General features: G+C 39.0%; 2 protein-coding genes and 1 pseudogene across 2 annotated transcripts; all 3 read right to left on the reverse strand.

Moving 5' to 3' along the window:
• The window catches only part of LOC130679237 (olfactory receptor 8S1-like), a 956-nt pseudogene extending 685 nt beyond the window's left edge, over window positions 1-271 (reverse strand).
• A 6,758-nt stretch (window positions 272-7,029) lies between these two features.
• On the reverse strand, window positions 7,030-26,747 carry LOC130679238 (olfactory receptor 8S1-like). Its single transcript, XM_057487866.1, has 2 exons — window positions 25,854-26,747; window positions 7,030-7,575 (listed from the first exon to the last, which is right to left on the reverse strand). The coding sequence occupies exons 1-2, from the start codon at window positions 26,745-26,747 to the stop codon at window positions 7,030-7,032; spliced, it is 1,440 nt and encodes a 479-aa protein (XP_057343849.1).
• Window positions 26,748-46,834: 20,087 nt separating this feature from the next.
• Window positions 46,835-47,767, reverse strand: LOC130678967 (olfactory receptor 8S1-like). Its single transcript, XM_057486526.1, has one exon. The coding sequence runs from the start codon at window positions 47,765-47,767 to the stop codon at window positions 46,835-46,837; it is 933 nt and encodes a 310-aa protein (XP_057342509.1).
• Between the last annotated feature and the right edge of the window lie 24,322 nt (window positions 47,768-72,089).

Consider the following 72,089-nt stretch of genomic DNA (forward strand, 5'->3'; position numbering starts at 1 on the left):
CTTTCTTCTGAGACAGGAGGTTCTCCAGCATCTTGGGCACAGTGACTGAAGTTTAACAAAGATCCAGAAAAGAGAGGTGACTCAGGAAGAAATACATGGGTGAGTGGAGGTGCAAATCAGTCCTAATGACCAGCATCATCATCAGGTTCCCTATTATGGTCAGGAGGTAAATATTCAGGAACAGGGCAAAGAGCAGGACCTGGATGTGGGGGTCGGCAGGCAGCCCAAGGAGGAGGAATCCCGTGATGGTGCTGTGGTTTCCTAAGACCATGCTGGGAGTTATTTTACTGGAATGAAAGCAGACAGATGCATGGGTGTTCACCTCCACCTCATGGCACCTCAGACTTTCCTTTTCACTCAGTGTATGCATACATCTCTCCTAGCCTGCTCATCTTTCACATCGATTTTTTAAAAATCTACTTTGCCTGCTCTCCTAGAACTCTTTCATCACTTAATTTCTAACTGCACAGCTCCTCAACCCTGTGCCCATCTGTACTCTTTCCACTTCTGACCCCTCTACCTTAAATATCTTTGGAGAACTTCATATAATTTTTCAGTCTAGTCCATGACATTTCATTACCTGGAACTGTCCTATTCATGAAATTAAATCCTGTACACTTCCTGGAGAAGTGACTCTATTGATTTCTGGTTTCAGCTACACAGTCTTTTACTCTTCATTCAAAAGTTTGAAATAGTCCAATATTTCTTAATGATAACATGCTATGTTTACTGTATTTTTACTCTTCGTGTGTCTCTACTACATTAGTTATTAGAATCAAGGGCCAATTTTGAAACACACGTGGGTGGAGGTGTTGGGGGTGGGAATGAATTAAGGAAGGAGATTCCTAAATTATCTTTTTAACAGTAAAAAAAAAAAACTCTACTGAGATTAATAAAACTTGTTCAGTTCCTCAGTTTGAACACTCAAGATTTGGATCCACTCAATATGACCTATGACCAGAACTTTGTCTATGGTGCTGTTTGCAACAGTGCCTCCTAAAGGGTGAAGTTCTCTGTTTTGCATTTACAGATCAGGCAATCTCTATAGAAACTGGCTTCTCTACCTGCAGAAATCTTCTTACTAGGTCTTTTTTTTGGATCCTGTTTATGGGTATTTTAAACCCTCTCCATGTGGTTCTGATGAGCCTCCGTTGCAGAATCAGAAATCTGTTGGTCCTACTAGATGCACCCTGTTGCCTTCATTACTTTCCGATTCTCTGCCTGGATTCCAGGTGATTCCCTGTTGAAATTTTTCTCTTCAGATCTTGACTGAAATCCTTTAGACTCTTCAATACTCACCGTAATTCCTTCTTCTGCTGTTGTACATCTGTTTAATTATCTCCTTTGCAAGCCCAGACTATACACAGTAATGACACCTAGTAGTTCTTTGGTGCCAGTTATATTTAGGTATATAAACAATCAAATGTTTGGCTTTTTCTCTACTTGAAGATCACAACAAAACTATGTGAGTTGCATTATTCAAATTTGAGAATGAGGAAATTGACACTGAAACGTTGTCCTAACTTGTTGGTGTTGAGAGAGTAAGTAGATTAGCATTACATTTGTCCCAGGTCTGTGAAGCTACCATGTCTGTAATTTTTAAGCCCTGACTGGCTGACGCCCATTTTCTTTACACATCTGCATCTCTCCATTCTGTGTTCTCATTTATCCTTTATTCTATAAATTGTTTTGGACATTCATTTGGACAAATATCTTGATCTGGCTTTTAGTACGATGTGTTATTAGTAGTTCTTTTTTCTCCAAACATTCTTATGGAGAATAGATTTGGTATTTAGTCATGCATATTTTCTTCACTCTTGAATACACAGCATAATGGGAGGCATCAACGGGTCCTTAATATCTGCTGAAATGTACAAAGAATGAAAGAATGAAGCAAATATGAAATGTTATATGAGTTTTTTTAGTGGCATATTCCCTGGTTGAACTGTAGTTTCAGAAATATGGAAAACTTAAGGTTGACTGGGAATTGGAGGAGGAAGAAAAGGCTGTGAGGGATTAAGGGGTTTACTCTGTAGTGACTGTGAAGGCAGAAGGCTCATCTTCTGTTGTAATAATTGGCAGGTAAGGATTCCTTCCCCTCAGTGAGCAGCTAACACCTACTGGCTCATTTCTGTCCACATGTGGAGGGCTGCTTAAAACCATGACACTTACTCATCTATATATTAGATAATTTATCCATTCTTTTATCCCTTTATTTAGTTACAAAATATTTCATTTATCTCCTCCATATTCAGTCATCTCTATCCATGTTTCCATTCATTCATTCATTCATTTATCAATCACATCATCACTTCTCACTTATTTAAATATTCAAAGTATTATAGGTCTACTTTGTGCAAGATCCTCTACTTAACCAGACTGCATAAGTAACCTTACTTAGCCTTTGTTGAACTGTTGTGTGAACACACTTATTTGTCCTATTTTTTCAGCTGTATTTTTTCAGCATCCAAGTTTGAAGTCTCATATTGGGTAAATTTTATTGTACTCACCTTGAAATTTCAGATTCTATTCCTTCATGAGTTCTCCTTCTTGGTTTGGTAACTGCTTGCGGTCAACCTCATCTGTCAGCTAGAAACTCTGAATTCCCCACCTTTCCCCCGGGATATTTCACCAATTTCATGTCGTTCTTGCTTAGAGAAGTCACCATAACAAATTCCATTCCTGCTGGGCCAGCCAAGGCTTGCTTTGCCTAACTTTCCTTTCTCTTCTTCTTTCTTACTTAGACAAGTTCCCATACTCTCACCCCTAATCAGATCCCCTATTCAAATTACCTCTCTACCTGGTGAGTACTTCACAGCCTAGTGTGTTGGCCCAAAATAAATCTGATTCTGCGTCAAAGATCAATGACCGGATGGAAAGTCAATTTTCCCTTCTTTTGGTTTGTAAAATCTGGTCTAAATAAACAATTTCTTTTTATTCTTCAGTAGTAAAAAGTCAATCCCATTCATTCAATTTAACTGGAAATTTTCTCAAAATTTGCAATTTACTGCCTGATTTTGGTCAGACATTTGCTCTGTATTCACTCTCTGGTTAAGGTCACCTGGCTACAACCTATTTTTGTTTCCAGTATTTAGCTGAGAAAATTCCAGCATATCCAAAGAATTTTGGAGAAACTGTGGGTTAGAGATCTAACATAAAAAACCTCTGTTCTCTGCTGACTCCACACAAGCTGTCAGCAAGACAGGTGAATGCCCACGTTATGAGATATCCATGGTTTGCTCCCCCTGGCTCCCAACATAGATCCTCTGACTGTGTCCAACTGAAAATGGGGCTTCACTTCATCCTTGCAGTGGAAAGAGAGCACTAATTTCAAATTCTCTTCACTTACCTGGAGAGAGGGAACACAGTGGCTTGTAGTCAATTGGAGTTGAATGCCTGCTTCGAAATTCAGAAAGAGGTGAAGTGAGGGAAGTTTGGGTGCTTGTACAGAGAAAAGCAGAAAGTAAGAAGAAGGTTGAGCCCAGGCTGGTTGTCTCAACAAAATACTTATTTCCCAGTTTGCCTGGGTAGCTGTGCCTGAGCACATCTCAGGTAGGTCACCTCAAGTTTTTTGCATATGTTAATTCCAGATATCACCCTAAGGAGAAGTGGAGCAAGACACTGCATTTTCTGGGTGATTGAAAAAATAATCACAAATAATTATCACCTTCTATCCTTTCAATTTGGCTCAACTTTATACTACTGTTTAATAAGAACTCTTTTTACCTAAATTAACATTTGCCCAAAAGTAAACTTTAGTAAATTCTGAGAGACAAAGAATATCAATGCCATTGTATATTATTAACTTGTTTAGATCCAATAATCTTATATCATTTCCAAGAAAAAGTCTCACAATTTATCTACTCAGTGCAATCCCACAGAAAATAGTTGTTAATAATGTAAGTACTGAATAAACAGATTAATGAAGACAGGATGAGAGACCGATCTAGTGTTGGAATGCAGACATGGTCTAGGTAGATATTATTAGGAATGTGAGATACTCAGAAGAGCGTTAACACCTTTGATTTCTGAAGGCCACCTGAAATGGGAAGGGCCACAGGGCTTGTGGTTTGAGTGCATGGAAGGCAAACTTCACACACCTCAGTATTTCCCTTTGAATCTTCTCTAGATTCTGCTTTTTCTCTTCTCCTTTAATGACTAATATTTGTGAAGGCCAGACTTGATAGGGTGGTTAATAACAGACAAGTAAGTATTTTCAGTACCTGTGTTTATGATCTATTTATGTGTTTAGGGAAGGAAGGGGACCTCAGACCACTTAAGTATACCTAATGGATGTGCTTTCCCCACTCCTCCCCAGGCTGGGAAACTCTTGGCTTCTGGTGTCAGTTTCCCAGATCACTGCAGTTTCCACAACCAGTGCACAGGCAACACTGAAGAGCAGAGAGTTTATTTAGTAGGTGCTGAAAACAACTGAGGACAAGGGCCTCCAAGGACAGAAACATCCATAAAGGTTGTCTGGATGTCTGAAACTCAGTCTGCAGCACAAGGAAAGGATGGTGAGAGAACTCAAGAAAGGAGGTGCCTGAGAAGCGAGACCCCAAAGGCTGTGTGGGTGGAAGTAAGCAGAAATTGGATGTCTGCATGTTTGAATGAGGGGAACCTTTAGAAAAATCATGGAGGTCTGAGATTTTCTGGCACAAATTTCATCCTTTGGCTCAAGTCTTACCATAATATGAGAAGTCATCTTTCATCAGGTGATCACAGTGTGCAGTTAAACCAATATTTCTGTAGCCTAATTTCAGGAAACATCCATGTTGTTTTCCTAATTACAAGTTTCAGTAAAGAAAGACAATGACCACCTCAGATGGATAAGCCTAAGGACAATTTTCATCTGACAAGGGCACAAGTGTCTATACTTGCTTTACCTGCGTCTGTGACTCTATTTATGGGCAAAGAATATCAGTGAAGCATGTGACCTTCAGATACAATCTAGCTTAAGGGACCCAGATAGTTTGATGGAGCTGGTGTAACTTAGCAGGTCCAAAAAGCTGTATTCCCTCAGGTCATAGTCTAAGACAAACCTTAAACTCATTAACAAGAAGAGAGAAGCTCATAGAAGTCTTAGGGGATGTCACGATATAGGCTATAGAACTGTAGGGTTGAAGCTTTTTTGTAAACCCTGGAGTATTATGGGCTTTGAAAATAGACCAGCTGGGAAAGCTTTTCCTATTGGCCACTTACTGGGGAGATACCTTGTTGGAAATTATGAAGGAAGGTGTATAGTGAGACTTAACTCACCTGACGGCTTGCTTCCCCATCGCAGAGGGAACTGTATCTCTAAACATAATTGGGATGAACATTTTGATGATTAAATATATTTACGAAATCAGAAACAGTTACTTATGCATCTATCCACTTTGCGTTGGCTGCCCCTGTGAAACCTCGTGCTGTCCTAGTGCGGCAAAGAGCAGCTGGTGGCACAATCACAGGTTCCAGCCTCTCATTCTCATGAAAGCAGCCTCATCTCCGGGGCTGAGTTGTTGGACCACAGTGAGAAGGTACTCAACTTATGTGACATTTTTCCCTTAAAACCTTTTTATTTTTATTTGAAAATTTTAAATTGATATATAATTGACATGTGCATTTGTGGAAGTGTATTGAGAACACGTTTATAACGTGTTGAATTGATACATTTGTATATTGCAGGATGCCTGCCATTATAGCATTAGGTAACATCTCCATCATGGCACATAATTATGATTTCTTTTTTGTGTTGGGAAATATGAAGATATAAACTCAGCAAGTTTGATGTTTGTCTATAATCATTCTACTATATTTTAGATCTCCAGGAATTATCTGTTTCGTGGAATGGTAGAGAAAACTTCCATCCTTCACTGTAGCCCCAAGGAGTCATTGTTTTTTGGCTAGACACTAAACTTAAGTTAACCATTAATTTGCACTTCAAAGCTGGTCTGGATTTCTCACTGTGTTGTCCTCCTCTCTTATTCTTGTTTTTCACCAATCCTCCCCTTTTCCTCCTTAAACTATGTCTTCTGCTCTAGTTCTTAGCATCTAGCTCAGATAGCAAAATGCTTTTCTACTAAATTGTCTGCCTCATGAAGTAGTCTCGATATTTCCTTGTGTCACTTTCTATTAGATTTTAGAAACTTGCATCTGGTGAATACATGGTGGATCCTCCTGCATTTGGGTTGGCTTATTTCCATTTGGATGCTCCCACCTTTTTAGGCCTGGGTCTCTCCAAGCCCAAATACTTGATAATAGTGTGCATCCTTACCACCAGTTGTTGAATCTTCCACAGATTGAAGATGTAACAGGTTTGTTTTATGCTCTCTTCTGTGATGGTTAGGTGACTTTTTTCCATGTAGTTCAATGAACTGTATAGCAAAGGGAAATAGGGTAGGATCAAGCCCCATCAAAGTTGCAAAAAGACTATTCAAGAAACATGGCTGGATTAATACAATCATTTGCTGTTTTGTTTGCTCCTAAACCAGAGTGAATTTGTTCCACCTTTCTCAACATGATCCCCAAACAGCTATGTGAATTGCTATGAAATTTATCCTACGTCCAACATCATGACATTAAGAAAATGCTCTTAGTGTTGGCTAACAATACATCATGTTGTAGTAAAAACCCATCATCTTCTGTGTCTGGTCACCTATATTGGCGATATTTTCCAAAGGTCCTTCTCACAGCTGCTTTCACCTCATTGTGCCTCAACCTGTAGATGAGGGGATTCACAAAGCGAGTAACCACACTGTACTGTACAGACACGATCAACTCCAGGGGTGAACCTGAGGTTGGCATGAGATAGTGAAGGAAAGCTGAGCCATAAAACAGGAGGACAGCAGTGAGGTGAAAGGAGCAGGTGAAGAAGGCTTTGCCTCTACCTGAGGAGGAGCTGATACTCAGGATGGTGGAGGCAATAAGGGCATAGGAGAATACGATCAACAAACAGGTTCCAAACCCATGCACAAGACTGGAGCACAGTTAAATAGTAAAACTGGTGGAGATATCAGAGCAGGACAGAGGGAAGAGAGAGGGCAGCTCTCAGCTGTAGTGGTAGATGGACTGATTCTCACAGAAGTCCAAACTCATAGCCTGTAGGATGTTGATGAATGCATCCACAAAGCTCAGGCCCCAGGATCCACACACCAGACTATTACAGAGCCGGTTGGTCATAATCTGTCCGTAGTGCAGAGAGTGGCAGATGGCAACATAGCGGTCATAGGCCATTACTGAGAGCAGGCAGCCTTCAGTGCCCCCAGTGACAAACAGAAAGAAGACCTGAGACAGACAGCCCCCCACAGAGATGGTTTCCTTCTGAGACAGGAGGTTTTCCAGCAGCTTGGGCACAGTGACTGAGTAGTAGCAAAGATCCAGGAAAGAGAGGTGATTCAGGAAGAAGTACATGGGCATGTGGAGGTGAGAATCAGTCCTGATCACCAACAGCATTGTGAGGTTTCCCATCAAAGTCAGGAGGTAAATGACTAGGAACAGCACAAAGAGCAGGGCCTGGATGTGGGGGTCTGCAGACAGCCCCAGGAGGATGAACTCAGTAATTTTGCTGTGGTTCCCCAAGGCCTTTTGGAGAGACTGTAGAGTAGAAATAAAAAGAGGAACAGAGAATGACTTCAGCAAAGTGATGGAGTGTGGAGCTCAAAGCTCCTGTACCTTTATAGAAACATCAAAAAAAAAGCAAATTGTCAAGCACCAACTTTGTAGGTTTTCTGGGAAACAGTCAAAGGTTTATAGTAACCAAGTGAGCACTCAATAAAGAAAAGTGCAACTTAAAAATAGTAGTAAAGCATTGTGTAATTTTAATTTTTCCTTGCCTTCTTTCTTAAAGTCTCTCTGGCCATACTGAAGATGACAGTCCAAGTTCCTAGTACAGAACACTGGTCCCAGATCTGGAGGGAGCAAAGTGGACCTTATTCACAAATTATTGTGTTTGCTGTTCTAATTTGTCTGGGGACTCCTGAAGGACTTATGCAAGACAATTTGTTTCATTTTCACATTACACGAAAATCACTCAGGGATCAAATGTGGCACACATTGTTTGAAAACATCATAAGGCTAAAAAAAACCTATAGCTGCCTTGGGCAAAAGATTATGGCTGAACCATATAATAAACCACCTACAGCCTGGAAGGCAAAACTAGGGAGAGAGTTTTTTGGGAAATTAGAGTGCCCAACAGTGCCTGTGTGTACTAGGGAATTTAGAAAGCTACACAGTAGCGCAGTTTCTCTCTTGCTCAAAGAAGACTCAAGAAGATCTTACATTTTCACTTCTGGCTGATTTTTAGTTTCAGTGCAAGCAGGAAGTGAAGTTGAAGGCAGAACTGTAAACACTCTGGGAAAATGTTAAGTTGAGTACCTTAGCACAGCGAAGACCTTGGAGGGTTGTTTCAAATTTTTAAAATTTTTTAGCTCAGGAAATCAAGGAAATCTCTGGCAAAACACTGGTTGAATTCAAGCTCAACGAAAAGACACTTCAGTAAGCACATAGCGCAATATATAATCTTTACAAAAATAGTTTGGAGAAATAACTAAAAAAGAGGACTAGAGCTTTCAAATATCAAAACAGAAAAGAAGGAGAATCTAATTTCCAGAGTCACCACATCACAATATACAAATGTGTACTGTTCAACAAAATATTACAAGATATAAACAAGAAAGTATGGCCCATTCAAAGGACAAATGTAAGTTGACAAAACTGTCTATAAGGTAGCCTAGACATTGTTCTTACTAGACAAGACCACCCTGCCTCCAGCTTTATTGAGATGTATATTGATGTCACAATTAAATTAATATAAAAAAAGATAAAGACATCACAAGATAAGAAAATTGCAAATATTCTTTATGAATGTGGATGTAAAAAGCTCCAAGAGAGTACTGGCAAACCAAGTCCAACAGTATATTGGAAGATTTTTACTCCATAAACAGGTATTATTTAATCCAGGAATAGAAGTGTGATTCAATCTAAGAAAATCAATAAATGTAATACACAATATAAGTTCAACAAAGAAAAAAATAGCTCATCATCTCAGTTGCCAAGACAAGGCATTCAGAGATCTTTTTATGTTATGAAACACTTAGAAAACTAGGAAAAAAGGGAAATTGCTCAACATGGCAAAGAGCATTTAGGAAAAGAAAAATGCAGTTTGCATAGTAGTCTTCATAATGGGCAATACTTCATGATAGTGAAAGAGTGAAAGCTTAACCCATAAGAATTGGAACAAGACAATGATATCTACTCATTGTACTGTAAGTACCTGTTAGAGAAATAAGACAAGAAAAAGATAGAAAGGCATTCAAATTGGAAAAAAAAAGAAACTTCTATTAACAAATGACATGATTTTATAAATAGAAAATCTCAATGAACAAACACAAAATTGCTAGAGCTAACAAAAAATTCAGCAACATAGCAGGAAAGTTCAGCAAAGAGTAAAGAGCAAATATAAGAATCAGTTGTATTTTCATATATAATCAATGAACAATTTGAAAAGTAAATCAAGAACCCAATTAAAAAAATAGTATACAGTAAAGTAAAATATTTATGAAAAACTTCAGGAAATGGAAGATTTGAACTCTGAAAATTAAAAAGTATTGCTGAAAAAATGAAAGATCTACATAAATGGAAAGATATCCCATATTCGTGGATTGAAAGGCAATATTGATAAGATGTTCATACTACCTAATCAATAGACAAATATTCAATGTTTTCTTTTTTTGCATGAATGAAAAATCTGACCCTCAAATTCATATAACATTAGAAGGGATCATGAATAGCCAAAACAATCTTGAAGAAGAATAACTCAGTTGAAGGTCTTTCACTTCCAGATATCAAAACTTACTACAAAGATATGTTAATAGAAAACAGTGTAGTACTGACATAAGGATAAACATATAGACCAAAGAATAAAACTGAAAGTCAAGAAATAAACATATACAACTTTAGGATAAACATACAGACCAAAGAATAAAGCTGAATGTCCAGAAATAAACCCATACAACTATGGCTAATCACTGGTACTTAGACCATTCAAGAAAGGAAGAAGTGTCTCTACAAAAAATGGAGGTGAGGCAAGTGGAAGTCCATGTGCAAAAGAGTGATTTTGACCCCCAATCTCATACCATACTGAAAATTAACTCCAAAAAATCAACAACCTAAATATGGAAGCTAAACCCATGAAACTCTTAGAAGAAACATAGTCTTTCACATTCTTGGATTTGGCAATGGTTTCTTTTATATGTCACCAAGAACATGAATGACAAAAGAAAAGTAGATAACATTGAGTTCATTAAAATTAAAAACTTTTGTGCATAAAAGAACACTATCACAAGGAAAAAGACAATCTACAGAATATTTGCAAATTGTATGTCTGATAAGCATCTGCTATCCAGAAATTACTCTGACAGTTCAAGAAAATGCAAAGTATCCAATTATGAAAAGGGCAGAAGTCATAGACATTTTCCAAAGAAGATATACAAGGTTGCCAAAAAGAACATTAAAAGATACTCAATATCTAGAGTCATTTGGAAAATGTAAACCAAAAACCATAATGAGGTACTGCTTTACATCCACTGAGGTGGATGTAAGAGTAATTAACCAAAACCCAATAAGTAACAAGTTTTGACATGAATGTGGAGAAATTGGAATCCTTGAACATTGCTGTTAGAAATGCAAAATGATACAGCCATTGTTGAATACAGTTCGATGATCTTCAAAAAGTTAAACAGAATTACCATAGCCCTGCAGTCCACTCCTGGGTATATAACGAAAGTATTGAAAACAGGTACTTAAAGAAATATATATACACCCATGCTCATAGCAGTGTTATTCAAAACAACCTTAAGGTGGAAATAGCCCAAAAGCACATCAACAGATAAATGGATTAACAAATTGTTGTATTACACACAGTGGAATATTATTCAGTCATAAAATGGAATGAAGTATTGATGCATGCTTCAATGAGGATGAAACTCCAAAACATTAGGCTAAGTGAAAGAAGACAGGCAGGGAAGTCACGAATTGTATGATTCCACTTATTTGAAGTCTCCAGAATAGATAATACAGATAAATTCCATGGAGACAAACAGAGATTGGTGGATGCCAGGGTCAGGGCTAGTTGGAGTGAAAATGCTCAGTGGTCTCAGGTGTTACTTTGAAGTGATGGTAATGTTTTGAAACTGACAGAAATGGTTATTGAACAACATTAGTAATAAAAGCTATCCAATTAAAAATAGTTACTTTTGCCTCATGTAAATTTTGTTTCAGTAAAATACTTACTAAAAACAGCAACAAAAGTGAAAACTCTATGGACCAACTCAATTAAGAGAATGCAGGATCCCAAGTAATTTAGCCTTCATATGTGCCTTCACTCATTCTTTAGAATCCTTTCTTCCTGTGGTAATGATCTACTGCAACCCTTAACCTTGGGTCAACATCAGTGTGATAACTCTTTGGTGGATATTCTATCTCTGAGATTTCTGGAGAAATTAACATATATTTCCAAATTGGACGATGACCTAATTCAGTCTCTTTCTCTTACCTGAAACAGTGCTCAACTATTTTCTGTATAAATTGTATATTGTGGTGGACTGCCTAGACTGAATGTTCCAAATTTGTCTTCTTTTCTGCATCCTTGATAATTTTACCCGTATTCAAGATCCACGCAAGGTCATAACTGCTTAATGGTATTACTTTTGCCTTTCTTTAGCTTTTTCACATGATAATTTCACATACATTGCCTATTTTATCTTTGGAACAAGATTAAAAGGTGTAGACATGGGCATGTGTTCAAGAACCAGCACGGGAGTGTGTCTGTATGTGTTTATTTCTTTGTCTCTGCATGTGACGAGGTGGTAGAAGAAATGAGAGAGGAGCTTGCTGAATAGATTTTACAGAAGAGAAAATTGAGTATCAGATGTTATGTAACTTGTCTGAATTGCCAGTTTGAAAAGTCAGTATTTGAGTTCATTATGTAGGGGCCCAAGGCAAGAGGTCTTTCTGCGAAGCACTATCTTTCAGTGAAGGCTTAGCAATGAATATCCTCAATCATGGGGCATTTCTGGAACTTTAAGGTTATCCACATTTTTAAAAAGACTCACTGCTAAGGGTAGACTAGTGTACTTACCTCTGAGCTCCCCATGGACATCCTTTCTTCCTGCTTTTGCTCAAACATCTCTGGATGCTCTGCTTTTCAATCCAAATCCCATTCCTATTTTAACTGTCATCTTAAACTCTTTTTTAGATCTTCCTTGCTAATTTCCTTCACCAAACTTACCTTAGTATGTAATAGGCAAAATATTGTTTAGTGAGAATGTGATGAATTCTAGGCTTTGTTTTTTAATTCTTAGAAAAAAACTGGGCAAATCATTATGTCCAGACTGTTTAAATAAGGAAAGTATTTGGATATTTTCCCAAAAATCATCAGCATTAGTACAATTCTGATCTTTATTTTAAAAAAGCAAGTTTTCTGTCCTATCCCTTCCTTCTGAAGAATTTTTTGGATTTCTTCCTAAGTATGACATAATTTCTCCCCGCAGTATGATACAATTCATCAGCTCACATTATGTAACTCTTCCCTAAATGCCATCTCATGAATCACTCTCTTGATCTGGTAGTTAGTGTTAATACATACCTCATATATTTCTTTCTTTTCCCCTCCAATGACATCAGAATGTCTTCAGAACAGTGGCTGTGCCATTTAATATTTTGTACCCAGAACATCTTGCACAGTGATGGGAAATGCACATGAGTGTTTATTCATCTTGCACAATGAAGAAAGCAAATAGTGATGTGCATTGTACAGACTATGTAGTTAATTTTCTGTGGAGAAGAGCTCAAGCCCATAAAGCTTGATAAATATTTAGGACTAAGGTAAAGTGCAAGGGAAATGGGGAAAAGAGGTGTGTGTGTGTGTCTACCTGACCCATGCATCTGAGGAGGTACTCCACACCCAAATTTTGACAATACTAGAAAAACTGTTAACCCATGACACTTAAAAATGGTTAAAATGGTAAGTTTTCTGTCACGTATGTTTACAACAATACTAGAAACCATGACATTCAACCTATAATCTCCCTCCCACCCACCCATTCATCCATCCATCCATCCTCTACTTATCCTTGTCCATTGCCTAGTCATCCATTCCTTTGTAATTCAAAGATTCAATTTCACAATCCCTCTTTCCATTTCTATAGAAGATATCTTCTATGATATCTCCATAAACCCATTTTTTCAGATACCAAATTTTCACATAACTACCTGTATATGCCAGGCTATGCTAGATATAGAGAGGACACAACCTCTCTGTTCCTCTGTTCAACTGTCATATGAATAATCTTCTTTTCCCTTAGATTTTTGCCACTCTTGCCCTGCATTCAGGGATTTATTCTCTCAGCCTTTCCAGTGCCCAGTTTCACACCTGGTATGTGTCTATACATGTAGGCTCTGCCTATTCATGAAAAATATTACCTGGATTGGTAACATCACACAGTCTTCTGACTGATCCCTTTATTGCTCTAATCTGCCCAGGCTTTGCTGTGATACCACAGAGGGTGACCTTGGTTTTGCCTGAAGAACTCACGACAAGTTAAATGCTATAGAGCTGCCACGTTCCTACTCCTTGTTCTTTCTGGTCATTCAAACTTTTGAATATTGAGTATTCAAAATATTCCTAGATTATGGAACCTTGTTAGGTTTGGTTTACATCTCAGGTCTTCCTATGAGGATAATAATGCAGCATAAGTGGTTCAAATCAACTCAAGTTCAGCACTGAAGGGGAAGAGTATGCTGGACAAAATAAATTTTGAGAAGCCTCCTTATCTCCTTATTTGTCAAATCCTGTTGAAAGCAAACATCTTTGCTGGCACTTATAGCAGCAAAAACAAAATGAAGCAATAAAGGAAATTGAGACCACTATAATCAAGGATACGAACATTTTTATATTTGGAATTTCTGTGGGAATTAGGCAGATAATTGCTTTCATTCTTCCACATTTACTCCTTCAGCCCCTGGTGCTCACTTACCCCTACAGAGAGAGATCACATTGTTTTCAATTCATACTGAAGATTGGGTGACTGAGCCTGGATCCAAAGAGGCAGAAGGGATGTACTTCATCTTTCCAAAGAGGAAAGCAAGGGCAACATAGAAGTTAGTGTCGCTCCTAATGGGAAGCTGGGTTTAGAAATCTGTATAAGTTGCAGTATGAGAACACATCTGTCCAAAAACACTCTAGAGATCAGCAGGATGTTGAATTTTGGGGTTTATTTGGCAGGTCATTCCATCCCAATATTTTCTCCACTAGAATGAGTATAGATTTAAATACAGGTTAGCACTTCAAGCTCAGCTCAGGTTTAACACCTCTGTACCTAATGAGTAATGGTGGTGATGGTGCTGATGATGTGAAGATGATGCTGGACACCCTGCCAGCACCTTACATGTATTAACCTACTTATTTCTCAAGTAAGTCTTACCTGATGGAGGTCATTGTCTTCCTTTATTCTTTTACTTTTTTAAAAACAGGTGAGGAGGCATAGAAGCCACAGGGCATAAATCTGCAAAGAAGTAAAATGTTAACCTTTTCAAAGAATATTACATCTCTCACACTTACCAACTTTACATTTCCCTGTATGGCCCCGGAAGATGACTGGTTAGCCAGAGACGGGTAAGATTCCTCAAGGGAGGAACAACCTAAGACAGGCACAGTCACAGGGGGGCCATCAGGTGATAAATTGGGGATCAACAGAGGTGAGGTTTAGAACCTCACAACCACTGTTTTGAGAGAAATCTTCTTCATCTGTCGATGTTCTGTTGCCCTTGTCTAGCTTGGATTAATAGTTAGTCTACAGGCACAGACCTAAACATCTACATTTGCCCTGTTACAGCACTAAATTATGTTTTCTACCTTTATCTTGCATCTATCTACCACTACAGCATTTTATTAAAAATAATAATAATAATAAGGGAGAAATGTGGGAATCACATATAAATCAAGTAAAAAATCAAACGAATAATCATATCTGACTTGATTGTTTATAGTTCATGATGCACGATCAAAACTGAAAGTTTCTGTGATATGACTACCCTTGCACTGTTCACCATGTAAGAACTTATTCACCATGTAAGAACTTGTTCACCATGTAAGAACTTGTTCATTATGCTTCAGAAGATTGGAGACTGTTGAGAATTAGGGTTGGGTTGATTAATGATTGTGCATTGAGTCCCTTATACAGAATTTTATTGTTGTTAACAACCATTTGATCAATAAATATGAGAGATGCCCTCTCAAATAAAAACAAACAAAAATAAAACAGGTGAGGGACTGAGGAAAGGCAGTTAGGCAACTTGCCCAAGGTCACAAAGGCTCCAAGTACTGGAGATGAATTTGAGCTCCGGGGTTTGACATGTGCTGACCACACCCTTTCCAAGGGGACAGGTGGATGGGAAATATGCCTGGAGAGTGAAACCTAGAGCAAGACATTCCTATCACTTGCTGGGCTCCAATCTATTTAAAGTAAAACTGTTAGCTAATTTCATAAGCTCCCATCACATTGGGGCTGATGGGTTAATGAGAGGGGACCAGGGAGGTTCAGAGTTTCCTCTATTCACTGATCATGGGAGAGGGCGCTGCATGACCCGAGAGGGGATAAGTGGGTGGTCAGAGGCAGGATTAATCCCACGGTGTCGGGGAGGCTCTGGAACTAGAGGAAGGGATGAAAGTGGACAAGTATGTAATAATAACAGCCCAACGTTTAGTTTTTTTCTTTAATTTTCTTTGGCTTCTGCCTGTCTCCTGTGTGCTACAGCACCTACATCAGTTTGGTCAGTTTTGAAGGAGACGGTGATAGCAGAGAAGGGAACTCTCTATATATATGTGAATGGGCCGTAAACAGGAGAAAATATCCATCTATTCTCATGTCCTCTCGCCATCCCTCCTATGACTGTCAGCCTAGCTGATGTACCCTGCTTTCATTGTATTCCTAGGGCTACTGCAGAGATTCAACCCAGAATGCATGAAACCTCCATGCCCACTGCAGTCACTTAGGCTGGACAGGATTTCCCATGTAGCTGCTTAGAGAGGTGAGCACACAGACCCACTGCATGGAGTGTGTGGAAGTCTGCCCCAAATTGGGGCTCAGTCTCCAGCACCTAGAATGTCTATGGAAAGGCCCAGGTGGTCTCAGAGATCCAGAAAGAGGTCATGTGAGGAGAGGGAAGGAAGAGAGTGAGTGAAACCAGAGAATCTGGACATTACCAAGCTCTGGCATTTTGTGGCTCGGAACACTTCCTACTGTTCTGATCTTGAACCTGAGGCTGAGAGGTGTCTGTGTTCATGAGGACCAGTAGTTTGATAACTAAATTACAGGACTTCAGATGATTGATTTCCCTTGCTAGGCCCCATGAGAGCGCTGCAAACTATTCCCCAAGAAGCTTCAGGACTCTCATCCTATGAGCTCTGGCTTGGTGCTCCTTTTCTGTCCCTCTGGCCACCAAGATTCTCAAACCCTCCGCAAAGTTGTGGGGATCTTCTCTCTGACAGCCTTACAACCAGCCACCTGGGCATCCTTTGTTTTAGTTTCCTGTCTGATTCTAAATACTATGCTAGGAGAATCTGTAGGTGAATGGTTCCCAGATATAACTCTTCAGAAGGGCAGGTAAAGACTGGGCAACCCGTGACTGGCTGGCTGAGCCTGGCAGGTCAGGAGATGGAGGAGCCTCTGTCCTTAATTCTCTGTAGTCATTAGTAGAAGCCTAATTTTAGACTCATACACAAACACATTTTTAAAAACTCAAGGGATTCTACTTAGTGTGTCCTTTGCAACTTTTGTGTTGAAGCTTTGACTTTGATGAAACTCTCAGGTGTCCTGTGAGCTTTTAAAGGAGACAGGTGGGTGGTGGCATCCTTGTGCGCTTACTGTCAGGATATCACACATGGGGAAGCAAAGGAAAACTGGCCATTGACCTTTAACTGACCTTCAGGTTATTTCCCTTTACCCACATGGTTTGAATTCATACACATCACTCAGATGAATATTTTAGTGATCACTGTGTCAACAGAAAGGTTTTCAGGGAAAGCGCTGAATGTGGGTCATGAAAGCCAAGGTGAGAGATGGTGTTAAACTGAGCCATCAGCAGCGACACCCACAGCAGTTTGATTCTGAAGGATTAGAAATGCAAAGTACCTGTTGTTTTAGACTTACACTGTATTGTCTATAGGGAACAGCAAGCATTAGTCAGACTGAAGATGACCTAGATGTGCATTAATGCTAAAAATTGGTGTTTACAAAATTTTGGAAGAGAATGAGACCAGAGCAAAAGTAAAGTAATAGTGAATGCTTATTAACTTCTTAACAAATTCCAGGCACTGTTCTCCATGTTTTACAACTGAAAATTCCCCAGAACAATGTTAGGAGCTGGAAAATTTTATTACCCTCAGTTTACAGGAGAGGAGACTGGGTGCAGTGGAATAGTTAGTCTAGTTTACAAAGTTATTCAATGGTGGAGTCAGCATTCAAATTTATATCATAAGATTTCAAAGTTTGCTGCTTGTCACCAAGCTAAACAGCCTCTTAGAAGGAAATTGAGTTTAAGGTTTATGATACACATGTTTACAAGTACAAAAGGAGCTCCACATTAAACAAAGAAGGGGAGACCGATACAGCAAAGTCAAGCGCTATGATAGGAGGCTGGGCTCCTGCTGTGGGTCTGTCTGTTTGTTCCAATAACAACACTGACTTTTTTTATTTGATAGACTCTAAAAGAGTAATATGAATTAATGGTAAATGGATACTTAAGAACAATACCAAGACACACAGGAAGCAAAGACCTCTGTTTCAAGAAAAGTCTGCCCATTATGAACCAGCAGAGAGGATGTCATCAGTCCCAGAAGTTGGATAATCATTCGTCGAAGCACAGATTTTAGAAGTGATTGTCTTAGGGATCTTTGCTAATTTCATACCTGACCTTTTGGGCCAAGTGTCTTTTCTCTTCCTTTAGTTTTAAATTCCTGCTCTTCTGTTCCAAGATCAGCAATAAGGTTTGAGCCTCAAAACCCTAGGCCCCCTCTTCAACCCTCGTAACAGCAGAAACCCACCGCATGTTCTCCTTTTCCCCTTGAACTCGCTGTGTGACCCCAGGAGTGCTGTGTAATTTCCAGGTATTTTAATTAATAAACTTCTATTTTTCCAAAATAGGTGTGTGTTGCTGGAGGGTGTCTTGCAATCAGAAGAACCACAAGGGCTGGTCCAACCACAACATTGGTTATTGATAAGCTGAGACCAGCACAAAAGAGTAGTATACATGCACCGATGGGTAGCACATTATGAACAAGGTATTAAGAATAATTCAATCTATCCTCCTGAAATCCTAAATCAGGAAAAACGGAAAAAGCTGTGAAAGAAAGAAAGGAGAAACAGATGGAAAAGGAGAGGGTATGGAGGGGAAAACTCTTTGGAACAACTGCTAGATAAATGAGTGAATGGAATAGGGAAACATTGGTGATATTCAATAGTAGGGAAATTGTTAAATAAAAGATGACTGCCATTTTTTGTTCCGGATAAAATACATTAGAGACCAAATATTTTTAAAAATAGGAGTTTTTTGATAAACAAAATTGCTTATGAATTATAATCATAGCTATCTATAAGCAGGCAGCCTAGAGACATTTCTTATAGTAAAATTGGACTGATATAAACCTAAATGTTAACAGTGGTTTTTACTGTGCAGTAGAACATTTCCCTGTTTTTTAAAAATTCATTTTATTATTATTAATGTACAATTACATGAAGAACATTATGGTTTCTTGACTTCCCCCTTCACCAAGTCCCCCCCACAAACCCCATTACAGTCACTGTCCATCAGAGTAGTAAGATGCTGTAGAGTCACTACTTGTCTTCTCTGTGTTGCACATCCCTCCCTATGTCCCCCCTGCCCACATTATACATGCTATTCGTAAGTCCCCCTTTCTTTTTCCCTGCCCTTATCCCTCCCTTCTCACCCCTCCTACCCAATCCCTTTCCCTTTGGTAACCGTTAGTCCATTCTTGCGTTCTGTGGTTCTGCTGCTGTTTTGTTCCTTCAGTTTTTCTTTGCTCTTATACTCCACATATGAGTGAAATCATTTGGTACTTGTCTTTCTCCACCTGGCTTATTTCACTGAGCATAATACCCTCTAGCTCCATCCATGTTGTTGCAAATGGTAGGATTTGTTTTCTTCTTATGGCTGAATAATATTCCATTGTGTATATATACCATGTCTTCTTTATCCATTCATCTATTGATGGACAATTAGGTTGCTTCCATTTCTTGGCTATTGTGAATAGTCCTGTGATAAACATAGGGGTGCATCTGTCTTTCTCCAACTGGGCTGCTGCATTCTTAGGGTAAATTCCTAGAAGTGGAATTTCCTGGTCAAATGGTATTTCTATTTTGAGCTTTTTGAGGAACCTCCATACTGCTTTCCACAATGGTTGAACTAATTTGCATTCCCACCAGCAGTGTATGAGGGTTCACCTTTGTTGTTGTTTGTCTTTTGGATGGTGGCAATCCTTACTGGTGTGAGGTGATACCTCATTGTGGTTTTAATTTGCATTTCTCTGATGACAAGTAATGTGTCTGTTCACCATCTGAAATTCTTATTTGAAGAACTGTCTGTTCAGCTCCTCTGCCCATTTTTTAATTGGATTATTTTCTTTTTTTTGTTGAGGTACGTGAGCTCTTTATATATTTTGGATGTCAACCCTTTATTGGATCTGTCATTTTTTAATATATTCTCCCATTCTGTAGGGTACTTTTTGTTTTATTGATGGTGTCCTTTGCTGTAGAGAAGCTTTTCAGCTTGATATAGTCCCACTTGTTCATTTTTGCTTTTGTTTCCCTTTCCCAGGGAGATATGTTCATGGAGAAGTCACTCATGTTTATGTCCATGAGATTTTTGCCTATGTTTTTTTCTAAGAGTTTTATGGTTTCATGACTTACATTCAGGTCTTTGATCCATTTTGAATTTATTTTTATGTATGGGGTTAGACAGTGATCCAGTTTCATTCTTCTGCATATAGCTGTCCAGTTTTGCCAGCACCATCTGTTGAAGAGACTGTCATTTCCCCATTGTATGTCCATGGCCCCTTTATCATATTTTAATTGGCCATATATGTTTGGGTTAATGTCTATAGTCTCTCTTCTGTTCCACTGGTCTGTGGCTCTGTTCTTGTGCCAGTACCAAATTGTCTTGATTGCTGTGGCTTTGTAGTGAAGCTTGAAGTTGGGGAGCGAGATCCCCCCCACTTTTATTCTTCCTTCTCAGGATTGCTTTGGCTATTCAGGGTCTTTGGTGTTTCCATATGAATTGTTGAACTATTTATTCTAGTTTGTTGAAGAATGTTGTTGGTAATTTGACAGGGATTGCATCAAATCTGTACATTGCTTTGGGAAGGATGGCCATTTTGATTATATTAATTCTTCCTAGCCAGGAGCATGGGATGAGTTTCCGTTTGTTAGTGTCCTCTTTAATTTCTCTTAAGAGTGTCTTATAGTTTTCAGGGTATAGGTGTTTCACTTCCTTGGTTAGGTTTATTCCTAGGTATTTTATTCTTTTTGATGCAATTGTGAATGGAATTGTTTTCCTGATTTCTCTTTCTATTAGTTCATTGTTATTGTATAGGAAAGCCACAGATGTCTGTGTCTTAATTTTGTATCCTGCAACTTTGCTGAATTCCCATATTAGTTCTAGTAGTTTTGGAGTAGAGTCTTTCAGTTTTTTTTATGTACAGTATCATGTCATCTGCAAATAGTGACAGTTTAACTTCTTCATTACCAATCTGGATTCCTTGTATTTCTTTGTCTTGTCAAATTGCCGTGGCTAGGACCTCCAGTACTATGTTGAATAACAGTGGAGAGAGTGGGCATCCCTGTCTTGTTCCCGATCTCAGAGGAAAAGCTTTCAGCTTTCCACTGTTCAGTATGACGTTGGCTGTGTGTTTATCATGTATGGCCTTTATTATGTGGCGGTATCTGCCCTCTGTACCCATTTTGTTGAGAGTTCTTATCATGAATAGATGTTGAATTTTGTTGAATGCTTTTTCAGCATCTATGGAGATGATCATGTGGTTTTTGTCCTTTTTGTTGATGTGGTGGATGATGTTGATGGATTTTCAGATGTTCTACCATCCTTGCATCCATGGGATGAATCCCACTTGGTCATGGTGTATGATCCTTTTGAAGTATTTTTGAATTCGGTTTTCTAATATTTTATTGAGTATTTTTTCATCTACATTCTTCAGGGATTTGGGTCTGTAATTTTCTTTTTTGGTGGGGTCTTTGCCTGATTTTGGTATTAGGGTGATGTTGGCTTCATGGAATGAGTTTGGGAGTATTCCCTCCTCTTCTATTTTTGAAAAACTTTAAAGAGAGTGGGTATTATATCTTCTCTGTATGTCTAATAAAATCCCGAGGTAGATCCATCTGGCCAGGTTTTTTTCTTCTTGGGTAGTTTTTTGATTACCGCTTCAATTTCTTTGCTGGTAATTGGTTTGTTTAGATTTTGTATTTCTTCCTTGGTCAGTCTTGGAAGGTTGTGTTTTTCTTGGAAGTTGTCCATTTCTTCTAGGTTTTCCAGCTTCTTAGCATGTAGGTTTTCATAGTATTCTCTAATAATTCTTTGTATATCTGTTGGTTCTGTTGTGATGTTTCCTTTCTCATTTCTGATTCTGTTGATGTGTGTTGATTCTCTTTTTCTCTATAAGTCTGGCTACAGGCTATTTTTTGTTTATTTTATCAAAGAACCAGATCTTGGTTTCACTGATTTTTCCCTATTGCTTTTTTCCTTTCAATTTTATTTCCTGTCTGATCTTTATTATGCCTATCTTTCTGCTGACTTTAGGCTTCATTTGTTCTTCTTTTCCCAATTTTGATAATTGTGACATTAGACTATTCATTTGGGTTTGTTCTTCTTTCTTTAAATATGCCTGGTTTGCTATATAGTTTCCTGTTAAGTCTGCTTTTGCTGCATCCCACAGAAGTTGGGGCTTTGTGTTGTTGTTGTCATTTATTTCCATATATTGTTGGATCTCCATTTTAATTTGGTCATTGATCCATTGACTATTTAGGAGTGTGTTGTTAAGCCTCCATGTGTTTGTGAGCCTTTCTGCTTTCTTTGTTCAATTTATTTCTAGTTTTATACCTTTGTGGTCTGAAAAGTTGGTTGGTAAAATTTCAATCTTTTTGAATTTACTGAGGCTCTTTTCATGACCTAGTATGTGGTCTATTCTGGAGAATGTTCCATGTGCACTTGAAGAATGTGTATCCTGTTGCTTTTGGGTGTAGAGTTCTATAGATGTCTATGAGGTCCATCTGTTCTAGTGTGTTGTTCAGTGTCTCTGTGTCCTTACTTATTTTCTGTCTGGTGGATCTGTCCTTTGGAGTGAATGGTGTGTTGAAGTCTCCTAAAATGAAAGCATTACATTCTATTTCCTCCTTTGGTTCTGTTAGTATTTGTTTCATATATGCTGGTGCGTGTGTGTTTGGTTCATATATATTTATAATGGTTATATACTGTTGTTGGTCTGAGCCCTTTATCATTATGTAATGTCTTTGTTTATCTCTTGTTACTTTCTTAGGTTTGAAGTCTGTCTTGTCTGATACTAGTACTGCAACACCTGCTTTTTTCTCCCTATTGTTTGTATGAAATACCTTTTTCTATCCCTTGACTTTTAGTCTGTGCATGTCTTTGGGTTTAAGGTGCATCTCTTGTAAGCAGCATATAGATGGGTCTTGTTTTTTTTATCCATTCAGTGACTCTATCTCTTTTGATTGTTGCATTCAGTCCATTTACATTTAGGGTGATTATCAACAGGTATGTACTTATTGCCTTTTCCGGCTTTAGATTCGTGGTTACCAAAGATTTCAGGTTACTTTCATTACTACCTAAGAGTCTAACTTAACTCACTTAGTACGCCATTACAAACATACTCTAAAGGTTCTTTTCTATTTCTCCTCCTTTTTTTTCTCTTCATTCCTTATATATTAGGTATCAGATTCTGTACTTTTTGTCTATCCCATGATTGGCTTTGTGGATATTTAATTTAATTTTGTATTTGCTTCATAAATAGCAGTTTTACTTTCTTTACTGTGGTTTTATTACCTCTGGTGTCAGCTTTTCAACCTTAGGAACACTTCCATCTATAGCAGTCCCACTATAATAGACTGCAGAGATGGTTTGTGGGAGGTAAATTCTCTCAGCTTTTGCTTATCTGGAAATTGTTTGATCCCTCCTTCAAATTTAACTGATAATCTTGCTGGATAAAGTAATCTTGGTTCCAGGCCCTTCTGCTTCATGGCATTAAATACATCATGTCACTCCCTTCTGGCCTGTAAGGTTTCTACTGAGAAGTCTGATGTTAGCCTGATGGGCTTTCCTTTGTATGTGATCTTATTTCTGCCTCTGGATGCTTTTAGCAGTCTGTCCTTATCCTTGATATTTCCCATTTTAATTACTATGTGTCTTGGTGTTGTCTTCCTTGTGTTGGGAGAGCTGTGGATCTCCATGGCCTGAGAGACTAACTCCTTCCCCAGATTGCGGAAATTTTCAGCAACTATCTCCTAAAAGGCACTTTCTATGCCTTTTTCTCTGTCTTCTTCTGGTGTCCCTATAATGCAAATATTGTTCCGCTTGGATTGGTCACACAGTTCTCACAATATTCTTTCATTCTTAGAGGTCCTTTTTGCTCTCTGTGCCTCAGCTTCTTTGTATTCCTCTTCTGTAGTTTCTATTTCATTTATTGTCTCCTCCACCATATCCAACCTGCTTTTAATACTCTCCATCGTGCTCTTCAATGATTGGATCTCTGATATGAATTCATTCCTGAGTTCTTGGATGTGTTTCTGTACCTCCATTAGAATGTTGATGATTTTTATTTTGAACTCCCTTTCAGGAAGAGTCATGAGATCCATATCATTTAAATCTTTCTCGGGTGTTGTATTAGTAATTTTACTCTGGACAAGGTTCCTTTCCTGTTTCATGTTTGTATATGGCGCCCTCTAGTCTCCAGAAGTTGTAGTATCTGTAGCTGCTCTGCCCCTGAGACAAGGTCTGGGGTCTCAGGGAAGCGGTACTGGTTCCTGGGGGGTGGGAAGAGCTGTACCCTGCATCCAGGTTGCTGTGCCTGTCTCCACTGCCTGAGCCAGTGGGCCGGGCATACAGGTATAAGTTTTTGTCCCAGAGCAGCCAGATATGGATCCCTTATTTTCACAAGCGGCCGGAATCCCAATCTCCCCAGGAACTCTGCCTGTATTAACTTTCCAACCCGATAGTCACGCGAGTCTCATGAAAGCACCATGAAATGTACGTTTTTGCTCCCAGAGCAGTTTTCCAGAGGTAGGTATTTAGCAGTGCCAGGCCTTCCACTCCCTCCCTGCTCCATTTCTCTTCCTCCTGCCAGTGAGCTGGGGTTGCGGAGGGCTCGGGTCCAACGGAGCCACAGCTCTGGTAAGTTACCCCGTTCGCTAAGGTCTGCTCTTTTCTCCAAGTGTGTACAGTATGACGCCGTCCTCTTTCCTGTTGCTCTCTCAGGATTAGTTGTGCCAAGTATATTTTCTGATTGTATCCAGTTTTAGGAGGAAGCCTCGGTCTCTCTTCTCAAGCTGACATCTTTAATCTGGTCCCTTTCTTATATCTTTATGATGTATTAAGTCCTTTATACCTTCCATATCTCCCTGTTGATCACTGATAACATATCTTCTTCTGAAGCTGAATTTGTCTAATATTAATATGAGCATTCCAACATTTTTAGTTTGAGTTTGCAATGTTAATTTTTTTTACATCCTTTACTTTTAGTCGATGTGATAGCATATTTTTTAAATTAAGACTTTAAATAGAAAAGGTTTAGGTTCACAACAAAATTGAGATGAAGGTACAGACATTTCCCCTCTACACCCTGCCCTCCACAAAGATGTGGCCTCCCCCATTATCCATAACCCCCCAACAGACAGGTACATTTGATACACGATGAATCTACAAGGATACATTGTGAACACCCAGAGTCCATACTTCTTAAAATATTTTTAAAATATACTGTTATGAAAAAAATTTTAAATAAAAAAATCTTCAAAAACAGGACAGATAGTCCTTGTGCACTGTTCATTTAGCTTTCCTAAATGATATTATTCTACACATTCAGAGCACAGTTGTTAAATCCAGGAGAGTGACAGTGGTGCAACACTTTTTAGCTTATTATGATTTCACCATTTTTCACATGTACTGTATTTTTGGGTATAGCTTATTTCTAACTACAACCACTATGCGCTTATTAAGAATGGCTAAAATTAATAAAAAATACAACACTAGTATGGACAAGTTGCAGAGTTAGTGAATCCCTCTTACTTTTCTGATGGGAATGCAAATGGTAGAGACATTCTGAAAAACAGCTCAGAAATGTTTTTAATAAGTTAAACCTACATTTACCACATGCCACAGCAAATCCCCTTCTGGGTATGGATGCTCACAAAGTGAAAACTTACGTTCACACAAAAACTTGTACATGAATGTTCAGAGCCATTCTAATTGTAACAGCTAGTAACAAAATAACTGAAATGTTCTTGGCCTGGTAATAGATAAATGGACCATTGAAGAACCTTATGATGGAATCCTACTCAGCAAGGAAAAGTAACAGTCCCCTCTCATTCTTGTTATTGCTCTCATCGTCATCTGGCTACATTTTGAATTTCTAAGATTCCTTTTTGCATTCAATATTAAGTTACTGTCTTCCTGTCAAGTTGTCATACATTCTTCCTGTAGTAAACAATTTCTCCACCATCCTCTGACTGTGGTAAGTTACCAGAATATTGGAAATATTTTTCAAAGTTCCTTCTCACAGCTGCTTTCACCTCCTTGTTCTTCAAGCTGTAGATGAGGGGATTCACTAAGGGAGTGACCACACCATACAGAACAGAGAACATCAACTCCAGGGGTGAACCTGTGGTTGGTGTGATATAACGAAGGAAAACTGAGCCATAAAACAGGAGGACAGCAGTGAGGTGGGAGGAGAAGGTGGAGAAGGCCTTGCTTCTACCTGAGGAGGAGCTGATGCTCAGGATGGTGGAAACAATAGGAGTATAGGAACAGACAATTAGGACACATGTTACAAGCCCATGCGGGAGGCTGGAGCAGAGCAGAATAGTAAAGTTGGTGAAGACATCAGAGCAGAACAGAGGGAAGAGAGAGGGCAGCTCACAGCTGTAGTTGGTGATGGACTGATCCTTACAGCAGTCTGAGCTCGTCGCTAGAAGGATGTTGATCAATGTGTCCAGAAATCCCAGGCCCCAGGAGCCCCATACTGGCCCAATACAGAGCTTGTTGGTTATCTTCTGGCCATAGAGCAGAGGGTGGCAGATGGCAACGTAGCAGTCATAGGCCATCACTGAGAGCAGACAGGCGTCAGGGCCCCCCGAGTCAAACAGAAAAAAAACTTGAGCCAGGCAACCCTGGTCAGAGATGGTTTTCCTCTGAGACAGGAGGTTCTCCAGCAGCTTGGGCACTGTAGCCGAAGAGAAACAAAGATCCAGGAAAGAGAGGTGACTCAGGAAGAAGTACATGGGGGTGTGGAGGCAGGAATCAGACCTGATCACCAGCAGCAGCATCAGGTTCCCCAGCAGGGTCTGGAGGTAAATCATTAGGAACAGCACAAAGAGCAGGGGCTGAACACGGGGGTCTGCAGACAGCCCCAGGAGAATGAACTCCGTGACGGCGCTGTGGTTCCCCAGGGCCATTCGGTTCCTTTGTTCCCTTGGAATAAGAACAGGAAGTGGGCAGAGCCTTCAGTGCCCCTGCCAAAGTCCCAAGACGTCCCCATCCTCTCCTTATACAATGTTTCATTTTATCAAGATTTTAAAGCTCCTACCTGGTTTCCTCCAGGTATTTTTGTCTCCCACCCCACCCACCATCCACCTCACATTTCCTAAACCTCTACATTCCTTGTACTTAATTTGACTTCTTGTCCTTATTCTGCTCTAAAAGCCATGTCAGTCTACTCCACCTTCATCAACTGGGCCTGCTACCCTCAGTCCTAGCATTTCGCATGCACTCCAGTGTGCTTCTGAGAGTGGCTGCCCCTCACCCTTTCTCTGCTCCCGTTATTCCTCATTCTTCAGTTGCTTATTCAACACTGCTCCATAATTAATTATTGCTTACTAAGAGCTAATTGTGTTTTCTTAGATTCTATCCTTTACTTGGCAGTTATAGATACTGCCTATTTAACTTCTAGGAATCCGTTTGAGAGGCCAGTGTGTGCTAATTATGTTTGTGGATAGGTCGACAGGAATTCAGTAAGAATGAAAGAGAATGTCTGATTTACAGGTGAGAATATTGAAGGCCCATGAAAAAAATCCAATTTCCCACGTTTGGTTGGTTTATATTTGTGAGATGTCTCAATGCTCTGAGTCAGTGCCCAAGGAATAAATTGAAACGTTCTGCTGAATATTCGAGAAACCCCATCATCTAAGATTAACTTCTCTTCCTGTCATATTGCCCACTCCTCTCTCAATGGCCTCACCGCCATCCCAAATGGGGTTCATCCAGAATAACTGCCGTTGGCAATGGCTAAAATTCAGCCACTAGAGGTTCATCCTATTACTGTAAGTGTGTAGGTACAGAAAAGTTGGAACAACTCTGGGAGACACAGCACATGAATCTGGTTTCACAGGTAACTGCATCATGCGCAGAAGATATATACCTTCCCAAGACGTCAGGCAGGTTATGTTTCCTTTTTGGAAAATAAGAAATACGACAAGTGATTGCTCCTTGGTCCACCCCACTCAGAAAGTGCTAATGAGTGCTTAACTGAGTGAAAAGATCGCTGACAAAGGTCTGGAGGCTAAGGAGGGTGAGAACAGCACAGCTCCCAGGAAGGACTGGACAGATTGACCAGAATGGGGGTTTCCAGAGACGGTGTGCATATGTCTGTTCATGGGGGCAGGGATCCATAAAGAGGAGAAATAGGAGGGAGCTGGTGCAAATAGAGCAGCAAAGACAAATTTTCATGCAGTAGATTTCCCACCTCCCAAAACTGCTGTGGCTCTTACCCACTCTCCTGGTCCACCTCCCTCACTACCTCCCTCAGCAGAGTCCATGGTTGAAGTTGGCAGTGGTGGTTTTCAGAAACATTAAATTGTGGGTCTTACCAAAGAGTATAAGCATGTGCCACCAAGAATCCATTATCTGCTCTGGCATGTTCTCCCCTCTTCTACTAAGAATGGAAGTTGAGGTGAGGGATTTCACTCTCCCTAACCCTCCAGTGCCCCAGACCAGGCAGCTTTTTTTTTTTTTTGAGAGGGCATCTCTCATATTTATTGATAATATGGTTGTTAACAACAATAAAATTCTGTATAGGGGACTCAATGCTCAATGCACAATCATTAATGCACCCAAAGCCTAATTCTCATCAGTCTCTAATATTCTGAAGCATAACGAACAAGTTCTTACATGGTGAACAAATTCTTACATAGTGAATAAATTCTTACATGGTGGACAGTACAAGGGCAGTCATCACAGAAACTTTTGGTTTTAATCACGCATTATGAACTATAAACAATCAGGTCAAATATGAATATTTGTTTGATTTTTATACTTGATTTATATGTGGATCCCACATTACTCCCTTTATTATTATTATTATTGTTATTATTTTTAATAAAATGCTGAAGTGGTAGGCAGATGCAAGATAAAGGTAGAAAACATAGTTTGGTGTTGTAAGAGAGCAAATGTAGATGATCAGGTGTGTGCCCATAGACTATGTGTTAATCCAAGCTAGACAAGGGCAATAAAACATCCACGGATGCAGAAGATTTCTGTCAAAACAGGGGGGGTGAGGTTCTAAGCCTCACCTCTGTTGATCCCCAATTTCTCACCTGATGGCCACCCTGCGACTGTGCCTGTCTTAGGTTGCTCCTCCCTTGAGGAATCTTACCCATCTCTGGCTAACCAGTCATCTTCTGGGGCCATACAGGGAAATGTAAAGTTGGTAAGTGAGAGAGAAGCCATATTGTTTGAAAAGGTTAGCTTTTTACTTCTTTGCAGATTTATGTCCTGTGGCTTCTATGCCCAGCATTTGTCTTGAGGTGTCTTTACAACTTGGAAGAATTATGATACTCAGTAAATTTGATATGTGGCACGAATTCTATTTAAGGGTTGTAATTAGGTAGGAAGAAGAAAAGCTATAGAAGTAGCAGGCGGAAGAAAACCTGGGAAGATTATTTCTTTGACATATCTTCTTGTAGAGTAACTTCAGCATGTATAGGTTTTAAACTACTAATTAAATTGTGCACACACATTAACATAATAGGAATACAGTTACACAACCAAAGCAGATCTATAATTACCAGCCATCTCCAGTGAAACCAAGAAAACCAGTTAGGCATCCTTGGCATTTGTGAAAATTTATCTATGATGTGATGGATATTGTCCAATTGTACTTGAACAGTCTGAGAGAAATCAGACAAATTAAAACAACCCATTCCTGGGAACTGTTCACATCCGATATGTTCTTTTAACAGTAGATAGTCTGTAGTTGTAAGATTTTGGAGCGCTACAACTTGCACTTCTCCTAATTCTTGGTTGAGTTCCAATGGTATAGATCCAGTCAAATTTGTTGTTTTACTGTATGCACAGGCCAGCTTAGATATCTCCTTCTTCACTCCCATTGCAAGTCCAGGAACCAGTGGGATGAATGCAGCTACAACTGCAGCATCACCTGGATCTTTGTTGAGGTTTTTTGATGATCATCTTCTGGTGTGAGTCTTCCAGAGAGTGCTGATGTTTTAAGTTCTTTTTCATATCGTATCTTAGTTCATTTTCTGGGGAGCCAAATTAGGCTTTGATCCTCTGTATAAACACAAACAAACCCTTTGCCCACACTTTGATATGCCCTTTATACCATTGTGTAGAACTCATTGGAGGTCACCACACAGGAACTGCTTTTTTTTTTTTTAAGACAAAGGATTAGTATCAGAAAAATGTACCTCCATAGCCGATCATCTGACACCCTTTAAGTGATCAAAATTAAGGATATTTAAAGCATGCATTAATCGTTGTTCAGACCAGGCAGCTTTTGTGCACAGAAACCAAAGCGCCTCTTTTGCCAATGGTCAGTGTCACTCAGGAAGGAGACGCGCTCTTCCTGGAGAGCTGAGCACAGAATCCCACCTAGTGGAAAGGCAGCCGTGTGAGGAGGCAGAGAGAGATGGGCATCAGGAGGCAGGGAGGGAAGGAGATTCCAGGGGAAAGGAGATATCTTAGAGAGCCAGGAGACTTCAAGAGTACAGAGGAACAGAGATGGAAAAAGCTGGGAACAAGGGAAGAAAAACCTTCAGAGAAATATCTGACCCACCGAGTTGCCTGTTTTATGTGGTACAGAAAACGTGTTTCTTTCTCCTGCCCCAGATGAACTAGTCTCAGGCCAGTAATTCTTCACATATAAGAGACCCAGTTCTTCTAAGAACAGCACAGAATATTTTCTTTCTCACAGAAAGCCACAAATAGATGAGAAAACACCATGGCCAAACTCTGGGTATACTCAGGAAAATCTTCCTCCTCCTCCTCCTTGCAAACCTCTCCACAGGCCAGTCTCCACCCTGGAAGTACAGAATTCCTCTCACCTGATCCTAGGCCCTGCCTTGCAGACGTCTCTGCATTTAATTCTCACTGTGAATCTAAACACAGCAATACAGCTTTCTGCAAATGGGTGACTTGGGATCTGGTCTTCTGGGATGGCATGTCTGTTTAGGATGCCATGTGTTGGCCAGGGGAGCCTTGCAGTTTCAGAGACACCTGGCCAGTGAACTCTATTCCCTGAAGTCACAGCCTGAAGCCAGATTTTAACTCGTTGCCTGAGTAAAGTTAACTTTCTAAGCAACAGGGAATTCTTTGGCCTGAGCGTCTTTTGGAGCTTCTGGGTTGGCACAACCATTTTATCCTTGGTAAGTGCTCCTGTGGTCCTGTGCCCTCCAGAGAGGAGGAAGGGTCGGAAGAATTTCCCTGCAGTACAATTTCATATTTAGTATCCAGATGCCTCATGTGTGAATTCCCTAGGAGCTGGCTGTGCACCCTCCTCGCATCCGTATTGCTGTCCTTTGGTCACACAAGTTGCATTTCTGAATATAAACAGCCTGATGATGAAATGACGGAAGCAACTGAAAACATAAAGGTTTGTGTGTCGATATGTTATGGGAGACGTCTGTGAACCCCCAACCTACAGTCTGGTGCTTCAAAGGGCTTGTGTGAAGACCACCCTTAAAGCTAACACAACTTCTCAGGGAACAGCTTCATCTCCAGGAATGAATTTTCAACTAAAAAATGCATCAACATGAGCAGCATAAATTATATTTTTAGATTTTTCTTTGACTTGACTATTTTGGCCAAAATGTGAAAATGTATTTTATATGATCCAAATATAATAATTAACATAGATAGGACTAGGTGGTTGCATTGCTTAGGAGATCAAAGGAAGACTAATTTAAAGAATTTTATTCTAAAGAAGCATATATTTCCTTCCCTATATATTCTTAGTACTGAGAGATATTTTATAGATTCTCAGTAAAATAATGTATCCTTGCACCTGGAAAATTTACATCTAGGCAGGGGACTTTCCCACATCACTAAAATGTTATTCTTCAGGAGAATAAATTCTGTCCCATTAATCTGTTTTAATTTCTGACTTTATTAAACAGTATTGACTGAATGGATTAGTTCAAAATTTTTTCTATAGGTGATCTTTTAAAAACTGCTACCTTGCTATCAATTTATATTATATGGTGAATATTAAGCTTTGAAAATGGGTACCACCACTGTATTCTACAATGCAAATGGGCTCTTCGGTCTAATGACTTTGAAAACTATTAAATGATGGAACTTGGTGATAGGATTGGCCTAGTAGGGCTGAGCCATGTGAGTGAAGCACTGGTTCATAAGGACTTGTGAATGATGTTCTGGAAACCTGATCCAATCACCTTCTGAGATGAGCCCATCCCACCTCCTGTTCAGGTCATTCAAGTAAATATTGTGGGCTAAGAACAAAGGAATGACTGTCCTAACTTACATATTGATTTATGACAGAGCTAGGACTGTACTTTCATAGATGATTTTTCTAATTCTCATTATGCTCCTTATAAGCAAAGCGGCAGGCACAATATTGAGGTGACTCTAAGTATTTTGATTTATAAATTTCTAATACATTTGCATTATAAAGCTAGTTGTAAAAATGTGTGATGTTTTACAGTTACTGGCAAATACCATATTGATTGACAATAGAAGAAAGAGGGAAATTGTAGGTAAATATTTGAAACAGAATAAAGAGACAACATTTATAAGACATATATAGATATATACAGAAACATTTTTTCAGTATATATGTATTTCCTTCCTCACACAAAAGATTATCTTCATCACAATTAACATTAAAGTTTTATTGGAGCAAAAAGAATAAGAATCTGAACTTGTGACATCTAGCTTAGATAGTAGGTTTTTTTTAACAAAGCTGTTTGATTCAGGATTTGAGTTAACTCCCAGTGGGGAGAAAGTCTTCATGGCTTATAAGTATGCTAATGAGAATTTAGTCGGGTGTCATAAGTAAGTATTTGGGACTAAAGGTTTTATATTATAATAAAATGTTGAAATACTGTATTAAAAGTAGTGAATCTGAATTATACATGGTGTAACATTTTGATTTAATGGCACTTCTTTTTAAATGCATTTATTAATTGTTATGCAATTGGTTTTAAAATTAGAGAATTTAACTTTAATTTAGAAACATAAACAGGTATTTTCTGGTTCATATATGTGAAAGCAATTAATTTTCCCTATCCTGTGATACCAAGATATTGTCATGGGCATCTACATAGCAAAGGGCATTTTAAGTGCCACGAATGAACTCTACAAACATAATTATGACAATGATTATGGCAGAGTCCCTGGCCTACAGAGGTTTTGACAGCTCAGTGAGGATCATGTGTGTGACAGGGCAGGAGTGGAGAAGCGTGCTCTGTACTGAAATGGCAGTGTGCCAAAGGCAGTGCTGATGTAGACAGAGACACTGCTTATCCAGCCTGTTGAACATGAATGGCCACGTGGGCAAGTTTAACCAAGTTTAAATAGATGATGAATAGCATGATTCATGAGTTTAGTGATTTAAAACTGAAATCAACTAAGGATGAGACTCTAGGTAGATAGAAGTTGATTATCTGTGGCTTTATATGTCATGCTAAATAAAGTAACTTGGAATTTTACTTCTCTAGCTCTGGGCATAAGGTTTTAAGCTTTGAAAAACATGGGCGTATAGGCACTTTTCAAGGTAACATTGTACTACAGGCATAGAAAATGAATTTGAGGGGAGCAGAACTGTGGGAGGAGACTGATTAGGAGGATGCCTACAATTTAATTATAAAATAATGAAGGTTTGAGTTAGGGCTGTGTAAAAGGAAAAGAGACTAAGGAGCTGAGCTCTACCCATTTTTGGGTGCTTATGGTAAATGAGTGATGGGAGTCAGCGTTCTATCCCAGTTTTAAACTGGAGGAATCTGATGGATTCCTAGAGCCACTGTGTGTTACAAAATTGTTTTCAGTAAAGTGGTGTCTTGAAATCACAACACTACTGCTACATAGTTTCTAAATCTGCTCAATCAGATACAAAACTGGAAAAGAAGATTTTAAGGATTGTTTTAAAAACAAAGTTCAACCAAGTACATTTAAAGATCTAATTTGCTTATTAAGTGATTCATGAACGGAGCAGCATTCCATCCACCAAACAGAGATAAGCTCTGAGGAGCTGAACAAAATGGAAGATTTTTGTAGGAAGGTGGATGGGGCGAGACATTATTAGCAAAATAAAAGGTTCCAGGCAAGGTCTCCTTCCCTTAGAGGAAGCCATGTAGAGAGAGATTTCCTCGACTTTGTGGGACTGGGGAATGGAGAGGCTCATGTGACACATTACCTCTTTGGTGCCAACCAGAAATTTTCTGAGAAAAAATCAAAGCTCTTAAAGGAATTGGTAAGGAAAGTAGAAGAAATAATCTGAGTCCACAGTTAATGTAAAAGTTCCCGCATGGGGATAAGTGTGCACAAGCATCTGATATTCTAGGGCAGTCTATGGCCATGGACCAAATCCGGCTCAGTGCCTGTGCTCCGTGAATAAAGTTTTATGGGACTGCAGCCAAGCTCATTCATTTACTTACTGTCTGTGGAGCCTTGGTGGAAAAAGAGCAGAGCTGAGTAGTTACAACAGGATCTGAATGGATCTCAAAGTCTAAATATTTACTATCTGGCCCTTTACAGCAGAAGTTTGCCAATCTCTGGCGTTGAGCTGCATTGACCAATGTGGTAGCCACTAGCCTCATGTGTTCATTTAATAGAAAATATTTAAAATGAAATAAAATGTAAAGTTCAATTCCTCATTTGAATTAGATACATTTCAAGTGCTCAATAGTTTCCCACAACTGGTAGGACTTGACTGGACAGGCCTCAGGTAGAACATCTCCATGATTGTAGAAAGTTCTCTGGGATGACACTGGTCCTAAACGTAGATGGTCAAGTAGCACTGGGCACAGAACCTTGGGTCCACAAAGGGAGATGGGTGCCTTCTCCTCCCCTTTCTTGATGCCCCTTTCCAACCACATGCCCAATGCCCTCAAAACACCTTCAACAGAATTCCTTTTGCACCACCTCCTCGAATTTTCAGAAGCTCAACAAATTATCTAAGAACAATTTAACAGGGAATATTTTCTTAAAGAAGAAAGTTTCTCTTAACGATCAGTTCTTTTATTGACATCGATTTCCACAGCGTTCACACAGCTTCGGTTATGTGCACAGACCTGTGAATGTGCATGAACTTCTAGAATCCAAGCAATATGTTGGGGCTTTTCAAAGTGGACATCTCCTTTCTCATCTATTCATTTTCAGCTTTTAAATTAGCATATTGTTTTCTCCAACTGTTATCCACTGTTTTAGGCAGCTGTGATGTTTCACAATTGCCTCTAACTTTTATCAACAGACATTCCTGAGGAAAATACTGTTCACACATGGCCACCAAGCCTTTCAAGTGGGATCTTGCAGGCAATCACCACACAGGTAAAATAATGACTGTTCTCCTGAAGTGAACTGTCATTACTGTTCATTACATTAAATTGATTCATCTTTCTAAGTTTTTCGGGAAAAGTTTTAAATAAAAAAAAGTTAATATATCACACAGAGTCTGTATTCCATTTACCCAGCTTTCTCTAGTGTAGACATATTACCATGGTACATTTCTCAAGAAGTTAATATTAGAACAATATTATGACTTGAACTATAGTCTTTATTCAGAATCGCCAGTTTTTTCTACTAACATCCTTTATTGCTCCAGTTAACAATCCAGGATACCATATTGTACTTAGCCATCATGTGTCTTTAGCCTTCTCCAATCATAAGTGTTTCTCAGTCTTTCCTTATTTTCATGGCTTGATAGTTTCCAAGAGTACTGTTTAGGCATTTTGAGAATGTCCCTCAATTGTGATTTGTCCAATGTTTTCTTGTGATTAAATTGAGGAGATTGGTTTGGTAATAAAACCAAAGATGTGTAATACCCTTCAGTCTCATCATACAGGGAGTTATGATAAAAGCATAAGTTATCACTGATAATGTTATTGATCACTGGATTAAAATGGTATCTGCCAGTTTTGCCCCCTGTAAAGTTATTGTTTTCCCCTTTCCATTCTCTGTTCTTTGTAAGTGAATCACTAAGTCCCACCCATGCTTAACGGAAGAGAATTACTTATCCTCTCCTGGAAGTAAGATTAGTTACATCTATTATTTGGAATTCTGCACAAATTTGTCCCCACAATCTTTCTTAAAAAAAAAAAACAGGTGCAATAAAGTGCTGTTCCAGGTAAATTTTATAAACAAGGATTGAGTATTGTATATCAGTAACTTCTGTCTCAGGATACCTAAGACATCTGTGAAATTCAAGGTATTACTATTTTTAGGACTGAGATGAACTCCACATACCATAAATTAGCCATTTTAAAGTGAACAACTCAGTGGCATTTAGTACATTCACATTTCTGTGTAGTCACCACCTCTGTCTAGAGCCAAATATTTTCATCACCTCAAAGGAAACTGCACACACAGTAAGTGGTGGCTCTCTTCTCATGTGAGTGATGCGGTGCCTGAGACCAGCACACCACAGGCCCCCTGAACAGCAACCTGTTGTGTGACAGCTGAAAGATGAGAGACAAGGATGATTTCAGGTTTCAGTCGTGCTGAGGTTAAAACCAGATTATCTGTCTAGAGCACATAGCCTGCACTTTGCAAAGAAAAGAATACTGATAAAATAGGCCAATTAGATAATATCTAAATCTGAATGAAGATCAGTGAGAAATGAAGTGTCTAGAGCCACAGAGCCTCCTTGCAGCTTCTCACACGGAAGATGTGCCCCCACACTGCACTTCCAGAGCAGGCCTTGGAAACTTTATGTGTCTGAACTCTGCCTCACTATGTTCATTAGTCTCTGTAGAAATTTTGCCTTTTAATACCTGTCTTCATTAGCTACACAGTTGAAATTCCTATTGATCATTTATTTGTGTCTTCCTCAATTTCTTTTCAGTGTCTTATAGTTTTCAGTGTACAAGTGTTAAATGTGACCTTAATTGTAAGCTTATCATATGTAGGCTTTAATATGTTGTGGTACATTGTTTCTGTACTTATTTAGATTTGTCAAGAAAGAACATTGAACATTGACAAAATCTTATCCCATATCCATTAAGATGATCGCATGATTTCTGTCTTCTGTGATAATATGGTAAATATCATGTGTTTTGAGCCATCCTTGCATCGTGTAATAAATTCCAGTTGATCATGGTTTACTATCCTTTTAATGTGCTCTTGATTTCGGTTTGATAGTATACAGTTGTGTGGTTTTGTGTCTGTATTCATCAGGGATATTGGCTTGTAGTTTTCTTATGTTGTAGAGTCTTTGTCTGGTTTTGGTATCATGTTAATGACAGCCTTGTAAAATGTTCCCTCTTTGTCAATTTTTTGAGAGAGCTTGAGAAGTACTGGTGTTAATTCTTCTTTAAATATTTGATAGAATTCACCAGCAAAGATATCAGGTCATGAACTTTTCTTTGTTCGGAGGTTTGATTATTGAATCAACCTCTTTACTTGTAGAAGTCTGTTCAAATTTTGTTTTTCTTTTAGATTCAGTCTTGTTAGGTGGCATGTTTCTATTAATTTATCCATTTCTTTTAGATAATGCAATTTTTTGGTGTATTGTAGGCTCATATTGCATTTTCTGTGCCTCAGCTTTAGAATCAGCTGGTTCTCCATGCAGCACTGGGCTTTATTGGAAAATGGTATTAGAAACCAAGCTCTGGGAGCTGAATGTGCTCCTGGCTCCTGGGGTGTTGTTACTTTCAGGCCCTCGGCTGACAGAACAAGGAAATGCTGGTGTATACAAAGCTGTGTATCTGTAATATATCCTGTAAATATTTCTGTATATACATTGAAGGAGAAGAATATTTTCATTATTAACTCCTTGGATGTCAAAAAAAGATTCACAGACAACACTTTGGGATTATGAATGATACTTTTATCATTTTCAAAGTTTTCATATTTCCCAAATAAAAGTGCATTATTTTATAATTGGAGAAACAATAATGTTCAATGTTTTAAAGAATTGGCAAATTAAAAGAAAATGGAATTCTTTATTAAAATTGTAGAGGAGTAATTGCTATGTTCATAAAGCATATAAAATTCCACATATGGTGCCTGGCTCATAGTAACAGCTCAGTAAATATTAATTTCCTCATCTCTTTTGCTAATGGCTAAGATCAGAGCAATGCTAAAATATACAGGAGTGGATTTTGTCCCCTGTGCCTCTAGGTGAAGGTGCCAGGAGAGGCACAGAGTATAGAAAGTGTCTGTGGGTCTGGCTTTGCCTTAATAGGACACTACCTCTCTCAGCAATACTTAGCTCCTTCTGTCTTTTCTACAAGTCCCTCTCCGGTGCAGCGTCATCCCCAGCACTCTATTCAACACAAAATCTGAAGTTTATGTCTCCTTTTTATCAGTGGATGTTGATTTTTTATGTATAGTATAGCTTCCCTTTTAAATATTAGATCAAGATAAGAATTGAGGTTCTAGACAATTTTCACTGTGCTAACTGCATTGGGAATGTTTCATAACTAAAAGGTACTGTAAGTTTATACCAAATTAACTATGCACCAAAAATTGGTGCTAAAATCTGTATCAAAATAATAATTATCAGACATATTGCTTTGTCCCTAAATGAAGTAAATATGAGCCAAAATAAACAAGTAGCTCTTGGTTTTTCTTTAGCATTTCAAAGGAAACAGGCTCTTGTAAGATATTTTGTCATATCTATTATGAAGTAAGAAGCTTTTCCCTATCATATTATTCAAGCATTTGATGAGATTCTAACTCCTTTCCTAGTCATCTTCTGCTTGCTCTCTGCTCTGTGAGATGTTCTAGACCTTTTTACAACATTCTTTTCAGAGCAGCTTTTACTTCCTTGTTCTTTAAGCTGTAGACAAGAGGATTCACTAGGGGGTTGACCACACAGTACCGTATGGAAAAAACCAACTGCAGCGGGGAACTTAAGGTTGCCATGAGATAGCAGATGAAAGCAGATCCAGAGAAGAAGCTCCTGCAGTGAGGTGGGAGGAGCAGGTGGAGAAGGCCTTGCTTCTGCCCATGGTGGACCTGATGCTCAGGATGGCTGTGACAATGCGGGCATATGAAAAGACGACCAGAAGTAAGGTCCCTGAGGTGTGCACAAGAGTAGAGCACATGAGCACTGCAAAGTTGTTGGAGACATCAGAACAAGATAAAGAGAATAGAGATGGCAGCTCACAGCTGAAGTGAGGCATCACATGAGCCTCACAGAAATCTAAATCCCAAGCCATGAGAATGTTCATGAGATCATCCAGAAACTCACGCCCCATGAGACCATACCAGACCCCCACACAACTGTTTCCTCATCACCTGGACATAGAGCAGTGGGTGGCAGATGGCATTGTAGTGGTCATAAGCCATGGCAGAGAGCACAAGGCTTCAGTTCCTGCAATGGAAAATACAAAAAAAGCCTGAGTGAGGCAGCCCTGTACTGAGATTTCTTTCTTTTGAGACAGGAGGTTCTCCAGCATCTTGGGCACAGTGACTGAAGTTAAACAAAGATCCAGAAAAGAGAAGTGACTTAGAAAGAAGTACAAGGGTGAGTGGAGATGCGAATTAGTCCTTATGACCAGCATCATCATCAGGTTCCACATTATGTTCAGGAGGTAAATATTCAGAAACAGGGCAAAGAGCAGGACCTGGATGTGGAGGTCCGCAGGCAGCCCAAGGAGGAGTAATCCTATGATGGCGCTGTGGTTCCCTAAGGCCATGCTTGGAGATATTTTACTGGACTGAAAGCAGACAGATGCATGGGTGTTCAACTCCACCTCATGGCACCTCAGACTTTCCATTTCACTCAGTGTATGCATATGTCTGTCCTCAGCCTGATCATCTTTTACATCTATTTTTAAAAAACTCTACCTTCCCTGCTTCCCTAGAATTCGTTCGTCACTTAAATTTCTAACTGCCCAGCTCCTCAGCCCTATGCCCATATATGCTCTTTCCACTTCTGACCCCTCTATCTTAAATATCGTTGGAGAACTTCATATAATTTTTTAGTGTAGTCCATGACTAATTCATTTCATCACCTTGAACTGTCCTACTCATCAAATTAAATCCTGGACACTTCCTGAAGAAGTGATTCTACTAGTTTCTGGTTTCAGCCACACAGTCTTTTACTCTTCATTCAAAAGTTTGAAATAGTCCAATATTTCTTAATGATAACATGCCATGTTTGTTACATATTTACTTTTCACATGTCTCTAGTACATTTAGTTAATCGATTCAAGGACCAATTTTGAAACACATGTGGGTGCAGGTGTTGGGGGAGGGAATGGATTAAGGAAGCAGATTCCTAAATTATCTTTTTAACAGTAAAAAAAAACCCTACTGAGATTGATAAAACTTGTTCAGTTCCTCAGTTTGAACACTCAATATTTGCATCCACTCAATATGAGCCTATGACCAGAACTTTGTCTATGGTGTCATTTGCAACAGTGACTCCTATATGGTGAGCTTCTGTTTTGCATTTACAGATCAGGCAATCTCTGTAGAAGTGGCTTCTCTACCTGCAGAAATCCTGTCTTACTGGGTCTTTTTTGGATCCTGTTTATGGGTATTTTAAACCCTCTCCATGTGGTTCTCATGAGCCTCCATTGCAGAATCAGAAATCTGTTGGTCCTTCTTGATGCACCCTGTTGCCTTCATTACTTTCTGATTCTCTGCCTGGATTCCAGGTGATTTTCTGTTGAAATTTTTCTCCTCAAATCTTGACCCAAATCCTTTTGACATTTCAGTCCTCACCGTAATTCCTTCTTCTTCCATATATATATATATATATATATATATATATATATATATATATATATATATATAGTTTAATTATCTCCTTTGCCAGCCCAGACTATGCACAGTAATGACACCTATCAGTTCGTTGATGCCAGTTATATTTAGGTATATAAACAATCAAACATTTGGCTTTCTCTCTACTTGAAGATCACAACAAAACTGTGTGAGTTGCATTATTCAAATTTGAGAAAGAGGAAATTGAAACTGAAATGCTGCCATAACTTGTTGGTGTTTAGAGAGTAAGAAGATTAGCTTTACATTTGTCCCAGGTCTGTGAAGCTACCATGTCTGTAATTTTTAAGCCCTGACTGGCTGATGTTCATTTTCTTTACACATCTACATCTCTCCATTCTGTGTTCTCATTTATCCTTTATTCTATAAATTGTTTTGGACATTCACTCGGACGGCTATCCTGATCTGGCTTTTAGTACGATGTGTTAAGAGTAGTTCTTTTTTCTCAAAACATTCTTTTGGAGAATAGATTTGGTATTTAGTCATGCACATAATCTTCAGTCTTGTATACACAGCAGAATGGGATGCAACAATGGGTCCTTAATATCTGCTGAAATGTACAAAGAATGAAAGAATGAAGCAAATATGGCATGTTATATGTGCCTTTTTAGTGGCATATTCCCTGGTTGAACTGTAGTTTCAGAAATATGGAAAACTTAAGGTTGACTGGGAAGTGGAGGAGGAAGGAAAGGCTACGAGGCATTAAGGGTTTACTTTGTAGTGACTGTGAAGGCAGACGGCTCATCTTCTCTTGTAATAATTGGCAGCTAAAGATTCCTTCCCCTCAGTGAGCAGCTAACACCGACTACCTCATTTCTGTCCACATATGGAGGGCTGCTTAAAACCATAACACTTACTCATCTATCCATTGGATAATTTATCCATTATTTCACCCCTTTATTTAGTTACATAACATTTCATTTATCTCCTCCATAGTCAGTCATCTCCATCCATGTTTCCATTCATTCATTTATCAATCACATCATCACTTTTCACTTATCTAAACATTCAAAATATTTTAGGTCTACTTTGTGCAAGATCCTCTACTTAACCAGACTGCATAAGTAACCTTACTTAGCCTTTGTTGAGCTGTTGTGTGAACACACTTATTTGTCCTATTTTTTAAGCTGTATTTTGTCAGCATCCAGGGCTGAAATCTCATATTGGATACAGTTTTTTGTATCCACCTTGAAATTTCAGATTCTATTCCTTCATGAGTTCTCCTTCTTGGTATGGTAACTGCTTACAGTCATTCTGATTTGTCAGCTAGAAACTCTGAATTCCCCAGCTTTCCCCTGGGAGATTTCACCAATTTCATATTGCTCTTCCCCAGAGAAGTCACCATAACAAATTCCATTCCTGCTGGGCCAGCCAAGGCCCGCTTTGCCTAACTTTCCTTTCTCTTCTTCTTTCTTACTTAGACAAGTTCCCATACTCTCACCCCTAATCAGAGCCCATATTCAAATTACCACTCTACCTGGTGAGTACTTCACAGCCTAGTGTGTTGGCCCAAGATAAATCTGTTTCTGCATCAAGGATGAATGACCAGATGGAAAAGTCAATTTTCTCATCTTTTGGTTTGTAAAATCTTGTCTGAATAAACTATTTCTTTTTATTCTTCAGTAGTAAAAAGTCAATCCCATTCATTCAATTTAACTGGAAAATTTCTCAAAATTTGCAATTTACTGCCTGATTTTGGTCAGACATTTGCTCTGTATTTACTCTCTGGTTTTCCCACATTTAATGTCACCTGGCTACAACCCATTTTTCTTTCCAGTATTTAGCTGAGAAAACTCCAGCATATCCAAACAATTTTGGAGAAACTGTGGGTTAGAGATTCAGTGTCAAAAACCTCTGTTCTGTGCTGACTGCACACAAGCTCTCAGCAAGACAGGTGAAAGCCCACGTTATGAGATTTCCATGGTTTACTCCACCTGGCTCGCAACATAGGTCCTCTGTGTCCAACTGAAAATGGGGCTTCACTTCATCCTTGCAGTGGAAAGGGAGCACTAATTTCAAATTCTCTTCACTTACTTTGAGAGAGGAAATTCAGTGGCTTGTAGTCAATTGGAGTTGAATGCCTACTTTGAAATTCAGAAAGAGGTGAAGTGAGAGAACTTTGGGTGCTTGTACAGAGAAAAGCAGAGTGTAAGAAGAAGGTTGAGCCCAGGGTGGTTTTCTCAACAAAATACTTACTTCCCAATTTGCCTGGTTAGCTGTGCTTGAGCACATCTCAGGTAGGTCACCTCTAGTTTTTTGCATATGTTAATTTTATATATCACCCTAAAGGGAAGTGGAGCAAAACATTACATTTTCTGGGAGATTGAGAAAATAATCACAAATAATTATCACCTTCCGTCCTTTCACTTTTGGCTCAAGTTTATACTACAGTTTAATAAGGACTCATTTTACCTAAATTAACATTTGCCCAAATGTAAACTTTAGTAAATTCTGAGAGACAAAGAATATCAATGCCATTGTATATTATTAACTTGTTCAGATTCAATAATCTTATATCATTTCCAAGAAAAAGTCTCACAATTTATCTACTCAGTGCAATTCCACAGAAAATAGTTGTTAAATATGTAATTACTGGATAAACAGATTAATGAAGACAGGATGAGAGAGAGATCTAGTGCTGGAAGGCAGACATGGTCAAGGTAGATAGTACTAGGGATGTGAGAAACTCAGAAGAGCTTTAACACCTTTGATTTCAGAAGGCCACCTGAAATGGAAGGGCCACAGGGCTTGTGGTTTGAGTGCATGGAAGGCAAACTTCACACACCTCAGTATTTCCCTTTGAATCTTCTCTGTATTCTGCTTTTTCTCTTCTCCTTTAATGACTTTTATTTGTGAAAACCAGAGTTGATAGGGTGGTTAATAATAGACAAGTAAGTATTTTCAGTACCTGTGTTTATGATCTATTTATGTGTTTAGGGAAGGAAGAGGACCTCAGACCACTTAAGTATATCTACTGGATGTGCATCCCCCACTCCTCCCCATGCTGGGAACCTCTTGGCTTCTGGTGTCAGTTTTCCAGATCATTGCAGTTTCCACACCCAGAGCACATGCAACACTGAAGAGCATAGAGAGAGTTTATTAAGTAGGTGCTGAAAACAACTGAGGACAAGAACCTCCAAGGAGAGAAACATTCATGAAGATTGTCTGGATGTCTAGAACTCAGTCTGCAACACAAGGAAAGGATGGTGAGAGAACTCAAGAAAGGAGATGCCTGAGAAGCAAGACCCTGAAGGCCGTGTGGGCAGAAGTAAGCAGAAATTGGATGTCTCCATGTGTTTACAAGGGGAATCTTTAGAAAAATCAGGGAGGTCTGAGATTTTCTGGCACAAATATCATCCTTTGGCTCAAGTCTTACCATGATATGAGAAGTCTTCTTTCATCAGGTGATCACAATGTGCAGTAGAACCAATTTTTCTGTAGCCTAATTTCAGGAAGCAGCCATGTTAAGTTTTCTTGTTTACAAGTTTCAGTGAGGAAAGACAAATGACTATCTCAGATGGATAAGCCTAAGGACACTTTTCATCTGACAAGAGCACAAGAGGCTATACTTGTTTTACCTGCGTCTGTGACTCTATATATGAGGAAACAATATCAGTGAAGCATGTGACCTTCAGATATAATCTAGCTTAAGGGACCCATTAGTTTGAAGGAGCTGGTGTAACTTAGCAGGTCCCAAAAGCTGTATTCCCTCAGGTCATAGACTAAGACAAACCTTAAACTCATTAACTAGAAGAGAAGCTTATAGAAGTCTTAGGGGAATTCATGATATAGGCTAAAGAACTGTAGGGTTGAAGCTTTTCTGTAAACCCTGGAGTCTTATGGTCTTTGAAAATAGACCAGCTGGGAAAGCTTTTCCTATTGGCCACTTACTGGGGAGATACCTTGTTGGAAATTATGAAGGAAGGTGTATAGTGAGACTTAACTCACCTGACAGCTTGCTTCCCCATCGCAGAGGGAACTGTATCTCTAAACAGAATTGGGATGAACATTTTGATGATTAAATATATTTACAAAATCAGAAACAGTTACTTATGCATCTATCCACTTTGCCTTGGCTGCCCCTGTGAAACCTCGTGCTGTCCTAGTGCGGCAAAGAGCAGCTTGTGGCACAATCACAGGTTCCAGCCTCTCATTCTCATGGAAGCAGCCTCATCTCCGGGGCTGAGTTGTTGGACCACAGTGAGAAGGTACTCAGCTTATGTGAAATTCTTCCCTAAAAACCTTTTTATTTTTATTTGAAAATTTTAAATTGATACATAATTTACATGCGTCTTTGTGGAAGTGTATCGAGTACACGTTTATAACCCGTTGAATTGATACATTTGTATATTGCAGGATGCCTGCCATTATAGCATTAGCTAACATCTCTATCATGGCACATAATTATGATTTCTTTTTTTGTGGTGGGAAATATCAAGATATAGTCTCAGCAAGTTTGATGTTTGTCTGTAATCATTGTATTGTATTTTAGATCTCCAGGAATTATCTATTAAGTGGAATTTAAGAGAAAACTTCCATCCTTCACTGTAGCCCCAACGAGTCATTCATTTGGCCAGATCAGATACACAATAAACTCAACCAGTAATTTGCATTTCCCAGCTGGTCTGGATTTCTCACTGTGTTCTCCTCGTCTCTGACTCTTGTTTTTCACCAGACCTCCCCTTTTCCTCCTTAAACTATGTCTTCTGCTCTAGTTCTTAGCATCTAGTTCAGATAGCAAAATGCTTTTCTACTAAATTGTCTGCCTTATGAAGTAGTCTCAATATTTCCTTGTGTCACTTTCTATTAGAATTTAGAAACTTGCATCTGGTGAATCCATGGTGGATCCATGTGCATTTGGGCTGGCTTATATCCCATTGGATGCTCCCACCTTTCTTAGGCCTGGTATCTCCAAGACCAAATACTTGATAATACTATGCATCCTTTCCCCCAGTTGTTGAATCTTCCCCAGATTGAAGATGCAACAGGTTTGCTTTATGCTCCCTTCTGTGACGGTTATGTGACTTTATTTCATGTAGTTCAATGAACTGCATAGCAAAGGGATATAGGTTAGAAAAAGCAAATAACCCAATTAACAAATGGGCAGAGGATATGAAGAGACAGTTCTCCAAAGAAGAAGTTCATATGGCCAGCAGACACATGAAAAGATGGTCCACATCACTAATCATTAGGGAAATGCAAATTAAAACCACAATGAGGTATCACTTCACACCAGTAAGGATGGCCAGCATCAAAAACACTATAAGAACAACAAATGCTGTTGAGGATGCAGAGAATGGAGAACCCTCTTGCACTGCCAGTGGGAATGTAATCTAGTTCAACCATTGTGGAAAGCAATATGCAGGTTCCTCAAAAAACTAAAAATAGCAATAACATTTGACCCTGGAATCCCACTCCTTGGAATATACCCAAAGAATACAACTTCTCAGATTCAAAAAGACACATGCAACCCTATGTTTATCACAGCACTTTTTACAATAGCCAAGATATGGAAGCAACCTAAGTGTCCATCAGTAGATGAATGGATAAAGAAGAGGTGGTACATATATACAATGGAATACTATTCAGCTATAAGAAAGAAACAAATCCTACCATTTACAACAACATGAATGGAGCTGGAGGACATTATGCTCAGTGAAATAAGCTAGGTGGAGAAAGACAAATGCCAAATAATTTCCTTCATTTGTGGAGTATAACATGAAGCAAAACTGAAGGAACAAAATGGCAGCAGACTCAGAGAGTCCAAGAACGAACTAGTGGTTACAAAAGGGGAGGTGTGTGGGAGGGCAGGTGGGGAGCGAGGGAGAAGGTGACCCAGGGATATTATATTTAGTACACATGATGTGGGGTATCACGGGGAGAACAGTGTATCACAGAGAAGGGACTTAGTAGATCTCTGGCAACTTGCTGCACTGATGGACAGTGACTGTGTTGGGGCATGGGTGGGGACTTGATAATATGAGTAAATGTAGCAAGCACATTGTTTTTTCATGTGAAGCCTTCATAAGAGTGTATATTAATCATACCTTAATAAAAAATTATAAAAATAAAAAGGGAAACAGGATAGGATCAAGCCCCATCAAAGGTGCAAAAAGACGATTCAAGGAAAATGGCAGGATTAATACAGTCATTTGATGTTTTGTTTGCTCCTAAGCCAGAGTGAATTTGTTCCACCTTTCTCAACCTGATCCCTAAACAGCTATGTGAACTTGCTATGAAATTTTTCCTAACTCCAACATCATGACATTCAGAAAATGCTCTTAGTGTTAGCCAACAATAGATCATGTTGTAGTGAACCCCCACCATCTTCTGTGTCTGGTCACCTATATTGGAGATATTTTCTAAAGGTCCTTCTCACAGCTGCTTTCACCTCATTGTTCCTCAAGCTGTAGATGAGAGGATTCACTAAGGGAGTGACCACACTGTACTGTACAGACATGATCAACTCCAGGGGTGAACCTGAGGTTGGCATGAGATAGCGAAGGAAACCTGAGCAGTAAAACAGGAGGATTGCAGTGAGGTGAGAGGAGCAGGTGGAGAAGGCTTTGCCTCTATCTGAGGAGGAGCTGATACTCAGGATGGTGGAGGCAATAAGGGCATAGGAGAATACAATCAACAAACAGGTTCCAAGCCCATGCACGAGACTGGAGCACAGTAAAACAGTAAAACTGTTGGAGACATCAGAGCAGGACAGAGGGAAGAGAGAGGGCAGCTCACAGCTGTAGTGGGGGATGGACTGATCCTCACAGAAGTCCAAACTCATAGCCTGTAGGATGTTGATGAATGCATCCAGAAAGCTCAGGCCCCAGGATCCACACAACAGACTATTACAGAGTTGGCTGTTCATGATCTGTCCATAGTGCAGAGGGTGACAGATGGCAACATAGCGGTCATAGGACATTACTGAGAGCAGGCAGCCTTCAATGCCACCAGTGACAAACACAAAGAAAATCTGAGCCAGACAGCACCCCACAGAGATGGTTTTCTTCTGGGACACGAGGTTTTCCAGCAGCTTTGGCACAGTGACTGAGGAGTAGCAAAGATCCAGGAAAGAGAGGTGACTCAGGAAGAAGTACATGGGCTTGTGGAGGTGAGAATCAGTCCTGATCACCAGCAGCATCATGAGGTTTCCCATCACAGTCAGGAGGTAAATCACTAGGAACAGCACAAAGAGCAGGGCCTGGACACGGGGGTCTGCAGACAGGCCAAGGAGGATGAACTCCGTGACAGTACTGTGGTTCCCCAAGGCCATTTGCAGAGACTGTAGAATAGAAATAAAAAGAGGAACAGAGAATGTCTTCAGCAAAGTGATGGAGTGTGGAGCTCCAAGCTCCTGTTCTTTATAGAAATATCAAAAAACAATCAGACAGCCAAGAACCAACTTTGTAGGATTTCTGGGAAACAGTCCAAAGTTTATAGTAACCAAGTGAACACTCAATAAAGAAAAGTGCAAGTTAATAATAGTAGTAAAGCTTTGTGTAATTTTTATTTTTCCTTGCCTACCCCCTTCCAGTCTCTGTGGCCATATTGAAGATGACAGCCCAAGTTCCTAGTACAGATCCCTGGTCCCAGTTCTGGAGGGAGCAGAGCGGACCTTATTCACAAATTATTGTGTTTGCTGTTCTAATTTGTCTGGGGACTCCTGAAGGACTTACGCAAGATAGTTTGTTTCATTTTCACATAACATGAATATTACTCAGGGATCAAATGTGGCACACATTGTTTGAAAACATCATAAGGCTAACAAAAACCTATAGCTGCCTTGGGCAAAGATTATGGGTGAAACATAAAATAGACCACCTATAGCCTGGAAGGCAAAGCTTGGGAGAGAGTTTCTTTGGGGAATTAGAGTGCTCAACAGTGCCTGTGTGTACTAGTGAATTAAGAAAGCTATACAGTAGCCCAGTTTCTCTCTTGCTCAAAGAAGACTCAAGAAGATTTTACATTTTCACTTCTGGCTGATTTTTAGTTTCAGTGCAAGCAGGAAGTGAAGTCAAAGGTAGAATTGTAAACACTCTGGGAAAATGTTAGGTTGAGTACCTCAGCACAGATCCGGTTGCGAAGACCTAGAGAGGTGTTTCAAAATTTTAAAAATTTTTAGCTCAGGAAATCAAGGAAATCTCTGGCAAAACACTGGTTGAAATAAAGCTCAACAAAAAGAGACTTCAGTAAGCACATAGCACAATATATAATCTTTGCAAAAATAGTTGGAGTAATCACTAAATAAGAGAACTACAGCTTACAAATATAAAAACAGAAAAAGAGGAGAATCTAATTTCCAGAGTCAACACATCACAAAATGCAAATGTGTTGTGTTCAACAAAATATTACAAGAGATATAAACAAGAAAGTATGGCCCTTTCAAAGGACAAAAGTAAGTTTACATGAGCTGTCTATAAGGCAGCCTAGATATTGTTCTTACTACACAAGACCATCCTGCCTCCAGCTTTTGTTGAGATGTATAGTGATGTCACTATTACCTTAATATAAAAAAAGATAAAGACAGCACAAGATAAGAAAATTACAAATATCCTTTATGAATATGGAGGTAAAAAGCTCCAAGAGAATACTGGCAAACCAATACTGGAAGAGTTTTACTCCATAAACAAGTAGGATTTAATCCAGGTATAGAAGTGTGATTCAATCTAAGAAAATCAATAAATGTAATACACAATATAAGTACAACAAAGAAAAAAATAGCTCATCATCTCACTTGTCAAGACAAAGCATTCAAAGATATTTTTATGTTATGAAACACTTAGAAAACTATGAACAAAGGGAAATTGCTCAACATGGCAAAGAGCATTTAGGAAAAAAAAAATGCAGTTTGCATAGTAGTCTTCATAATGGGCAATACTTCATAATGGTGAAAGAGTGAAAGCTTAACCCTTAAGAATAGGAACAAGACAATGATGTCTACTCATTGTACTGTAAGTTCTAATTAGAGAAGTAATACAAGAAAAAGGTAGAAAGGCATTCAAATTGGAAAGAAAAAGAAACTTCTATTAACACATGACATGATTTTATAAATAGAAAATCCCTGTGAACAAACACAAAATTGCTAGAGCTAACAAAAAATTTCAGCAACATTGCAGCAAAGTTCAGCAAAGAGTAAAGAGCAAATATATGAATCAATTGCATTTTCATAAATAATCAATGAACAATGTGAAAAGTAAATTAAGAGCACAATTTAAAACAATAGTATCCAGTAAAGTAAAATATTTATGAAAAACTTAAGAAATTGAACATTTGAACTCTGAAAATTATAAAATATTGCTGAAAAAATGAAAGATCTAAATAAATGGAAAGATATTCCATATTCATGGATTGAAAGACAATATTGATAAGATGTTCAAACTACCCAATCAATACAGAAATATCCAATGTTTTTTTATTCATGAACGAAAAATCTGACCCTCAAATTCATATAGCATTAGAAGGGATCATGAATAGCCAAAATAATCTTGAAGAAGAATAACTCAGTTGGAGGGCTCGCACTTCCAGATGTCAAAACTTCCTACAAAGCTATGTTAATAGAAAACAGTGTAGTACTGACATAAGGTTAAACATATAGACCAAAGAATAAAGCTGAAAACCCAGAAATAAACCCATACAACTATGGCTAATCACTTATACTTAGACCATTCAAGAAAGGAGGAAGTGTCTCTATAAAAAGTGGAGCTGAGACAAGTGGAAGTCCATGTGCAAAAGACTGAATTTGACCCCCAATCTCATATCATATTGAAAATTAACTCAAAATAAATCAACAACCTAAATATGGAAGCTAAAACCGTAAAACTCTTAGTGGAAACATAGTTTATCACATTCTTGGATTTGGCAATTGTTTCTTTGGTATGTCACCACGAACGTGAATGATAAAAGAAAAGTAGGTAACATTCAGTTCATCAAAATTAAAAAGTTTTGTGCATCAAACAACACTATCAAAATGAAAAGACAATCTACAGAATATTTGCAAATTGTATGTCTGATAAGCATCTGCTATCCAGAAATAACTTTGACAGTTCAACAAGAAAATGCAAAGTATCCAATTAGGAAAAGGGCAAAAGTCACAGACATTTACCAAAGAAGATACACAAGATTGCCAAAAAGAACATTAAAAGATACTCAATATCCAGAGTCATTTGGAAAATGTAAATCAAAAACCATAATGAGGTACTGCTTTACATCCACTGAGGTGGCTGTAAGAGTAATTCACCAAAACCCAATATGTAACAAGTTTTGACATGAATGTGGAGAAACTGGAATCCTTGTACATTGCTGTTAGAAATGCAAAATGATACAGCCATTGTTGAATATAGTTTGATGATCTTTAAAAAGTTAAACAGAATTACCATAGCCCTGCACTGCACTCCTGGGTATATAATGAAAGTATTGAAAACAGGTGCTCCAACAAGTATATATACACCCATGCTCATAGCAGTGTTATTCAAAACAACGTTAAGGTGGATATAGCCCAAAAGCATATCAACAGATAAATGGATTAACAAATTGTTGTATTACACACAGTGGAATATTATTCAGTCATAAAATGGAATGAAGTATTGATACATGCTTCAATGAGGATGAAACTCCAAAACATTAGGCTAAGTGAAAGAAGACAGGCAGGGAAGTCACGTATTGTATGATTCCACTTATTTGAAGTATCCAGAATAGATAATACAGATAAAATCCATGGAGACAAACAAAGATTGGTGGTTGCCAGGGTCAGGGGTACTTGGAGTGAAAATGCTCAGTGGTCTCAGGTGTTACTTTGAAGTGATGAAATGTTTTGAAACTGACAGAAATGGTTATTGAACAACATTAGTAATAAAATCTATCCAATTAAAAATAGTTACTTTTGCCTTATGTAAATTTTGTTTCAGTAAAACACCTACTAAAAACAGCAACAAAAGTGAAAACTCTATGGACCAACTCAATTAAGAGAGTATTTCCAAATTGGATGATGACCTAATTTAGTCTCTTTCTCTTAGCTGAAACTGTGCTCAACTATTTTCTGTATACATTGTATATTGTGCTGAACTGCGTAGACTGAATGTTCCAAATTTGTCTTCTTTTCTGCATCCTTCAGAATTTTACCCCTATTCAAGACCCACCCAAGGTGCATAACTGCTTAATGGTATTACTTTTGCCTTTCTTTAGCTTTTTCACATGGTAATTTCACATACATTGCCTATTTTATCTTTGGGACAAGATTAAAAGGTGTAGACATGGGCATGTGTTCAAGAGCCAGTACGTGAGCATGTCTGTATGTGTTTATTTCTTTGTCTCTGCATGTGACGAGGTGGTAGAAGAAATGAGAGAGGAACTTGCTGAACAGATTTTACAGAAGGGAAAATTGAGTATCAGATGTTATGTAACTTGTCTGAATTGCCAGTTAGAAAGGTCAGTATTTGAGTTCATTATGTAGGGGCCCAAGGCAAGAGGTCTTTCTGCCATGCAATATCTTTCAATGAAGGCTTAGCAAAGAATATCCGCAATCATGGGGCATTTATGGATCTTTAAGGTTATGCACATTTTTAAAATGACTCACTGCTAAGGGCAGACTAGTGTACTTACCCCTGAGCACCCCATGGACATCCTTTCTTCCTGCCTTTGCTCAAACATCTCTGGATGCTCTGCTTTTCATTCCAAAACCCTTCCTATTTTAACTGTCATCTTAAACTCTTTTTTAGATCTTCCTTGGTAATTTCCTTCTCCAAACTTACCATAATATGTAGTAGGCCAAATATTGTTTAGTGAGAACATGATGAATTCTTGGCTCTGGTTTTTAATTCTTAGAAAAACAACTGGGCAAATTATTATGTCCAGCTTTTTAAATAAGGAAAGTATTTGGATATTTTCCCAAAAATCATCCGCATGAGTACAACACTGATCTCTATTTTAAAAAGGCAACTTTCCTGTCCTATCCCTTCCTTCTGAAGAATTTTTTGGATTTCCTCCTAAGTATGACATAATGTCTCCCCCCAGTATGATACAATTCATCACCTCACATTAAGTAACTCTTCCCTAAATGCTATCTCATGAATCATTCTCTTGGTATGGTAGTTAGTGTTAATATTTATCTCATGTATTTCTTTCTTTTCCCCTCCAATGCCATCAGAATGTCTTCAGAAAAGTGGCCATGCCATTTAATATTTTGTACCCAGAATATCTGGCACAGTGATGGGAAATGCACATGAGTGTTTGTTCATCTTGCAGAATGAAGGAAGAAAATAGTGGACAGCATTGTACAGACTGTGTAGTTAATGTGTTTTGGAGAAGAGCTCAAGCCCATAAAGCTTGATAAATATTTAGGACTAAGGTGAAGTGCAAGGGAAAAGGGGAAAAGATTTGTGTGTGTGTGTGTCTACCTGACTCATGTATGTGAGGAGGTACTCCACACCGAAATTTTGACCATACTAGAAAAACTGTTAACCTGTGACTCTTAAAAATGGTTAAAACGATAAGTTTTCTGTCCCATATATTTACAATACTAGAAAACCATGACATTCAACGTATAACCTCCCACCCACCAATGCATCCTCACATCCATCCATCCTCCACTTATCCTTGTCCATTTCCTAGTCATCCATTCCTTTGTAATTCAAAGATTCAATTTCACAATCCCTCTTTCCATTTCTATAGAACTGTCTTCTATTATTTCTCCATAAACCCATTTTTTCAGATGCCAAATTTTCACACAACTGCCTGTATATGCCAGGCTATGCTAGGTATTGACAGGACAGAACCTCTCTTTTCCTCTGTTCAACTGTTACATGAATAATCTTTTTTTCCCTTAGATTTTTTGCCACTCTTGCCCTGCATTCAGGGATTTATTCTCTCAGCCTTTCCAGTGCCCAGTTTCACGCCTGATATGTGTCTATACACGTAGGCTCTGCCTATTCATGAAAACTATTATCTGGATTGGTACCATCACACAGTCTTCTGACCGGTCCCTTTATAGCTCTAATCTGCCCTGTATTCTCAGGCTTTGCACTGATTCCACAGTGTGACTTGGGTTTTGTCTGACACACTCACAACAAGTTAAATCCCATAGAGCAGCCACCTTCCAAGTCCTTGTTCTCTCTTGTCATTTATCCTCTGTTAATACTGTATATTCAACAGTTTCCTAGACTGTGGGAACATTTACATTTCATTTACATCACTAGTCTTCTTACAAGGCTAAAAAATGCAGCATATATGGTTCAAACCAACTCAAGTTCACCATGAGGGGAAGAGCCTGTTGGACAAAATAAGAAATAAGGAGCCCTTCATCTCCTTATTTGTCAAATCCTGTTAGAAGAAAACATCTTCTCTGGTACTTATACTAGCAAAAAAAAAAAAAATGAAGCATAAATGAAACTGAGGTCACTTATATAAGAATATGAACATTTCTGTGTTTGGAATTTTCTGTGTGAATTAGCAGATAGTTGTTTTAATTAATCCACATTTACTCCTTCAGCCCCTGGTGCTCACTTACCCCTGCAGAGAGAGATCACAGTGCTTTCAATTCATACTGACGTTTGGGTGACTGAGCCGGATCCAAAGAGGCAGAAGGGATGTACATCATCTTTACCAAGAGGAAAGTGAGAGCAACACAGAAGTTAGAGTGCCGCTCCTGATGGAAAGCTGGGTTTACAAATCTGCATAAGTTGCAGTATGAGAACACTTCTGTCCAAAAACACTCTACAGATCAGCAGGATGTTGAATTTTGGGAGTTATTTTGCAGGTCATTTGTCCTACTGTTTTCTCCACTAGAATGAGTATACTTTTAAATACAGGTTAGCACTGCAAGTTCAGCTCAGTTTTAACACCTCTGTATCTAATGAGTAATGGTTATGATGGTGCTGATGATGTGAAGATGATGCTGTATACCCTGCAAGCACTTGATATGTATTAACCAACTTATTTCTCAAGTAAGTCTTACCTGATGGAGGTCATTGTCTTCCTTTATCCTTTTACTTTATAAAAAACAGGTGAGGAACTGAGGAAAGGAAGTTAGGCAACTTGCTCAAGGTCACAAAGGCTCCAAGTGCTGGAGATGAATTTGAGCTCCGGGTTTGACATGTGGTGACCACACCCTTTCTTAGGGGACGGATAGAGGAAAATATGCCTTGAGAGTGAGACCTAGAGCAAGAGATTCCTATCACTTTGCTGGGCTCCAATCTATTTCAAGTAAAACTGTTAGTTAATTACACAAGTTCCCATCACACTGAGACCGATAGGTTAATGAGAGGGGACCAGAGAGGTTTGGGGGTTCCTCTATTTACTGATCATGGTAGAAAGCGCTGCATGACCCAGGAGGGGATAAGTGGGTGGTCAGAGACAGGATTAATCTCCCGGGTGTCGGGGAGGCTCCAGAACTAGAAGAAGGGATGGAAGTAGACAAGTATGAAATATTAACAGCATTACATTTAATTTTTTTCTTAAATTTTCATTGGCTTCTGCCTGTCTCCTGTGTGCTACAGCACCTACATCAGTTTGGTCAGTTTTGAAGGAGATAGTTGGATGATAGCAGAGAAGGGAACTTTCTATATAAATGTGAATGGACCATAAACAGGAGCAAATATCCATCTATTATCATGTCCTCTCACCATCCCTCCCATGACTGTCAGCCTAGCTGATATACTCTGCTTTCTTTGTGTTCCTAGGGCTAATGCAGAGTTTCAACCCAGAATGCATGAAATCTGCATGCCCTCCGCCTGACATACATTACTGAGGCCAGACAGAATTTCCCATGTAGCTGCTTAGAGAGGTGAGCACACAGACCCACTGCATGGAGTGTGTGAAAGTCTGCCCCAAATTGGGGCTCAGTCTCCAGCAGCTAGAGTGTCTATGGAAAGACCCAGGTGATCTCAGAGATCCAGAAAGAGGTCAAATGAGGAGAGGGAAGGAAGAGAGAGAGGGAAACCAGAGAATCGGTACATTACCAAGCTCTGGCGTTTTGTGACTCAGAAGACTTCCTGCTGTTCTGATCTTGAACCTGAGGCTGAGAGGTGTCTGTGTTCATGAGGACCAGTAGTTTGATAACTAAATTACAGGACTTCAGATGGTTGATTTCTCTTGCTAGTTCCCCAAGAGAGCAGTGCAAACTATTCCCCAAGAAGCTTCAGGACGCTCATCCTATGAGCTCTGACTTGGTGCTGCTTTTCTGTCCCACTGGCCACCAGGATTCTCAAAACCTCTGCAAAAGGTGTAGGGAGCTCCTCTCTGACAGCGTTATGCCCAACCACCTGGGCTTCATTTGTTTTAGTTTCCTGTCTGATTCTAAATACTATGCTAGGAGAATCTGTGAGTGGTTCTCAGATATAACCCTTCAGAAGGGCAGGTACAGACTGGGCAGCTGTCACTGGCTGGCTGAGCCTGGCAGGTCAGGAGATGGAGGAGCCTGTATCCTTAATTCTCTAGAGTCATAAGTTGAAGGATAGTTTTAGATTCATACACAAACACATTTTTAAAAACTCAAGGGATTCTTCCGGGGCCATACAGGGAAATGTAAAGTTGGTAAGTGAGAGAGAAGCCATATTGTTTGAAAAGGTTAGCTTTTTACTTCTTTGCATATTTATGCCCTGCGGCTTCTATGCCCAGCATTTGTCTTGAGGTATCTTTACCACTTGGAAGAATTATGATACTCAGTAATTTTTGATATGAGGCACGAATGCTACTAAAGGGTTATAATTAGGAAGGAAGAAGAAAAGCTATAGAAGTAGCAGACAGAAGAAAACATGGGAAGATTGATTATTTCTTTGACATAACTTCTTGTAGCATAACATAAGCATGTATAGGTTTTAAACTAAATTGAGCACATACATTAACATAATAGGAATACAGCTACATAACCAAAGCAGACCTACAATTACCAGCCATATCCAGTGAAACCAAGAAAACCAGTTAGGTACCCTAGGCATTTGTGAAAACTCATCAATGCTATGATGGATATTGTCTAACTGAATTTGAATAGTGTGAGAAAAATCAGACAAATTAAAATGACACATTCCTGGGAGCTGTTCACATCCCATACGTTCTTTTAACAGTAGATAGTCTATAGTTGCATGATTTTGGAGCACTGCAACTTGCACTTCTCCTAATTCTTGGTTGAATTCTGACAATATAGATCCATTCAAACTTGTTGTTTTACTGTATGCACAGGCCAGCTTAGATATCTCCTTCTTCATTCCAATGGCAAGTCCAGGAACCAGTGGGATGAATGCAGCTACAACTTCAACAGTGCCAGGGTCTTTGTTGAAGTTTTTGATGATCATCTTCTGGAGTGACTCTTCCAGAGGATGTTGATGTTGGAAGTTTTTCTTCATATTGTATCTTAATTCATTTTCTGGGTAGCCAAATTAGGCTTTGATCCTCTGTATAAACACAAACAAACCCTTTGCCCACACTTTTATATGACCTTTATACCATTGTGAAGAACCTATTGGAGATCATCACACAGGAACTGCTTTTTTTTTTTTTGAAGAGAAAAAAGTATTATCTGAAACATGTACTTCCATAGCTGATCATCCAACACCCTTTAAAAGATCAAAATTAAGGATATGTAAAGCATGCATTAATCATTGATTTGCAGTTAATTTATCCTATCATGGAGTAATCCCCCCTTTTTTGTTGTCATTAATCTACAATTACATGAAGAATACTATGTTTACTAGGCTCTCTCCTACACCAAGTCCCCCCCACAAACCCCATTACACAGTCCATCAGCATAGCAAAATGTTGTAGAATCACTACTTGTCTTCTCTGTGTTGCACACCCCTCCCCTTTCCCCCACCCCCCACATTATACATGGTAATCATAATACCTGCTTTCTTCTTCCCTGCCCTTATCCCTTCCTACCCTGCCATTCTCCCCAGTCTCTTTCCCTTTGGTAACTATTAGTCCATTCTTGTTCTGTGATTCTGCTGCTGTTTCAATCCTTCAGTTTTTCTTTGTATTTATACTCCACAGATGAGGGAAATCATTTGGTATTTGTCTTTCTCTGCTTGGCTTATTTCACTGAGCATAATACCCTCTAGCTCCATCCATGTTGTTGCAAATGGTAGGATTTGTTTTCCTCTTATGGCTGAATAATGTTCCATATTGCATATGTACCACATCTTCTTTATCCATTCATCTATTGATGGACATTTAGGTTGCTTCCATATCTTGGCTATTGTAAATAGGGCTGCGATAAACATAGGGGTGCATTTGTCTTTTACAAACTGGAGTGCTGAGTTCTTAGAGTAAATTCCTAGAAGTGGAATTCCTGGGTCAAATGGTAGGTCTATTTTGAGCATTCTGAGGAACTTCCATACTGCTTTCCACAATGGTTGAACTAATTTACATTCCCACCAGCAGTGTAGGAGGGTTCCCCTTTCTCCACAACATCACCAACATTTGTTGTTGTTTGTCTTTTGGATGGTAGGCATCCTTACTGGTGTGAGGTGGTATCACATTGTGGTTTTAATTTGCATTTCTCTGATAACCAGTGATGTGGAGCATCTTTTCATGTGTCTGTTGGCCATATGAATTTCTTTTTTGGAGAACTGTCTGTTCAGCTCCTCTGCCCAGTTTTTAATTGGATTATTTGCTTTCTCTTTGTTGAGGTGTGTGAGCTCTTTGTATATTTTGGATGTCAAGCCTTTATCGGATCTGTCATTTACGAATATATTCTCCCATACTGTAGGATTCCTTTTTGTTCTATTGATGGTGTCCTTTGCTGTACAGAAGATTTTCAGCTTGATATAGTCCCACTTGTTCATTTTTTATTTTGTTTTCCTTGCCCGGGGAGATATGTTCATAAAAAAGTTGCTCATGATTATGTCCAAGAGATTTTTGCCTATGTTTTTTTCTAAGAGTTTTATGGTTTCATGACTTACATTCAGGTCTTTTGAATTTACTTTTGTGTATGGGGTTAGACATTGGTCCAGCTTCATTCTCTTACATGTAGCTGTCCAGTTTTGCCAGCACCATCTGTTGAAGAGACTGTCATTTCCCCATTCTATGTCCATGGCTCCTTTATCGAATATTAATTGACCATATATGTTTGGGTTAATGTCTGGAGTCTCTAATCTATTCCACTGGTCCGTGGTTCTGTTCATGTGCCAGTATCAAATTGTCTTGATTACTATGGCTTTGTAGTAGAGCTTGAAGTTGGGGAGTGAGATCCCCCCTACTTTATTCTTCTTTCTCAAGATTGCTTTGGCTATTTGGGTTCTTTGGTGTTTCCATATGAATTTTTGAATTATTTGTTCCAGTTCATTGAAGAATGTTGCTGGTAATTTGATAGGGATTGCATCAAATCTGTATATTGCTTTTGGCCGGATGGCCATTTTGATGATATTAATTCTTCCTAGCCACGAGCATGGGATGAGTTTCCATTTTTTAGTGTCCTCTTTAATTTCTCTTAAGAGTTTCTTATAGTTTTCAAGGTGTAGGTCTTTCACTTCTTTGGTTAGGTTTATTCCTAGGTATATTATTCTTTTTGATGCAGTTGTGAATGGAATTGTTTTCCTGATTTCTCTTTCTATTGGTTCATTGTTGGTGCATAGGAAAGCCACAGATTTCTGTGTGTGAATTTTGTATCCTGCAACTTTGCTGTATTCCGATATCAGTTCTAGTAGTTATGGAGTGCAGACTTTAGGGTTTTTTATGTACAATATCATGTCATCTGCAAATAGTGACAGTTTATTTTCTTCTTTACCAATCTGGATTCCTTGTATTTTTCGTTTTGTCTAATTGCTGTGGCTAGGACCTCCAGTACTATGTTAAATAACAGTGGGGAAAGTGGGCACCCCTGTCTTGTTCCTGATCTCAGAGGGAAGGCTTTCAGCTTCTCGCTGTTCAGTATGAGGTTAGCTGTGGGTTTACCATAGATGGCCTTTATTATGTTGAGGTACTTGCCCCCTATGCCCATTTTGCTGAGAGTTTTTATCATGAATGGATATTGAATTTTGTCAAATGCTTTTTCAGCATCTATGGAGATGATCATGTGGTTTTTGTCCTTCTTTTTGTTGATGTGGTGGATGATGTTGATGGACTTTCGAATGTTGTACCATCCTTGCATCCCTGGGATGAATCCCACGTGGTTATGGTCTATGATTCTTTTGATATATTTTTGAATTCAATTTGCTAATATTTTATTGAGTATTTTTACATCTACATTCATCAGGGATATTGGTCTGTAATTTTCTTTTCTGGTGGGTTCTTTGCCTGGTTTTAGTATTAGGGTGATGTTGGTTTCATAGAGTGAGTTTGAGAGTATTCCCTCCTCTTCTATTTTTTGGAAAACTTTAAGGAGAATAGGTATTTTGTTTTCTTTGTATGTCTGATAAAATTCTGAGGTAAATCCGTCTGGCCTGGGGGTTTTGTTCTTGGGTAGTTTTTTTGATTACTGCTTCAATTTCTTTGCTTGTAATTGGTTTGTTTAACTATTGTGTTTCTTCCTTGGTCAGTCTTGGAAGGTTGTATTTTTCTAGGAAGTTGTCCATTTCTTCTAGGTTTCCCAGTTCTTAGCATATAGGTTTTCATAGTAGTCTTTAAATATTCTTTGTATTTCTATGGAGTCTGTCATGTTTTTTCGATTCTCGTTTCTGATTCTATTGATGTGTGTTGATTCTCTTTTTCTTTTAATCAGTTTGGATGGAGGCTTATCTATTTTGTATATTTTCTCAAACAACCAGCTCTTGGTTTCACTGATTTTTGCTATTGTTTTCTTCTTCTCAATTTTGTTTATTTCTTCTCTTATCTTTATTATGTCCCTCCTTCTGCTGACTTTAAGCCTCATTTGTTCTTCTTTTTCCAGTTTCAATAATTGTGATGTTAGACTATTGATTTGGGATTGTTCTTCCTTCTTTCAGTGTGCTTGGATTGCTATATACATTCCTCTTAAGACTGCTTTTGGCACGTCCCACAGAAGTTGCAGTTTGTTTTGTTGTTGTCATTTGTTTCCATATAATACTTGATCTCTATTTTAATTTGTTCATTGATCCATTGAGTATTTAGTAGCATGTTGTTAAGACTCCATGTGTTTGTGAGCCTTTTTGCTTTCTTTGTACAATTTATTTCTAGTTTTATACCTTTGTGGTCTGAAAAGTTGGTTGGTAGAATTTCAGTCTTTTTTAATTTACTGAGGCTCTTTTTGTGAGCTAGTATGTGGTCTATTCTGGAGAATGTTCCATGTGCACTTGAGAGGAATGTGTATTCTGTTGCTTCTGGATGTAGAGTTCTGTAGATGTCTATTAGGTCCATCTGTTCTAGTGTGTTATTCAGTGACTCTGTGTCCTTACTTATTTTCTGTCCAGTGGATCTGTTCTTTGGAGTGAGTGGCATGTTGAAGTCTCCTAAAATGAATGCATTGCAATCTATTTCCTCCTTTAGTTCTGTTAGTATTTGTTTCACATGTGCTGTTGCTCCTGTGTTGGGTGCATATATATTTATAATGGTTATATCCTCTTGTTGGACTGAACCCTTTATCATTATGTAATGTCCTTCTTTATCTCTTGTTACTTTCTTTGTGTTGAAGTCTATTTTGTCTGATACTAGTACTGTGACACCTGCTTTCTTCTCTCTGTTGTTTGCATGAAATATGTTTTTCCATCCCTTGACTTTTAGTCTGTGCATGTCTTTGCATTGGAGGTGATTTTCTTGTAAGCAGTATATAGATGGGTCTTGCTTTTTTATGCATTCTTTTGCTCTATGTCTTTTGATTAGTGCATTCAGTCGATTTACATTTAGGGTGACTATTGAAATATATGTACTTATTGCCATTGAAGGCTTTAGATTCGTGGTTACCAAAGGTTCAGGGTTAGGTTCTTTAGTATCTTACTGCCTAACTTAGCTCGCTTATTGAGCCATTATATATACTGTCTGGAGATTCTTTTCTTCTATCCCTTCTTATTCCTCCTCCTCCATTCTTTATATGTTCGTTGTTTTATTTTGTGCTCTTTCGTGTTTCCTTTAACTGCTTTTTGTGGGTAGTTGATTTTGTTTTTTGCCTTTAGTTAGTATTTGGTTGATCTGCTTTCTTTGCTATGATTTTATTTTCTCTGGTGACATCTGTTTAGTCTTAGGAGTGCTCCTGTGTAGAATAGTCTGTCTAAAATACCCTGTATAGGTGGTTTGTGGAAGGCAAATTCCCTCAACTTTTGCTTGTCTGGGAATTGTTTAATCCCTCCTTCATATTTAAATGATAGTCATGCTGGTTACAGTATTCTTGGTTCAAGGCCCTTCTCTTTCATTGCATTAAATATATCATGCTCTACTCTTCTGACCTGGAAAGTTTCTGTTGAGAAGTCTAATGATAACCTGATGGGTTTTACTTTATAGGTGACCTTTTTCTTCTGTCTAACTGCCTTTAAAACTCTGTCCATGTCCTTGATCTTTGCCATTTTAATTATTATGTGTCTTGGTGTCGTCCTCCTTGGGTCCTTCCTGTTGGGAGTTTTGTGTACTTCCGTGATCTCATCGATTATTTCCTCCCCCAGATTGGGAAGTTTCCAGCAATTATTTCTTCAAAGACACTTTCTATCCCTTTTTGTCTCTCTTCTTCTTCTGGTACCCCTATAATGTGGATATTGTTCCTTTTGGATTGGTCACGCAGTTCTCTTAATATTGTTTCATTCCTGGAGATCCTTTTATCTCTCTCTGTGTCATCTTTTATGTGCTCCTGTTCTCTGGTTTCTATTCCATTGATGGCCTCTTGCATCTTATCCATTCTGCTTATAAATGCTTCCAAAGATTGTTTCAATTCTGTAATCTCCCTCTGGACATCTGTAATCTCCCTCCAGACTTCATCCCTTAGCTCTTGTATATTTCTCTGCATCTCCATCAGCATATTTATGATTTTTATTTTGAATTCTTTTTCAGGAAGAGTGGTTAGGTCTGTCTTCTTCTCAGGTGTTGACTGTGTGATCTTTGTCTGCCTCAGATTTTGCCTTTTCATTGTGATAGAGATAGTTTGAAGAGCTGGCACAAGTGATGGCTGGGAGAACGTCCCTTCTTGTCCTTCCTGTTGGTTTGTGGCCTTCCTCTCCTGGGAGAACAGCGACCTCTAGAGGCTTGTGCTGGGCATCTGCATGCAGACGGGGCTTCTGATTCTTGCCCCGCTGCTATGTAGTTTATCTCCACTGTTGCTGTGGGCATGGCCTGCCTTGGGCAGCTGCTCGATATGGCAGAGTGGTGTTGGACGGGAAATGTCCGAGAGGCTGTTTATCTCCGTGAGGGGCCTCTGAGCTTCCCTGCTACCCAGGGGGTTAGGTTGCCTGGAGTTCCCCTGATTCCCTGCTGCTGGGCCAGATGTCCTGGGGCACTTCCATCCAGCAGTGGGGTCCCTGTCCCTTTAAGACTTCCAAAAGCACTCGCTTTTCTTTGTTCCTGGGGCTCCAGCTGCAGGGACCTGCTCACAGGTCTTACAGTCCTGTTTCCTTGGTTTTCAGCACCCCACGCATACACTGTGTCTGCACTCTGGTGTGGAATGCTAGGACTGGATGCTTAGCAGTCCTGGGCTCCCTCTCCCTCACCGCTCTGACTCCTCTCCTCCCACCAGGGAGTTGGGGTGAGGGGCGCTCGGGTCCTGCTGGGCCGGGGCTTGTATCTTACCCCCTTTGCGAAGCACTGGGTTCTCGCATGTGTTGATGTAGTCTGGCTGTTGTCCTGTGTTTTCTGGTCTCTCTTTTAGGAAGAGTTGTCTTTGTTGTATTTTGAAAAATATATGTGGTTTTCGGAGGAGATTTGTGCTGCTCTACTCATACCGCCATCTTGGCTCCATTTTTATGGCTAACTTTAATAAATAAATGGAAATTTATTTTAAATCAGGACCATGATAACTTAAGCAAATGATTTCCCAGGTGACATATCAATGAGTAAGGACTCAAATTTCAACAGAGCCATCATGTAGAATGAATCTACACAGATACAAAGGGAGTCAAATTATTTAGAAAAATGATTAATTTCATTACTTTTTAAATTTTTACCTTATTTTGTAGATAAAGTGTGTCAGCAACTCACTTCCAAGTAAATTTCCATTGCTTCATGGAGACCAGCTTAATACTCTTGGCCCCACATTGTCTCCAGTCAACTCTCTCTAGAATAGTAAAGTTTCACACATAACGCTTCTTGGCATTGTGTTAACCCAGTAGTTCTAAAGGCCACATCCAAGCTAGCTCCACAAATTCAAACTTACTGACTTTCTTGAGTGCAGTTCAAAGAGTTGTCGAGTACAAGATTAATTTCAAATTGTGACTACTGGAAATAGCAGAATTGTCATTCCCCTGAGCTTCTAATCCAGGGAGTTAATGCTCAGGCTGTCTAAACACAGTTGTTTTTAGGATTAGTTAGATCATATAATCCTATGTGTGACTGAGTCATGTTATAAAGAATCATGTGGAAATCAAAATGATGATATGCTTGGATGAAGACACTTGAGATCATTTGCAAGAAGGAACTTTCCTGTGGCTATTTCAAATTGTTACTGCAGAATCCATCAATACATTTAGTTATCAATAGGATTTTATGAACTTAACTATGTTTCAGTTCATTCACCTTCTTAGAAAATGGACTTAAATCACACTTCTGGGTTTTCCTGGGCATCAGAATGCCCCTGTTGGACAGAATCTGCAGGTGATCAGGATTTGGATTGTGGGAAAGGCTTTGAAGCTGGGGTCATGGATGAAGAACTGGATGTAGATAAATAAGAGCTCAGGAGTCACCCTTTCTGGGTAATGAAGTCTGGGTTGGATGTTGCATTATCAGGTACCAAGCAACTCAGGATTAGCTGAAACCAAGAATCAAGCTGGGCACCACGAATTCTGAAAGTTATCAAAGAACAGGTGCTAGGCTGTCAGGACAGATTGGAATCTATAGGTAAGATTATTCAACTGTTATAAACTACATATTGAGTCTTAGAAAAGACTAGAAACCAAGGACAGAACATGATCTGGGCACTAGGAAGGGACTTGGGACTTGGAGCCTGAGAAAACATTTAGGCATCAAAATCAGAGAGATTGACAATGGCACCGAGTGTTTTAAGCAGCTTTCTAGACTTGGGGAGAAAGGTGAGATTACTTCCTTTGGAGCAAGGGTCAGCAGCAACTGACGATATCAACTGAAGGCAGGGCACAAGCTGTCACAAGAATGTGAGGCTGAGTCACTGGCCTTCTCTTACACTCTCCCTGTTCTAGACTGTCTGAGGCAGTTGTCCAGAGCATGTTGTTCTGGAGAGGGCCTTCCACTCTGGCTGCTCGTCTGAGCACCAGCATGACTCTTGTTCACATCCTCTGCTTGCTTCCTTGTCCAGAGTTCTCTGCCCAACTCAGATATGCACCCATCCCAGAAAATAGTGTGAGGGAAAGGGACAAAGGTACACCCACAGCCCCTCATACTTCCTGCCTCCTTTGCTGCTCTTCCTTTTTAAATCAGTCACATGCACCCCTCTCCCCTTGTGATTGTGAAAGGCTGTAACTTTGGGAGGGAACCACTCCAAAGCGATTTCTAAATGCCAATCATCAGTTACCTTGCTGATCTCTACATGATCTTCTTATGCCTCCTTCAGGAAGCAGCAAGTGCTGCAACTGTCACAGAAAACACTTTAATTTCTGACAGTGCATTACCCTGCAAGAGCATTGATACGATATCTGACTTCTGCTTGCAATTGTAACCTAAAGTAATAATGGTGGTGAAAATAATAATAATCTATGAGTTTTTGTGTAGTTATTTTTCTAAATACTTTCTACATATTACATTTTATCCTTGCAAAAACCTTATGAGGTCGATGCTATTATCACCTCATTTTACAGACAGGAAAAGTCAGATACAGAATAGATAAGTCACTTGCAAAAATCTTACAGCTAACGAGAGTTGAAGCTGGGATTTGAACTGAGTGACTACATTATATGGCTTATTCACACTCTAGGGTTAACTATAAAGAACTATCCCATTTCCTAATTCTTTACCTTTGAATGCCTGTTCCCTCAATCTACAGGTCTCTCTGGACAAAGCTTACACTTAAAATCTTTGATCAACCACCTCAATGTTAACTCATTACTGACTCTTCCACAGAACTTCCATTGCATTTGTGACAACGATTTCTAATTGCCTGTCTTTTATTCACTGAAACGCATCCTTTAAAATGAGAGACCGTGCCTTGTTCCTGTTATATTTAAAGTGACTGACACAAAAGATGGTCTAGTGTAGAAGTTATAATTTCATTTGCTGATTAGCTGTGATAATAAAAGAGAATCGATACAAAGTGCAAACTCACTGGCTAATGGAAGCAACTTCACTGCCATGACTTTTCACATAATCTTTAGGATACAGCCTTTATAAATGGCCTTGGGGACCCACAGCACCACCATTGAATTCCTCCTCCTCAGGCTTCTTCTGATCCCCCTTGCAGGCTGTGCTCTTTGGACTCTTCCTGCAGCTATACCTGCTGACGATGATGGGGAACCTGACGCTGCTGCTGGTCATCAGGGCTGATTCCCGCCTCCACACACCCATGTGCTTCTTCCTGAGACACCTCTCCTTCCTGGATCTTGGTTTATGTTCAGTCATCGTGCCCAAGATGGAGAATCTCCTGTCTGAGGTAAAAACCATCTCAGTAAGGGGCTGCCCGGCTCAAGGCTTCTTTGCGTTTATCACCACAGGGACTGAAGCCTGCCTGCTCTCAGTGATGGCCTGCGACCACTGTGCCGCCATCTGCCTACCTCTGCTCTATGGCCAGGTGAAGAGGAAACAGCTGGGTGTGCAGCTTGCATGGGGCTCATGGGCCTTGAGTTTTTTGAACTTTCTTATCAACATCTTCCTAGCTGCCAACTTGGACTTCTGTGAGAACCGTGCCATCCACCACTACAGCTGTGAGGTGCCCTCTCTCCCCCCTGTCCTGCTCTGAGGTCTCCACCAACCTCATGGTCCTGTTTTGCTCCAGTCTGCTACATGGGCTTGGCACCCTCCTTCCAATAGCCTTCTCCTATGTCCGCATTGCCTCCACCATCCTGAGCATCAGCTCCACCTCAGGCAGAAGCAAGACCTTCTTCAGCTGCTCCTCCCACCTCACGACACTGAGCTTTCTTTAAGGATCCGATTTTCTCTGCTATCTCATGCCAACCTCAGGATCCTCCATGGAGTTGATCTCCTTACAGTACAGTGTGGTCACTCCCATGCCGAATCCCTCATCTACAGCCGAGAGAACAAAGAGGTGAAGGCAGCTGTGAGAAGAACACTGGGAAAGTATTTGTCATGTTCCCATTGAAAAAACAAAGATAGAAGGTAACATAGAATGAGGATAGTATGTAGCGAAACATGGGAAATGTCACCACAAAAACTTCCTACATCTACACAATGTCAGACGTTATAAGGTAAATTGTATGAATAAGAAATGGACATACATACATTAGAGGTGTGTTAATTTAGTCCAAATAGAGGGGAAACAATGGGTTAAATAACCATTTCAGTCCAGAAAATGTGGTTATGAATGTGTTGGTGCGTTACTCTCTTTACACCCCAAAGAATCATTACGATCTCCTTACGAGGTAGAATAGTTACATCTTGAATCATTATTTGATATTGAATTTAGGGAAAGGCACTGAAAGCTATTTGCTTCGCTGTTAAAAGAATATGCAGATCATTGGGTAAAAATGCATAGACTTGGGCTCATGGAGAATAATGAACATCAGTTGGAGAGGCCCTTGAAGATAGGCGAAAGCTGCTGAAAGTTCTGAAAGAAACAAGTTCCCATATTAGGACAGAGGTCAGACTCAAATAAACCTTCGAAGAACAATGCTGTTTCTTGCCGGCACTGGCCAATTGGGAATTCCACTCTCAATCTGCAGAGGAACCTTGCTCATCCCTTTTCTGGGCTCTACCTGGGCCACTTGTCCCTGAAGAGGGGAACACTCTTGGGAAGACGGAACAAGGAAAAGCAGACTTACTGGTACAATGCAGGGCTGCTGGCTGACCTGAACTAGGACAGGCTCAGGGTGGTCACGGGACCAGCACCTGCCTGTTCTGCAGCTCAAGGCCAGTCTTCCTCCTCAGAGGAAAGACCTGGGATAAAAGGGATCTACAACAACTTTTTTAAAATATGGGGAAATAGGACGGGTTCTAGGCAGAGTTTTGAAACTGAACTACGGAGAAGGTCTCTACCTTCCTGTTGTGCACCTGGTTCCTCTTCATCTCTGCTCTCTGCAGTCCCTTCCTAGTATATCACCAACTGCTCACTTTGTTAGTGTGTTACACAAAAGGAAACATTGAAATTCCACTTTCCTAATAGCAAATTTCTATCATGATACATTCTTTCAGTCATAACACAAAATTTGGACAGACATATTTCATTCCCTGTAATATTTTGATATCTATTTCTTCTTTGCATACATGGATAATTCCAATAATTATTAACCAGTTAACCAATCAATTGTCAACCAAAGGCATTTTTCCTATAGATTATATTCTAAAAAGTGGTTATCAGCAAGTAGATGTTGTTATATGATATATTAAGTGTGTTTTTAGAAACTTTGCTGCTTTTAAGCTGTTTCTATTCACATTTGATTCTACTTTTTTGCCTAGCAGTGTGTCAATCATAGCACCTACCATATACTCATTTCTAAGTAGTGAGATATTCCTCTGTTGCCAGGGGACTTAGACTGTATACATCAAATTATTTGATATTGCCTTTTATTTAATGTTTACGTATTTAAAATGTGGTAATTTGATGCTCTAATACTAACATGCCTCTTTAAAATAATTTTTTTAATCTACAAATAGAAGAAAGTTTTTCATTCTACTGTACTGTCAGTCATCTGTCTGACTCAGGCAGGGGAAGGATATGTGAGGAAGAATTTTGTGCCAAATAAAACTCCACTTTCCCAGGTTGAAGACATCATAGGCTCCTTTATTCTTGTTTTCCCTGCCTAGATTTTCTGTAGATGGGGAAATGGGTGTGGTGTGGTGGTTGATGAGGGCAGATCTGTACTGACACCTTAAAAGATTTTGGCCCCAGTTGCTACCAACCTCCTTTAAAATAAACACCCCTCTCTATGAGCTCTATGATCCATCTTGGCACAGCAGGATAAGTCCAAATCAACAACTTCTACAATATTGTACATTTTATGTCTAGTATCAATCATAGAACATGCATGACAGTGTATCTAGATTTTCCTACTAAATATTATATCATAAGAATTTTTCCATGTTAATGCAAATGCATTGCAAACCTTTGTTTTATTTATTTATATGTCCTTTCAGCATCTTCCCCAAAGTTTACTGAGTTTAAGTTTTACTGCTATTAGACATGTTTACTTGTTAAACTTTTATATTTGATTTCTTCAGGTCACTTAAAACAGAATTTGAGTTAGGCTTTCCTCCTCATAAATATCATTGTATTAAACTACTTTGTACAGAACATTTCTGTGATGATATTTAAAATACTTAAAATAATTTCTGAGCTGTAGTTATTAGTTTTCTGGATAAAAATACTAATGAGTCTCTTGTTGCACATTAACAGATAGCTTTCCAAAAGCATTGACTAGTTTACTCAACTAGTAAAGTTTACTAGTAAATTAGTAAAACTAGTAAAGTTTCTGATGCTGGAAAGGATGCACATGTCTGTTTCTCGTCTGCATTATAACCATTGCCTTAAAAAAATATACTGGTTTGAAAAGCAAGAGATGATATGAATTTTTATAAATTCATATATCTTTGGATATTAGTGGCAATGAAGCATTGTCTATTTTTATTAATTATACTTATTCTTCTGGAAATACTTTTTCATTGTTTTACCCACCCCAATATATGGTAGTTATTGATTTTTCTTATGAGTTTGAATGCTGTGGTAAATGTGCTAAACCTAACCTGTCTTGGTTAATACCAATTTTTATTTTACTGGAATGACTGTGCTTTAGATTATTTTTCTTTTCAACATAATTGTTAAATTAAAAGACATATACTTTGTAAGAGAAACTGCTATTTCCTTTTTTTAAATTGAAATAAAATTGACATACAACACTCTATTAGCTTTATATGTACAGCATAATGATTTCAGTGTGTCTGTTAACTTGTTTTTTTTGCTTTACATCTTTGGTCAATAAATCTCTTCTACACAGCAAATTTACAGGAGGTGATTTTGCCTGAAAAGTCCCAGAGAGAAGATGCACCCCTTAGACTGCCAATTACAGATTATTCCTTTCCTGCTTGGGTAATCAGGCAGATACCCCTTTAGCCACACTTTCTATTTTCAACTTCCGCTAAACTCAGAAAAGAGTTTAGAAAAGATGACTATGAGTCATTGCATCACTGAGATGTTCGAAAGCCACACGTAAGACATCCCACTGGTCCCTGTAATATTGAAAAGAGTGCTTGAAAATTATGTCCTACTTTAGATTGTGACTATATAGTATGAAAGCCGTTGCCCTCCCCATTCCCTGGGCTGCCAAGGCCGATAATCAAACTAACCAGCTGGCTGAACAAAGCTGATCTGTGGACCGCTCAAACACAAATGATAGTATGTGTGACTAAAACAGGACATTACAAGAAAATACCTCTTTATGTTTCTAAATTAAAGTTAAATTCTCTAATTTTAATGTTAATTGCATAGCATTTAATAAATGCATTTCAAAACAAGTGTTATTAATGCAAAGTGTTGCACCATCTATAATCCAGTTTGAATTCTTTTAATACAGTATTTTAAGACTTTATTATAATATAAAACTTTAGTCCCAAATATTTACTTTGGACCCCTGACTAAATTTTCATTAGCGTACTTATAAGCCATGAAGACTTTGTGCACATTGGAAGTTTATTCAAATCCCTGAATCAAACAGTTATATAAAAACCTACTATCTAAGGGAGATTTCACAAGATGAGATTCTTTCTTCTGGCTCCAATAAAAATTTAATATCTTAATTGTGATGAAGATAATCTTTTGTGGGAGGAAAATAACATGTATGTGCTGAAATATTATTCGGGTGTATATATCAATATCTATCAATCAGTATGATATTTGCCAACAATAATAAAACATCATACATTTTTGACAACCAGCTTTATAATGTAAACGTATTAGGGATTTGTACATCTAAATACTTGGAAGCAGCTAGTTATTGTACCTGGCTTTTTGTACATACAGAACATAATGAGAATTAGAAAAATCATATAAGCAGCTATGGGCCTAGCTCTGTCATAAATTACTTTACAAGTTAGGATCTATCATTTCTGCTATCTAGGCCCAAAATATTTACTTGAATGATGTGAATGGGAAGAGGGATGGGCTCATCTCAGAAGGTGATTGTATCAATTTTCCAAACATCCCTCACAGGTCCTTCTGAGCCAGTGCATCACCCGGCTCAGCCTGACTAGGCCAATCCTGTCACCAAGTTCAATCATTTTAAAGTTTCCAAAGTCATTAGATAGAAGAGCCCACTTGCATAGCAGCCTACGGTGGTAGTACCCACCTTCAAAGCTTAATATTCACCATACAATGTAAATTGATTGCAAAGTAGCATTTTTTAAAGGACCACCTATAGAAAAATGTTTGAACTAATCCATTCAGTCAATCCTGTGAGATAAAGTCAGACATTAAACAGATGAATGGGACAGAACTTATTCTCCTGAAGAATAACAATTTAGTGATGTGGGTAATTCCCATTCCTAGATTGTAGGTTTCCAGGCAGAAGAATATGTTATCTTACTGAGAATCTCCAATTTATTTTTCAGTATTAAGAATATATTGGAATGGAAATATATGCTTCTTTAGATAACATTTTTAAAATTAATCTTCCATTGCTCTCCTAAGCAATGTAACCACCTGGTCCTATGTGCTTAATTATTATATTTGGATCATATAAAATACATCTGACATTTCTGCCATCAAAATAGTCATGTTGAAAAAAATCTGAAAACGTAATTTATACTGCCCATGCTGACATATATTTTAGTTGATAATTAATTCCTGGAGATAAATCTATCCCCTGAAAATGTATGTTTGCTTAAAGACTGGTCTTCACATGAACCCTTTTTGGTACCAGAGTGTAGGTTGAGGGTTCATAGACTTCCCCCAAAAAATATCCAAATACAAATTTTTGTGTTTTCAGTTGCTTCAGTCATTTCATCATCAGGTTGTTTATATTGAGAAATGCAGCTTGTGTGACTACAGGACAATAGTATGGATGCAAGGAGGGTGCACAGTCAGCTCCTAGGGAATTCACACATGAGGCATCCAGCTACTAAGTATGAAATCTTTTTTTTTAATTAAGGTATCATTGATATGCAATCTTATGCTCAGATTTCACATAAGCAACATTGTGGTTACTACATTGCCCCTATTATCAAGTCCCCACCACATAGCTCATTACAGTCACTGTCCATCAGCAGAGTAAGATGCTATAGAGTCACTACTTGTCTTCTCTGAGTTATACTGCCTCCCCCATGACCCCCCTACATTATGTGTGCTAATCATAATGCCCCTTAATCCCCTTATCCCTCCCTTCCCACCCAGTTCCCGAGGTTCCTTTCTCTTTGGTAACTGTTAGTCCATTCTTGGGTTCTGTGAGTCTGCTGCTGTTTTGTTCCTTCAGTTTTTGCTTTGTTGTTATCTA

Source organism: Manis pentadactyla, chromosome 10 (assembly GCF_030020395.1).
Source record: "Manis pentadactyla isolate mManPen7 chromosome 10, mManPen7.hap1, whole genome shotgun sequence".
Lineage (NCBI taxonomy): Eukaryota > Metazoa > Chordata > Mammalia > Pholidota > Manidae > Manis > Manis pentadactyla.

Bases quoted from the DNA above. Each gene is read 5' to 3' on its own strand.
- LOC130679238 (XM_057487866.1), bottom strand. From the start codon at position 26,747: ATGGCCCTGGGGAACCACAGCGCCGTCACGGAGTTCATTCTCCTGGGG. The intron at 7,576-25,853 runs GTGAGAAGGAAC...TCTACTCTACAG, and splicing joins ACAAGGAGGTGAAAGCAGCT to TCTCTCCAAAAGGCCTTGGG.
- LOC130678967 (XM_057486526.1), bottom strand. From the start codon at position 47,767: ATGGCCTTGGGGAACCACAGTACTGTCACGGAGTTCATCCTCCTTGGC.